This window comes from Xenopus tropicalis, chromosome 10 (genome assembly GCF_000004195.4).
Source record: "Xenopus tropicalis strain Nigerian chromosome 10, UCB_Xtro_10.0, whole genome shotgun sequence".
Classification (NCBI taxonomy): Eukaryota; Metazoa; Chordata; class Amphibia; order Anura; family Pipidae; genus Xenopus; species Xenopus tropicalis.
In genome coordinates this window covers 9,020,433-9,092,521 of record NC_030686.2, presented here as the reverse complement: position 1 = coordinate 9,092,521, position 72,089 = coordinate 9,020,433, and the positions used below count along the sequence as shown (strand labels likewise).

The window sequence follows — 72,089 nt, the reverse complement described above, 5'->3', positions numbered from 1 at the left end:
ATTTTTCTTCTTGTCACTGAGTAATACTCTTGTGGAAATTTCCAGCCTTATGTATACATATATATATATAAAATATATATAATATATGATTATGGGTGTGTGCCAAGTTTCGATAAACACTGCCAAAACCCCTTTTACATTGCTGGAGTGCCTCTAATTTGCCCATAGTAGCATTAGGCATACATACTATTAGCGTGCATCACTTATTACTAATCTCAGCATGCATTAAATGTTTCTCACAGTTGAGATTTTATGCATATTAAAGGCCAACAAAGGCCTCAAAAAGGATTAGAGAAGAGACATACTTTGTAAATAGGGCTGCTGATCCATCTGCAAAGTACAGTGGCAGTAAAAAGCAATTCCATTAAGTTGTCTTCCAAGGAAACCCATTATCCAGAAAGTCCCGAATTACAGAAAGGCTATCTCCCATAGACTCCATTGTAATCAAATAATTTACATTTTTAAAAATGGTTTTCTTTTTCTCTGTAATAATAAAACTGTACCTTGTACTTGATCCCAACTAAGATATAATTACCCCTTATTGGGGGCAGAACAGCCCTATTGGGTTTATTTAATGGTTAAATGATTCCCTTTTCTCTGTAATAATAAAACAGTACCTGTACTTGATCCCAACTAAGATATAATTACCCCTTATTGGGGGCAGAACAGCCCTATTGGGTTTATTTAATGGTTAAATTATTCCCTTTTCTCTGTAATAATAAAACAGTACCTGTACTTGATCCCAACTGAGATATAATTACCCCTTATTGGGGGCAGAACGGCCCTATTGGGTTTATTTCATGGTTAAATGATTCCCTTTTCTCTGTAATAATAAAACAGTACCTGTACTTGATCCCAACTAAGATATAATTACCCCTTATTGGGGGCAGAACAGTCCTATTGGGTTTATTTAATGGTTAAATGATTCCCTTTTCTCTGTAATAATAAAACAGTACCTGTACTTGATCCCAACTAAGATATAATTACCCCTTATTGGGGGCAGAACAGCCCTATTGGGTTTATTTCATGGTTAAATGATTCCCTTTTCTCTGTAATAATAAAACAGTACCTGTACTTGATCCCAAGATATAATTAACCCTTTTTGGAGGCAAAACAATCCTATTGGGTTTAATTACTGTTTATATAATTTTATTAGTAGACTTAAGGTAGGAGATCCGAATTACAGAAGGACCCCTTATCCGGAAAACCCCAGGTCCCAAGCATTCTGGATAATGGTTCCCATACCTGTACCTCTAACTGTACATTATCATAATATTAGAATCAGTCGAGTACATTTATACAGGTTCTGGGGTCTAACAAAGGGGTCCTAGACCCCCCTGCAAATTTTTTTTACGGGCAGGCAACCCCCCCCCTCCATCGTCCTCTCCTGCAGGCCCCCTAGGGCTGCGCCCGTTGTTCTTATACCACTGTTCAGGTGGGTACATTTTAATGTGACTTCTAATATATTATAATAATATTTTATTTAACAACAGGGAATACCTTGTACACTCTTTTTTATAATACTCAAATTTCATGTTTCATCTGACACAAATGACATCACTAAACACTCTTTATAACTGATTACATCAAGAGCAGCACTTCTTTTCTTAGAAGTCATGATTTATCTATTCATGTATATCATATGCATCCAACATTTTGGGCCACCTTTATTAAGGGGACCTTTGATAAATATACTATGGAGTCCACTCTTTTTGGGTTTGACTGAACCCCCAAATCTTTCATAAAAAAAGATTTGGCTGATTACTTAACTGAATATGAATCTTAAATAGCTTACAAATGTTTGCACTTCTGTGTTGATGTGACCAAAAGTCATGTGATTTTTAGGATTTGGGTTCAGATTCGGTTTGGCCAGGCACTTGTATTAGACCGAATCCCAATACTGCCAGAAGAGGCTGAATTTTGGCTGAATCTTGAGCCAAATATTGCTTTTGGCGCATCCCTAAATATATACATATTATGCACTGTTATTGCATGTAAAGGAATACATGTTTGTGGATAAGACATATGCTGTGTCAGGCATGCTGAGTAATCATTACCATGTCACTTATTTCACTGGTGCTCAGAATCTGTTGCTAAGCTGAAACCGGTTGCTAGGGCAACAGATGCTGATTGCGATAGCAAGGTCCACGCATGGGGTAGTGCGTCTGCCCTTGACCAGCTATGCCGCGAGAATCCCCAAATACCTGTGCAGAGAAGAGTGGTAATTATTCTCTTAACTCTGCCCAATTAACTACTCGTTCCTCCCTGGGCACGGCCCAGCTAGCTACATAGAAAAAAAAACAACTGCTTGGTATGCAGTGACTAATACTGAAGCGTTATGGTGAATGCTTTCTGCAAAGGTGAAGTAGTATGGCAGCCCTCACTCATTTGCATTCATGCAAGATGCAGTTAGAATACTGGAACATATGAACATATGAGAAGGAGTGTCATGGTTCATACGTGCCGGCTGTGGCTCTACACTCCCTCCTGGTGGCACTGCGGGGCTTGCACTTCATTCGGCTGTATTAGTCTATGGAAGCATTTTTAGAAAAGAAAAAAAAAACGTCCCTCCCTAGAAGCATGGATTCTGGCAATGCGATGGGCCAGGTCATGGCAAACTTGAGATCATCAGCGCGTGTTTATACAGCAACCGCCTTTACAATGATATGTTCTGGAAGTGCAACAACTGTTCCAACATTGCAAACTGATGTGGGACTGCTGGAACGTGTCTTTATTTTCAGAATCTGGAATTCTGAAGCTTATTTACCAGTGCACTCGGCCCCCAGGGGGTTAAGCCTGGCATTGTCACTATGAGCACAGCTACCCCACCTCTCCATCACCAGCCTCCCTCCAGTCAAGGCCACAGGCCTCCCAAATGCCATATATGCTCTATGGCAATAATGTGTGTAGCACCACTTACTTGCATACAGGCAAGTTAATTGGCTCGATTGTGTGTATGAATATGATAGGGACCTTGGACTGCAAGCTTCACTGGGGCAGATACACAAGGGAATGATGGGTATTCTCTGCAAAGTGCTGCGGAAGAGGTCGGTGCCACATAAAAGAACATCATCTTTGTGTTGTAGCTACTTCTTGACATTCAATTTACTTTTTCTTTTTTATATTTTCAGCCTGTTGTATACTTTGTTTTAACCCTTTGCCATCCAGCATTTTCTCTTTGTTATACATTCTTTATCTGTTTTACAAACGCACACCCCATCCCTTCCTTTTACCTCCCATTCACATTCTCAAGGGTGTTGCTAGGTTCCCAGGATGTGGCGGGCAGGCACAAGCCCACAAGCACAGCTGCTCAGCCAATAAGGGACCAGCCTGGGTTGCACTATGCTGCGCCGTGCTCAGACGAAGAATGGGGCATTGCCAACTTCTGTGCATCTCAATGTAGTTCTCTTAATATCTCAATTTAATCATTGATTCAAGCAGCTACATTGTCTTATCACCACTCACTGAGATCATGTTGCATCTTGTTGTCCACAAGACCAGAGGAATTTCCCTTAGAATCTATTAAGAAATCTGTCATGGCTCTGTCATACAGGAGATACACGGACTTAAGTTATACTAAGGGTAACATGAACTTTCCTTGGTGGGTTTCCAAATACTTCTAAAGTGGCTTCTTTCCATCTTTACCATTTAAAATGGATCTAAATAGTTCATTTCATAGTTTATCATTTAATGCAATGGTTTCTTGTTTATAGAAAGGGCTGTAAGTAGGGGGTTCTATTATTTGAAAAACCCATTATCCAAAAAGCTCCAACATATAGCAATGCCATATCCCATAGTGTCTTATTTAAAAGGGAACTCCACCCAAACACAGCTTCATATTTTTGAAAAGTAAATATCATATCAAGCAACTTTGCAATATATTGTACATCAGTTAAAAAATATGGAGTACAGGTATAGGACCATAGAAATGCTATTTTTGGTATTCCGGATAAGGGGTCTTTCCTTAATTTGGATCTCCACACCTTATGTCTACTAAAAAATCAATTAAATATGAATTAAACTCAATAGGACTGTTCTGCCCCCAATAAGGGGTAATTATATCTTAGTTGGGATCAAGTACAGGTACTGTTTTATTATTACAGAGAAAAGGGAATCATTTAACCATGAAATAAACCCAATAGGGCTGTTCTGCCCCCAATAAGGGGTAATTATATCTTAGTTGGGATCAAGTACAGGTACTGTTTTATTATTACAGAGAAAAGGGAATCATTTAACCATTAAATAAACCCAATAGGACTGTTCTGCCCCCAATAAGGGGTAATTATATCTTAGTTGGGATCAAGTACAGGTACTGTTTTATTATTACAGAGAAAAGGGAATCATTTAACCATTAAATAAACCCAATAGGGCTGTTCTGCCCCCAATAAGGGGTAATTATATCTTAGTTGGGATTAAGTACAAGGTACTGTTTTATAATTACAGAGAAAAAGATAATCAGTTTTAAAATTCTGAATTATTTGATTAAAATGGAGTCTATGGGAGACGGGCTTTCCGTAATTCGGAGCTTTCTGGATAACGGGTTTCTGGATAAGGGATCCCATACCTGTATTTTCATTATTTTTCATGTAATAATGGTTTGGAACAGTTCCCTAATCCTGGCCCATTTCCCCTGCTGATCTGGCTGACTACTTTAAAATGTAACAGTAGTCACCTGTCCTCAGCCTGCTTTCAGTCTGCATCCTCCCAATCCCACAATTCCTTGCATACGTGATGACACTAAGCAATGGCACATCACAGTGCAATGCATTGTGGGTTATGTAGTTCCTGCATGCTGCCTGTAAGCTGTGGGGAAGTTGCTACAATCTGTAACATCAGTGTTTAGTCCCTCCTCCCCTGCCAGGATTACAAATGATGCAGAAAGAGAAGAACAGTTTTGCAGCTGGATTTCAGCATATAAAAATGGTATTTATTCCTACTGTTGGAAGGAACAGATTACAGGGATAGGTATATTAGGGGTTTCTGTGCTGTGTGGGGCTTTTAAACAGATTTTGGCTTGAAAGCCGAAGTTCCCCTTTAAACGAATTCTTGAATTTTGCATTATCTCTGTAATCCCATGCGACTGCATTAAAGAAGAAGCAGCAGGCCTCTAAAGCCAAATGCATTTTTTAGTTGGACAGTTGCATTTGCAGCCCAAGAATCAAGGCTTTACTTAAAGCGTAAATGCATTTTCCAGCTTTATTCTGCTTTACTCATTACTGTGTTGGGTTTCTAACCGCTCATAAAACATATTCATTTTTTTGGACAGTGTCCTTTTAAAGGGATACGGTCTTGGAACTGAAGGTTTTCTCTTTAACTGCAAGCGAGATGTAATAATGATGTGTAATTTGTTGTAATCGCATGCCACTGCCTCCTTCCTGGCAAAGGCATAATAGCCCTGACATGATTTATGACCGGGATTCTACATGCATCGGAGAACTTAATAAGTAATAAAAAAAACCGTTATGGGAAGCCACACATGAATAAACAAGAGCAAAGAAAAAAAAGTGTTAGCTAGATCAGCAATATGATTGGCTGTTCCCTTACCCTGCTTTATTAACTGTCCTGCTGCATCTTCTGATTGGTCCGTGTGGTAGATCATTGTACAGGATTTAGGGTTGGGACCAGGCTCTCCCCCATGCAAGTGGCATAACACACTGGTCTATTAACACTACAATGTTTATTACTTATAATGCGAAGCCTGAATAGATTGTAGCCATAGGGGCACCCTAAGGTCCCTGGTTTCCTGGGTGCGTTCACTTCCCCTGCACCCTCTATAATAAACAGGAAGGGACAGCTGCATACTCAGCGCGCCATGCAAAATGTTTATGTGCCGCGCCCACTTTTAAGCCACTCCCTCATTGTCATACACTCATGTGGGGACTTATGGTAATCTTAGTATAAGAACACCATTGGGGAGCAACATGTTGTTGGTGAGCCCCACTGGCTAGGGCAGGAAAATAAGGGAAAAATCATGGGCTATAACTTAACATTATTTATCATAAAGCAGAAAATGAGTATTATGCAAAAGTTTGTTTGTGTTGCTCCAGTGGTTGGGGAACACTCTTCTAGACAGTAAAAGAGGGGGGACCTTTATTTATATTTAGTGCAGAATTAAGTCAGGTTAAATGACTAAATGGCTAAACCTGGCCGGCCACTGAAGAGTTAAGCAGGCATGGAGAGTTTGGGTCTGCTTTGCAGATTTTGAAAGGCAGCAATATTATTATTTTTGGAACTGTGTGTAACAGGGCTGTTTGGAATGACTTCAAATGCCAGGTCTGCCATAAACAAAACTGATTTCCTACAGATGTAGCAAAAATAAAAACAAGAGATGAAGTCGAGCAGATGAAAGGGGAATATTTAGCAATATGTAGCGGCAACCGTCACTTTGCCCGTGAAACTGGAACATCACAGGGGAACGATGAGGAGAAAGGCAAAGAAGAGAAATGGAAGAAAGGAAGGGAATATAAGTAATGGACATGTAAAAAAGAGAGTGAATTCAAGAATAGGAGGGGGCAAATAAAGACCATGGCACTGGGCCCCCAAGAAAAACTGATATTCAGGGCCCACTCTCACATCAGTCAGATGGCAACTGCACCAAATGGTACCAAACTGGAGAGTTGCTAAAGAAAAAGCTAAACAATTCCAAAACCAGCAAAAGCAAAAAATGAAGATCAATTTCAAATTGTCTCAGCATATGACTGTCTGCGTTATGCTATGAGTTAACATAAGAGCGAACTGGCCCTTTAATAAAACGTGGTATTCACAGATATAATTTAGGCACCAGTGCTATCACTGTGCTAATTCTGTTTGTGGAAGAATCTTGTATTAAATACATTTCCTAGATATTTGTGAGCCAATAGAAATTGAGTCCAGTGTATTAACTGTTGATGTGGTTTTAATAGATTTTGCTAATGCTTCTGGCACTGAGCTGAGCAGGATTACAATGTCATCTGAAGAATATAAATCTCTGGCAGCAGCAGCAGGCAAATTAAAATTCATTGGCTGTTGCTCAGTTTCAACAACTCACCTACAGCATAATTAGACTTGTTGCTAAGTAAAGGTCCTTTCCTGTTCATAGTTTGGTCTGTCATTTAAACCACTACCTGGTTGCTAGGGTAGCGAGCAACATGTTCCTCACCATGGCTTTTGATTTCTGGCTTGGAGACAAGTTTTAGAAGCCCAGAGACACAGTTTTACCCCAAGCAGAACCTCCTGCAGGCCAGCAGTTTTCATGCTTGTGTGGCTCCCCAACACTGTGGCTCACAAGTAAAAAAGGTTGTGGATTAATGCTCTATGCTGAGCGGGTAAGGTGAGGTTGGAAGCTAGGTTGTGGTCATACATGGAAAGATCTGCTTCTTTGATGAGGTTGCACCTGGTCCATCAGTTCATGATAGGCGCCATTGCTGACCCTTCAGGGCAGGACCTCACCAACAGCCCTGCGAGGGCCTCACCTGTTGGGATTTTCTAACCTGCCAGGTATCAGATCAGGCAACCCATCAGTTTGGTCCCATGAATGGGCCAATAAGCTACTGACAAGATCTGAAGAGGCCATAAAATAATAGGAAAAACTGCCTGGAGTGGCCATAAAATGATATAAACAAATATATTGTACATTGTTTAGATATAATCCAGGTAGCACCATCAGCAGCGGGGAAGGTTTAAGCTTGGGGACCTTTTGTCTTGATCCTATTGCCTTTAAAATAATTCTAAATTATACATATCTGAAAGAAATGACTGCCCCCTTTTACAGTGACCTGACTCAGTAATCTGTAGCAACCATCCCGAGATTTGCTTTCATGCCTTGCTCCTTAGTGGCTGTGAGTTCTCGCTTTGGGCCATATTTGCCCAGTTTTAGTAAAAGAACCCCATTGTGTCGCTCCGTTTCATACCCGGGGCATGCCACATCTTTGAATATATACATTTGTCCCCAGGTTTTTTCTTTTTGCACATTTAATTGAAATTATGCAAATCAGGGTACCTGGACTTTCGTTTCAAGATTCCATCCCATATTTAGGTAATTACTACACTCATAACGATCTACTCCTGCTTCACATTTGCATATATATATAACTGCTGGCTCTGGGGCTCCATAATTAACTTTGTTTGACTCAATTTCTCTCTCTGTCTTTTTACAGGTGGCCGGATGGGAAGCGAAAAAGAAAGAACAGCCAATGTATGGGAAAAAGCGGCATGTCCGGTAAGCAGTGAATATTGGGCATTACTCCATTCAGTATAACCATAGAGATGCTCAGAGTTTTCTATATAATGCTCTGTATAATCCTGTATCCCTTTAATAATCACAATGCCCTTTGTTACCAAGTCCAATCCATAAGTCTCTCATTCATAAAGTTTACATCTGTGTTTGGCTCGTAGGTGAAAGAACTAAATCAGAAGCTGCAGGCCGGACTGGCAATCTGTGGGTTCTGCTGTAAGATGCCATAGACAGTCACTATTTATTGGGCTGGGGGGGCTGTTTGTGCCTCTGGGTACTGGGAATGCCAGGGGGGCTGTAAGGTGCCATAGACAGTCACTATTTATTGGGCTGGGGGGGGCTGTTTGTGCCTCTGGGTACTGGGAATGCCAGGGGGGCTGTAAGGTGCCATAGACAGTCACTATTTATTGGGCTGGGGGGGCTGTTTGTGCCTCTGGGTACTGGGAATGCCAGGGGGGCTGTAAGGTGCCATAGACAGTCACTATTTATTGGGCTGGGGGAGCTGTTTGTGCCTCTGGGAATGCCAGGGGGGCTGTAAGATGCCATAGACAGTCACTATTTATTGGGCTGGGGGGGGCTGTTTAGGCCTCTGGGTGCTGGGAATGCCAGGGGGGCTGTAAGGTGCCACAGACAGTCACTATTTATTGGGCGGGGGGGGGGCTGTTTGTGCCTCTGGGTACTGGGAATGCCAGGGGGGCTGTAAGGTGCCATAGGCAGTCACTATTTATTGGGCTGGGGGGGCTGTTTGTGCCTCTGGGTACTGGGAATGCCAGAGGGGCTGTAAGGTGCCATAGACAGTCACTATTTATTGGGCTGGGGGGCTGTTTGTGCCTCTGGGTACTGGGAATGCCAGGGGGGCTGTAAGGTGCCACAGACAGTCACTATTTATTGGGCTGGGGGGCTGTTTGTGCCTCTGGGTACTGGGAATGCCAGGGGGGCTGTAAGATGCCATAGACAGTCACTATTTATTGGGCTGGTGGGGGGCTATTTAGGCTTTTGTGTAATTGAAATTCCAGGGCCTATTTTGACTCCCAGACCTTAGGAGCTGTCACCAAGAAGCACAAAAAGATCCCTTCCTGAGTGAGGCTCCCTTAAAGGTGAATGAGACACCCTTACACATTTCCAGCCACTCCGCACAGTTCTTCTTGCCCCTCTTCAAAATGCTATAATCTCGGCATCTCAGATCTGACCCTTTTCTCCGTACCTTTTTGGGGTATCCAGTGCAGCAGGATCACCATGTTTGGTTTTGCGTCATTTGATGTGACGCAACCAAACATGGCAGCCTTATACTCCAGTGCAAAACTCCACATTTCTTAAAAAGGTACAGGGGAAGGTGGCATATTGGAGGCTCTCAGATGAAGTCATTGGGAGGGGGCAGACTGGCCTGTGTATGGAGAGAACTAGTTAGAAATAGGAAGGGGGGTTGTTCCCCCTTTAACCACTAAGCCACTTCTTCCTGTATCACCCAACTGACATTAAAACCTCTATTAGAACCCCAACTCAGACTGCTTCCTATACAGCCACCCCTGTGACTCTCCCTTTTGTTCATACTGTTGTCCCCATAATTTCTCCCGCTGCTTACATCTCAGAAGTCTATATAATCCCTCTGTCTCCTTTTATTGATTAATTAACCCTTCTTTCAACTGTTGGGATTAGTGTGCTTCATCCCTTCCTGTAACTGCCTAATAGTGATATATAGCATTCCCACTTACTTCTGCTATAGCTTGTTTCATCCATTCTATGGCCCCAAATAGTTAGTCCGTTATACATACTAAACAAATCACTGCTCCTACAGATGTTTCCGATTGGTCTGATTAATCATTCCATTTAATTACCGTATTTTTTCTGTCCCAATTCTCCCAAAAATTATATCTGTTGCTCATACAGTCTCTCCTGTAGCTCTAAATAATGTTTGTTTGTTTTTTAACTGCCCCTATAACCCTTCTGTTGCATATATACTCTTCCCAACCACTAAGTAGACTGAACAGTCAGATCATTAGACATTTGGCCAAACCTGATGGTCACATTGTACTGCTTCCAGTTGGTCAACCACTTATACCAAGTTGGTGAAAATCCTGCCAAAAAAACTTACCTAAAATAAATATGCGAACCATTGGTCGCAGGAAAGATCATAATTGTAATGTGTATGGCCATCAAAATAGTATAATTATTGGTAACCTTGTATTTTATTGCTTACAAAAAAAGCACCCAACCCGTTCTTGAAGCTATCTAATGTATCCCCCAATGGAGCGTAGGTCTCACTGTATAAAAGCCTTTTGTAAGGTAAAACCCGCACTCTCAAGGGATGTCCTTACTTCTACTGAAACCATGGTGCATAAGGCATCAGAGATATTATCACAGTCTCTAGGCTACAGATATAAAACCAGTACTCTGTTCTGTTAGATACGGCTATACTCATTCTTGACCATTTTTTCCATCAGCCTCATCATATCTGAGGGAAGCGTTGGTCTACATATAAGAATTCATAAACATCGGAGCTATTAATTCCACATTTTCACACAATATCACACAGTCATGCAAAAGAAACAGCCATATCTCAGACAGGGAGGGGGTGGTATGATCTCAGCCATGTACAATTTTAAGCCATTGCAGCTGCCTCTTTAGGCTGGATATTTTTCAGCTACAAGCAGCAAAGAGGGTCTTATACATTATGCTTTATGACTGCCTTCAGAACGCTTCCCTCATATATGTGAGAAGGCAACCTACTGTTTTGGGCAAGTATCTTCTGAAACACACAACATGTAGTATTTAAAAAAACTGGAATAACTCCAAAATAGGAATTGTGCCATGCCAGTGCACCATGAATGTGCCCCCCTATGGAACAAGACAAATGAGCAGCACATCAAAAATGACAATACAAAAAAGTTTATTTCATTTTAGTAAAATGTCAATATTGTGTGTACATAGGACATGTGAATTAAAATCATTTAAAAATAGAAGAACACGTGTCTCCTAAGTTTCTGACAAACCCATTTACTCATACAATAGCCTTACAATAGAAAGTAAGGCTACGGAGTCAGAACCCAATTGGTTACGGTAGCATCTGGATACCAATCAAGGATTATATCACTAAGCACCATGTATAAGTATATTATTAACAGGACAGTCATGGCTCTTGTGTGTTATACACTATATATATATATTTCCTACACACCATAGAAATAGGGCATGGAAAATTTGTTCGGTCCATCATTTAATAAAGCCCTTTGGAGAAATCATGAACTCTTTTTAAGCAAATCCCTTCCTTCTTCTAATTTCTGATTGTGTCTTTAGTTCACAGATAAGGAGGAGTTTATTATACAGCGGTAGTTTACTGGGAACGGTAATTTTGCTCCCTTCTGCATAACCAGAGAGTTGGGATCCAGTATAAAACGTAATATAAAAGTAGTTTCAATATCACCCTGCAAAAATGAACATAAACATAGTGGAATATTAGGGGTAACCTGTGTCTAGGGCTAATAACTGACAACAGACAAGCTAACTGAGCCTGAATAATGAAAGAAACTCTAGAAAAGTTGCTGTCAGCTAGTTGATCGGCGAAAATATTGTTGATGTTACTTACTTACTGTATGTTTACACCTTCAACTTGTTTTACTATTGATCTTCATTATTTTTTGCTAAATGTGTTAGGTGGGTTATATGTAGTTATAAAGGGGAACTAAAGCCCTATGTAGTTGTCTGTTTACATTTCTGTCAATATATAGGGCTGCAGTACTATTTCCCACAGTACTATTTCCCCCTCGGTTTCTCACCCCTCCATGTCCCCTTCATGATAAACTCTTCTAAATTAAATTTCTCATGAAAAATCCTTGAATAATATCTTAGGGTTACATTTCTTCTGCTTTCACCCCCCCCCCCCCCTTCACTTTCACTTATGCCATGTCTAATTTCTCTGAACAGAAAATTTCAGGCCATTTGCTCTTTTCTCACCCCCATTTCACCCTCCGGCATTCTTACCCTAAAGAGCAAGTCAGCAGCTCCTCTGTTCCCCCCACTCATTACATACACTTGGTCCAGACAGGAGATCTCTTATAAAAGATAATTACTTCCGATGCAGAATAAGATTCAGCACTGGGAAGACACACAGTAATTACCCTCAACAGGATGAACTGGCTTTGTGCCTCTGTATCCACATGTCTGTGACTGTATGAGCCCCACTGATTGTGTGCGTGTATAATCCCAGCCTGACTACATGCATTTGTGTCTGGGTTACAACATTATTAACCAGTCTATGGACAAGGGCACCAGTGTTTTTATTCCAGCTTTTTATATACTGGGATTTGGCTGTGCAGGTATGGGATAAAGAATGCAGGATTCTGGAAATCTAGGGTTTTCCTGATACGGAGCAATACACCTCAAGGCTACAAAATAATTTATGAAATACATAGGATTGTTTTGCCATCAGTTTGGGTTTAGGTAATGGGATGGGATTATATAATAAAAGGCTCTACGTTTTCCCAGGAGCAATAACCTTAAGGTCCCCATACACCATAAGATCCGCTCGTTTGGCGATGTTACCAAGCAAGCGAATCTTCTCCAGATATCCCCACCTACGTGTGGGCGATATCGGGAGAATCCAGGGTAATTCGATCGTTTGGCCCTGGGGCCAAACGATCGAATTGTAACAGCAGGTACAGGAAAAGTCGGTCCGGGGACCGCATCAATGAGCTGATGCAGTCCCCGATCCAATTAGATTTTCTAACTGATATCAGTCGGGCAGGCCCATCGGTAGTGCCCATACAGGGGCCCGTGTATGAGGACCTTTAGCAGCCAATCAGCAAGTAGTATTTTGAAAGCAAACATCTTATTGGTTGCTATGGGCTACTGCTCCTGGGCAAACTTAGTGTCTTTTATTACATATGGGTGATAGTTACCTGTACCTGTATTATGCAGACTGGCACCAATCCTGTGGGACCAGTGGGTTTACCTACGGATCTGACAGGTTTGGGTTGATAACACAGCTTTCACGGGTCATGGATGGGTTCGGGTTGAACATTGGGTTGGTTGTTGGTCGATATTTTATCAATATTTATATTTCCGGATATTAGATCCCATAAATGTAGTCTCTTTTCTTAAAATATCATTATCATTCAGTTTGATGTTTATTGATGACTGTTTTGACTTGTTTGTGTATAATGTATAATGTCTGGGGTTAACACAGACAGCAATGTTCCATGAGACGCCCCTGCAAGGTGGCAGCCAAAGAGAGCCATGGGACATTGCGTCAGTCTACCCCCATAAACAGCTTCTTTGACAATAGTTTGTCCTCTCATCCAATAACACAGGTGACAGCTTGGTGTCTCTGCCCTCTGCAGGGTACATCCCCAGCTATCTGGACAAAGACGAGCCGTGTGTGGTGTGCAGTGATAAGGCCACGGGGTACCACTACCGCTGTATCACTTGCGAGGGGTGTAAGGTGTGTATGCTGAAGATAAATTCATAATATACAATATATTCTCTGATCTGTATAATATCAATATACTAATACTGAATATCTGCACTCTGTCAGTCTCTGAGCATATATCCAGGTCAGCATCTTCATACACAGAAACTTTTTGAATAAGGGGTGAGCTCTAGGGTCAATTATAATCAACCTGTACTGCCCCCACCTTAACTGGTTAGGATGTAAAGATGGAGGCCCAAGCATAGGGCTATTCAGCCTCTAATTCATACAGATACAGGCAATATAAGTATTAGGTATAGGAACAAACCCATATCGATAACACAAGGTATAGGAACTAGTTACTACAGATATAGACAAGCCCTAGGTTTATGAACTTATGTGGATAAAGGCAATATAAACCCATGGTATAGGAACCAATCCATATAGATATAAACAATACAATCCCTTGGTATAGAACAGGGGTGGGCAAACTACGGCCCGTTGGTCTTTTTAATCCGGCCCACCGACTCTGATCATGTGAGACTTGGACTGACGAGTGGAGACGGCGCAACGCTGGCCCGTCTGTCAAATTTTAAAAGTCAATGTGGCCTCTGAGCCAAAAAGTTTGCCCACCACTGGTATATAAACAAATCCATACAGATATAAGCAATACAAGCCTTAGGTATAGGAACTAGCTAGTACAACCATAGGCAATACAAGCCTTAGGTATAGGAACTAGCTAGTACAACCATAGGCAATACAAGCCTTAGGTATAGGAACTAGTTAGCACAAACATAGGCAATACAAGCCTTAGATATGGGAACTAGTTAGGACAAACATAGGCAATACAAGCCTTCGATATAAGAACTAATCCATACAGATATAAGCAAGACAAGCCTTAGGTATAGGAACTAGTTAGTCTAACCGTAGGCAATACAAGCCTTAGGTATAGGAACTAGTTAGGACAAACATAGGCAATACAAGCCTTAGGTATAGGAACTAGTTAGCACAAACATAGGCAATACAAGCCTTCGATATAAGAACTAATCCATACAGATATAAGCAAGACAAGCCTTAGGTATAGGAACTAGTTAGTCTAACCGTAGGCAATACAAGCCTTAGGTATAGGAACTAGTTAGGACAAACATAGGCAATACAAGCCTTAGGTATAGGAACTAGTTAGCACAAACATAGGCAATACAAGCCTTAGGTATAGGAACTAGTTTGCACAAACATAGGCAATACAAGCCTTCGATATAAGAACTAATCCATACAGATATAAGCAAGACAAGCCTTAGGTATAGGAACTAGTTAGTCTAACCGTAGCCAATACAAGCCTTAGGTATAGGAACTAGTTAGGACAAACATAGGCAATACAAGCCTTAGATATAGGAACTAGTTAGGACAAACATAGGCAATACAAGCCTTAGATATAAGAACTAATCCATACAGATATAAGCAAGACAAGCCCTAGGTATATGAACTAATTCATACAGATATATGTAATACAGTGCCTAGATATAGTCACTTATCCATAGAGATATATGCACAAAAATGCCTATGTATAGATACTAATCCATACATATACAGGCACTAATAGTCCTGTCAATAGAAATCATAAATATAGATGCAGACCTATGTATAGACACTAACCATTATATATGGTATATTTGCCAATTGGCACTTGCATTAGGGGCAGGAAATATTAATCATTTTATTGTGTAATGGTTTAGGGCAGGGCTAGAATATAAGACATTTGTGTGTCTAGAATGGGTGGGAAGTATTTGGATGGCCTATTTCCTAAAGGCGAAGGAGCTTCCTTTTGCATAATGGGAATAGGGCTGTACGTAGCTTAAATATTGGCACCGGAAAGAAGGACAAAGTTTTTTTAGTTGTAAATAAAAGAATGTTTATAGGAGGGATGTTTTCCAAAGGAGAGAAAAGGAGTTTGGAACTGATTTGGATGGGGTGTGGGTTATGTATGGGCATGGATTTAACTAGGGCATAGGAATGTAGACTTTATTCCAAAAGTACTAAAAGCAGAAAACAAATTGGCCGTTATGCTTAAACCCATGCCCTGAATCATTTGGAACAAACAACTTTTAGACAAATTGACCCAGTTGGAAATGTATCCATTATTTATACCAGTATTTCGTATAATGCTGTTGCTGCCTGTTTTGCTCGGCCATAAAGCAGATCATACAGTGAAGAGTAGATTACAGGCTTAATCACTTTGCCATCTCTATTAGCACTGTCATTGGTTTTATATCGCAGTTTTTTATTATGCTTTTTGCCCTCGTCTATGCAGGGTTTCTTCCGTCGCACCATCCAGAAGAACCTGCACCCCTCCTATTCATGCAAGTACGATGGCTGCTGCATTATCGACAAGATCACCCGAAACCAGTGCCAGCTCTGCCGCTTCAAGAAATGCATTGCCGTTGGCATGGCAATGGATCGTAAGTGGGGGTAAAACTGTTCCGGGGTTTATTAAAGGGGAACTGCACCCAAACACACAAGCTTTTTGAAAAGGAAACATAATTTCAAGCAACTTTGCAATATACATCAGTTGAAAAATATGCAGCCTTTTCATGATATTTAATGTAATAATCTGGTTTGGAACAGTTCCCTAAGCCCCGCCCCCTGTTCCCCTGCTGATCTGGCTGACTACTTTGTCACTCAAATAAAATGTAACAGTAGTCGCCTGTCCCTCAGCCTGCCATCAGCCTGCCTCCTCCCAATCCCACAATTCCCTGCTGCACACGTGATGTCAATAAGGAAAGGAACATCCCAGTGCAATGCATTGTGGGTTATGTAGTTCCTGCATGCTGTCTCTAAACTGTGGAGAAGTTGTTACAATCTGTAACATCAGTGTTTTAGTCCCTCCTCCCTTGCCAGGATTTCAAATGATGCAGAAAGAGAAGAGCTGTTTTGCAGCTGGATTTCAGCATATAAAAATGGTATTTATTCCTACTGTTTGAAGGAACAGATTACAGGGATAGGGATATTAGGGGTTTCTGTGATGTGTGGGGCTCTTTAACAAATTTTGGTTCAGAAGCAAGAGTTCCCCTTTAAAAGTGGGCAGAGGGCACCATCAGTAATCTAATAAAATGCCAGGTAGACAGTGCAAAGAGGTATATTGCTGTACTCAGAAAGATTTTGTGCAACTCTCAGGATGGTTTTATATTATAGCACAATTTATTCCCCAAACCGTGAATCCCAAAGCTGAGAAAGGTAATGCTACTCAAATAAACCAGACCAAAAATGGAGACATTTTGCTTATTTATTCAGCACTAAATATTCCTGCATGAAGTATGCAAACCCTTCGTTCAGCAACCGGTGGCACCTTGTAGAGCAGCAGGAACTTCAAATAAACATTTCCTTCAGCGTTTCATCAGCGTCTTCCATAGGCCTGGGGGAATTTAGGCCCATTCTTCCCAAAAGAAACAGTTTCGGGTCAACTATGGTGGCTGGGTCGCCATGTACGCCAGTCTGGTCTATAATACTGTGTGGTTACCCTTGCATACAGCATTCCACTTACACTTCTCATTATGATCAGGGTGTTTTTATGACTTTGCATACAAATCCATGGGGAGAAACCCACTGACATGGCAACCAACAATGGGGTCATGGAGGAAATCAGGTAGCACTTATCCTTTCTCAAGCCTTCGGATGAATGTCTGATGAGTTCCCATTTATACTTATAGGCTTCAGTTTTTTATTGCGCATTTATTGAAGCACCACATGATTATCTAATCATACGCTGTATCCATGGCTTTAAAACAAGAGCTTCTCTTCCATTTTTGCACTGATTTCTTTATTAAGTTGCTAGTTTGTGCCTGAATATCAGGAGGAGCCCTAGTTGGCCCAATCCAGCACTGCTCTGAACATCTTAACGGAGACATATAGTATAACTGTAAACCCCTCCAAGCTTGTAGGCAATAATGAATTATAAGTGGTGCCAGTTTTACTAAATATTATCCTCTCTGGTCCCTGTGAGTGTTCCAAATAAGAGGTGGATGAGTCCTAATTGTCCATGCTAGAAGCACAGTAGGAGAGGGATAGCCAATCACAGCCCTCCAGTCACCCAGGGAAAGACGGGCTTCAGTTCTCTATCAGGTCAGCCTAGCTGCTGATTGGTTCCTATCCTACAGGGCAGTGTGCTGAGTGCCGCCGGCCCCCCTGCACAGCCTGGGAAAGGAAGTGGATGGAAGTGGGACAGATGGGCAGGGCTAGTAGGGTTTGGGGGGGTTATTTCAATAAATCAACCCAAAACGCTACTTTTCTCACCATGTTTAGAGGAATATAATGCCCAGGCACATTCTTAATTTCCACACAGTATGTCTCCTTCAATGTCCATGCTCACAGAGTTCTCACCCTCTGCCTTTTTTCCCCTCTTTCTCTCATTTTTCAATATCAGTCCTTATACATTCCTGTTTCACACTGGAATCTGTCTATTTTTTTATGTTGGCTTGCCTTTGTTTCCTTGAGTCTATTATGTTTTTCTCCTCATCCGTTTAATTCTGTTCACCTTCACCTCTTTTATTCTCACTGCTCTCCCTGTCTGTCTCTCTCCATCTCCCCAGTTGTCCTGGATGATACCAAGCGGGTAGCCAAGCGAAAACTGATTGAAGAGAATCGAGAGCGGCGGCGGAAGGAGGAGATGATCAAGACTCTGCAACAGCGTCCAGAGCCCAGCAAAGAGGAGTGGGAGTTGATTCGCATCGTAACAGAAGCTCACAGGAGCACCAACGCTCAGGGCAGCCACTGGAAACAGCGTAGGAAGTTTCTGGTGAGGCTGATGAAGAATTCAATGTAGTACAGTAGATATATGGCGGCCATCGTTCTGGGCCGCAGAGCCATGGGTGGAGTTTTAAGTTGGAGCAGCTTGGGAGCTATTCATAAATTAAAAATGAGACCATATGGAGTTGGTCATAATTACAGGAAACAGACGTGTCTAACAATGGAAAGTGTTTCAGTAAGAGCAGGCAAACTGCAGGGATATATATAATGTTAATGTTTGGGAGAGGTATAGGAGAGCTTATATAGAGCACCTAGACAGCTGTTTATTGATTCTGGTACCCTAATACCTTTGATTTCCCCTCCGTGCTCCCCTTGAACAGTCCAACGGGGAGCGGCGATGCACAGCTATGTAGTAAAGTAGCCTTTGCAGGATACAGCAGGGAATCCCTGGGATTTCCGTAAGGGAACTTCCTGTGCAGATGGAGAAGCTGTGACCCCTTGGAGAGAGCAAGCAGCATCTGTTGCCCTCCAGCTCGTGCCCCCTGCCCCAGCGCCGGGGTTTCCAAAGAGTTTGCCTAGACTTCAACATAGGTCAGCACGCAGATGGCAATGTAGAAAGCAAGTTTAGTGCATTGTCAAAGGCACCGTCTGGTCTGTGTGTGCAGAATAATGGTGCAGTCTTCCTTATTTTTTATTGTAGCCATATATTTCTGCCCCAAATTTGTATTCCCCTGTCCTTTAGTGCAGTTGGGGTAGATACACACTGCACCCTCTATGCTGCCCAGCAAGGGGGTACTTGTGCCTTTCACTCTCTCTGCAGCAGAGCAGTATGGCATCCATGCCTATAAGTGCTGCATTGAAATCTGTCATCAGTACCCTGTAATTAGTGTTGTGTTAATTAGTATATGTTCCTCTCTGCAGCAATGCAGCCTGCTATTAACCCCTGTATATATGCTACTGGTGTCATTATCTGTGTGTAATAGGGAATTGTACCAGTGTGCTGCAGCACAGATCTGTGCCCTTTATGCTCTTTATTTGTGTAGCAAAGTCTTTGCTTCTTGCCAAATGCAACAGTGCCTCCTCTTATTTTTCTTTCTGTACAGCAGTGCATAATCATGCCTGCCCTGAGTGATTTCCTTCTATTCTGCTCCAATATATGTCTGATTCCTTTATAGTGTCTCTGTGTTCACTCATGCCTCAGTGTTCAGCAGTCAGTTTGGGTCCCCAGCTTCGGCACTTAGCCATACGGTTTTGGTATGGGTGCTTAGAAGTCTGTTGGCCTATGTGTTCTTCAGTACATTTTTGGTACCAATGCCTTTTGGGGTACCCATGCTTCAGTGCTCATCAGTAAATCAGTACACCCATGCCCTGGTGTTTAGTAGTCTGTTTTGGTACTTAGCGGTGTAGCACCCAAGCTTTAGTGTTTAGTAGTACATTTCTAATGCTCATTCCTTGGCACTTAGCATTCCATTAGGGTGGCCCTCCCTCAGTGCTTAGCAGTAGATTACTGGTACCTATTCCTCAGTTTATAGCAGCCTGCCCTGGTAGCCAAGCCTCAGTGCTTATTATTCCATTTTGATACTTAGCAGTCGGGTACCCATGCTTTAGTGCTTAGAAGTACATTTATAAAACCTATTCCTTGGCACTTAGCAGTCCGTTTTGTTACTCATCCCTCAGTTCTTAGCGGTTCCTATTCCTTGGTACATATTAGCACAATCTGGTACCCATCTCCCTCCCTGTGTATAGCCCTGCCTTCTATAACCTGCGCCTGTGTATAGCCCTGCCTTCTGTTACCTGTGCCTGTGTATAGCCCTGCCTTCTGTTACCTGCGCCTGTGTATAGCCCTGCCTTCTGTTACCTGTGCCTGTGTATAGCCCTGCTTTCTATAACCTGTGCCTGTGTATAGCCCTGCCTTCTATAACCTGTGCCTGTGTATAGCCCTGCCTTCTATAACCTGTGCCTGTGTATAGCCCTGCCTTCTGTTACCTGCGCCTGTGTATAGCCCTGCCTTCTGTTACCTGTGCCTGTGTATAGCCCTGCCTTCTATAACCTGCGCCTGTGTATAGCCCTGCCTTCTGTTACCTGTGCCTGTGTATAGCCCTGCCTTCTGTTACCTGTGCCTGTGTATAGCCCTGCCTTCTGTTACCTGTGCCTGTGTATAGCCCTGCCTTCTGTTACCTGTGCCTGTGTATAGCCCTGATTTCTGTTACCTGTGCCTGTGTATAGCCCTGCCTTCTGTTACCTGTGCCTGTGTATAGCCCTGCCTTCTGTTACCTGTGCCTGTGTATAGCCCTGATTTCTGTTACCTGTGCCTGTGTATAGCCCTGCCTTCTGTTACCTGTGCCTGTGTATAGCCCTGCCTTCTGTTACCTGTGCCTGTGTATAGCCCTGATTTCTGTTACCTGTGCCTGTGTATAGCCCTGATTTCTGTTACCTGTGCCTGTGTATAGCCCTGCCTTCTGTTACCTGTGCCTGTGTATAGCCCTGCCTTCTGTTACCTGTGCCTGTGTATAGCCCTGCCTGTTCTGTATGTCCCCCAGCATGTGCTGCCCCCCTGGTGCCTATGATGGTTCAGGTACAGGTGCCTCTCTATGTAGCAGTGCAGCCTGCACTTTCCCACTTAGCTCTATGTGCTGTTAATGGCGCCTCTCAGTACATTCTCCTAATTACCCTTCCCTATTCCCTGCATATATCAGCAGCAATGCATTCCCTCCCAATGCCTCAGTGGTTCTGACAGTACTACATAAATGGCTACCATGATATAATTACCTCTGTGCCGCTCTACATTATTTTGCCACTAGCACCCTCGTCTTTTTTTGTCCTTGATCTCCGCCAATTAGCGAGCCCCTTGTCCGCTGTGCGCTGTAAATAGCTGGAGAAATAACCTGGAAAATAAATTAATATAAAAATACAATCTGACATCTTTGCTAGTTTGTGTGCCTCGGTAAATGCGAAGATAAAGGCGTTTGTATATGTCCAGCCCCAGTGCATTCTGGTCCCCGGCTCTTCATACATTACTGGTATCTATGTGCTAAGCATTCTATGCTGATGCAGGGCTGTCTCTATGGATATGGATCTATATTTCAGGCTATGTCTGCATTGCATTCCCATCACATGGTGCATTAGTCCCGTTAGCCTCCTGTTGGAAGCAGTGCATGTTGGTAACTTTCTATGGGTGCAACATGTCGCTCATTGCCAGGCATCTACCATTATAGTTCTGTATTTTGGTACATTTTTGTGTATTTCGTATGCACCCTGTCCTGCTGATATTTGGCACCCTGTACCCGGGGCACTCATTTTCTTTCTGGGGGCTTTTAACCCTTTATCCTCCCACTTATGTGGCCACAGTATTGCAAGCGGGGCTCTGGGTGACGCAGCCATGTGTGCTTTGCCAGAGAGGGTTAGAAGCAACTGGGAGCAACCGCCTCTCTACTCTCCCCTCCCTTCCTAAGTTACCTCCCCCTGTGTCTCCCTCTCCTCCCCCTGTCACGTGGATTAGACACGCTTTCTATTCCACCGCCACCCATTATATCATATGTGGATTACCAACACCCTCTACTGGAACGTTTAAAGTTCTGCATACGTCTAAAGATAGGCAGATAGACAGACAGAGATAGAAGATAGATAGACAGATAGATGATAGATAGATAGATAGATAGATGATAGATAGATTGATTTGTTTAAAGTTCTGTGTTCACTCATATTCATTCTTTCTTTCTCCTTTGCTATCTTATAATTGGCTTCCATGCTCTCTGTCTCTCCCTCTGTACTGTCTCACCCAGTCTCCACTACTTCTTGAGTAGTTGCCTTCACCACCTCTCTCTCTCTCTCTGTGCCTTCTCCATGTTACAGCCGGAAGATATCGGGCAGTCTCCCATGGCTTCCATGCCAGATGGGGATAAAGTTGACTTGGAGGCTTTCAGTGAGTTCACCAAAATAATAACCCCAGCAATTACGAGAGTGGTGGACTTTGCTAAGAAGCTGCCCATGTTCTCTGAGGTGAGTGTGCGACACAGAAGAGCAAGTGACCGTATACATCACATAATATATAAGTACCTGTACCTAAATGTTCAGAATACGGATTGTATATGTCCCGCTTCCCACATATACAGTTTGAATATGGCTTTATTGATGGCATTTCCTTTTTTATACCTCACTGATCATGTTTGACCTTTTCATTTTCTCTTTTTCTTCAAGCATGAAATGCCTACCCCCCTTTGTACTGAATCTTCCTTACCGACCCCCCCCCCCCCTGCATGTTTCTCCTCACCCACCCTCTTTCCACCCCACCAGTGACATTTCTTTCCAGTTTATCCTTCCACTAAATGTTCTTCCCCAACCACTCTACCCCCCTCACTGAATGGCCCTCCCTCCCCACTCAGCCCTCCAGTGAATGTTCCACCTTACCCAGCTTTTCATTAAATGTTCCGCCCCAGATAGCCATCTATTATGTGTTCTTCCTCAACTGCCCTTTCATTAAATGTTCCATGCATTTACCCTTACAAGGAATGACCTCGCCATTCACATAGGTACATATTCCCACACACTATACACACACTGAATTTCTGTAACAAAGCCTCCATGTCCTACACACACCTACCCAATATACCTCTCACTTTTTCAATTTTCTTCATACAGTATAGGATCTATTATCCAAAAACCCGAAAGGCCCTGATTTCAGCATTCCCTTTGCCCACAGGATCCTTTTTAAGGACTATACCCTCAGAATGAATACTTAGCCAACAGATAGTGTGGCCCATTAAAGAATCTACCAAACTAGACTATATATCAGTAAATATTGCCCTTTTACATCCTTTCCCTTGAGCTGCCATTTTGTGCTGGTCTGTATACTCACTCAGAGATCACATACTACTAAAAAGTATATTTTCATGAAAATGGTTTATTTAGAGCTACTTTATGCAATATATATTTATAGAGACAAACATTGTTTGTGAGTATAGTTTTCCTTTACACTAACAATGCATTTTGACTCATTTGCCTTTTCTACATTGTACTTAATAACTAATAACTGGTCCTGTTTTCTAAATGTTAGTATGACATGGCATGCCATTGTAAAAGAAGGACCAGTAATCTGAAGAACACCAGGTCCAATGCATTCCGAATAATAGATCTCATACCTCTACCCAACCAGTTGGTCTCCCCTTTGCCACAGATACATATAATGTATAATTTTATTCCCCCCCTGACTCACTGCTCACCCAACCGGTGGGGGACAGCAGTTGGGGAACAGGTCTGGACTGGCAGGGCCCACTTGGTTTTCCCCAGTGGGCCCTGCCTTTACAATTACTTGGCGCACTCAGGAACCTTCATGCATTTCTGTGCTAAATTCCCCTTTTCTCCTTGTTATTAGAAAGGTCCCTTCCCCCTGCATCATGGTTCCTCCTGCTCCTTATAATCAGTGCCTTTCTTCTACATTCAAAAATATGTCCCCTGTCCCACCAGCTGCCTTGTGAAGATCAGATCATCCTGTTGAAAGGATGCTGTATGGAGATCATGTCTCTCCGTGCTGCTGTGCGCTACGATCCGGACAGCGAGACCCTAACGCTAAGCGGTGAGATGGCGGTAAAAAGGGAGCAGCTTAAGAACGGAGGTCTGGGTGTTGTCTCGGATGCCATCTTTGACCTTGGAAGATCGCTTGCTGCATTCAACCTTGACGACACGGAAGTGGCGCTGCTGCAGGCTGTTTTGCTCATGTCATCAGGTAATTTTAGGAGTGCGACATTGTATTTTTAGAGGTAAATATTTCATGTTTTCAAGTAGCATCTAACTTATACTGTTTCACTCTAAATAAAACAGGTATTAATGAATGTTGCAGGGCTGTATTGATTGCATTTTAGTTAGCAACTCTTTACTTTTTTTAAATTTAACTTTCCAGACCGTACTGGTTTAATGTGCACGGACAAGATAGAGAAATGTCAAGAGACCTACCTTCTCGCCTTTGAACACTACATCAACCATCGCAAACACAACATTCCCCACTTCTGGCCCAAGCTCCTAATGAAGGTGACGGACCTGCGCATGATAGGGGCATGCCATGCCAGCCGCTTTCTGCACATGAAGGTTGAGTGCCCCACTGAGCTCTTTCCACCGCTCTTCCTTGAGGTCTTTGAGGACCAGGAAGTCTGAGGGACAGTGCATGTTGGTAGAGAGGAAAGTGCATTTATCCCTTCTGTTCCTCCCTGCCTTGGTTGGCCATTATATCCTAAGAAGACAATATAGGAAAAGCCTGCTACAGCTAAAGGAACCTTTCATTGTGGTACATCAGGATAACGGAGATATGGAAGCTTGCCAGCTGTCATCTTGGTAAAGCCAATAAACCCAAGAACAGAAGCTGTTTGGCCCCAGACCTGACCCGATTAAAGGTTGGAGGCTGAGCGGCACGCAAGACGTCCAAGGAAAAGGCGCTTCTACCCTTTTTGTTGTTGTTGTTGTTCTTGTTGTTTCCTATGGCACCATTATGATACACCCGTGAATGGATGCTTGTTTATTCCAACATAGTCATCCCCAAGCCCCTCCGCCACCAAGAGCCCAAGTGGAACATGATTGGGCGGCTCCTAATATGGGAGGGGAACAGATGATGAGATGTAAACTCTCCTGCATCCTCCCCATATACGAAAATGTAATTGTAGCTAGATAGATATAGATAGATAGATAGATAGATAGATAGATAGATAGATAGATAGATAGACAGACAGATAGAGATGTAAGGGTACAGTATATAACAAGTTCAGTGTCAAGCCTTGTTGAGCTTGGGAATGCCACACCGTTCTCATATCTTATTAATGTTGGCCTTTGCTTCCCGCTCTTTAGCTACACTGTCCAGTTTATAGCAGACGCTCTGCTTTAAAAAACAGGGAAGTATTTGTGTGTATTTGTATATATATACACTCAAAATAATCCCACTCAGATGCAAATCTTTAACATTTCTTAAGTGCCAATGTTCCATGCAATCAAGAAAACATTGCAGTGAATAATGCTTTAATTTTGTGTACCATGTAGGTAGGATATGTAGATATCTATCTATCTAGCTATCTATCTGAACATCAGTTTGGGTGTGTATATAATACTCGTATATATATATACACTCAGACCTATAACATATATATATATCTATATATATGTTATATCTATCAGATCCTATTTTTACTCCAGGTGCTGAATTCACCTCTGCAGAGTGCCTGTCAGGCCAAACGTTATTCCTCATTTTACCCATAGTAAGAAGCCAGATGGGAGTCGGGGCTATAGTATATGTCACACCCCTCCCTTGCACAGAATTTTCTCCTACATTTATATAATAATCACCCCATACTCTTTTGTTTGGGATGAAAAAAGCACCAAAGCCTGCCTTCTATTCCCCCCCCCACCCCAGACCCTGCCATGCGGAAAAACCAGAGACCCTCAGCAGCTACGCAAAACCAAAAATGTTTTCTAAGAAGCACTTTGAAATGCCAGATTGCATGTGTTATCTCTTTTATGCTGCTCTCCTGCATCTTAGTCTGCGCCTCTATTGAGGAGATGCTATGTGGCTTTACAGAGTTCCTGGCAGCCTTACTGTACAGCCTCTTACGTCAATTTCTAACCCTATTTTGGGTTATTATTGCCAAGTTTTCTACATGATGGGGGGTAGTTCACCCCACGTTCTGCTGTAGAATTTATTGCCTTCCCTTAAATCCCCTCTATTTGCACTTTGCTGAAAGCACTTGTTACCAATGATGGACTTGATACCTTGTTTTTTGTTATCTTTTTCCCCTAAGAACCTAAAGAAGCACTTAGTGTATTTTAAGATATTTAACCCCATTATTCTGTGCTGTTAATACACACCGGTGTTGTTATCACTGGGTGCTATTGGACAGAGCTTAGAACAAATAAAAAGGCACTGCTTGCCCATTTGCTGCCAAGTGGCCCCATAAGGCTCAGCGGTGGCAGAAGCACTTAATATTTATGACTTAAAATGTCCCTTTTGATTTCAATTATTTTGGGGTTCGGCATTTTTCCGCAGGCAGATTCCTCCCCCCCCCCCCCCCCACGCCCATTAAAATTGAAGAAGCACTTAAATTTATAGTTTGGTTTTTTTTAAAAATAAAACCCATATCTTTTTAATCAATTTTTGGAAGAGAGGTTGGCTCTGCAAAGGGAATTCTGTGCCATAATTTGGGGATTCGTTGCGTATTCCCAGGGATACGTTTGGGAGCCAGCAGGCTGTTGGCTTAATATGAGGGATTGTGGGTATATCGGTCCAGTCCCACCCAGCGCCAGAGAAAATGAAAAGGGATAATCAGTGGGTCAAATTCATATAATTTATTCACGACTTTGTCTCCCGTTTCCAGTGCAGCAGCTTCTCCATAGATTGGAGAACCCTCTAAGGGTGAAGACACACAGAGCTACTAGTAGCAGCTACTTGTCACAGTTACAGAAATAGACAATGCTGATCCTTTACTGATAATTGTCTCTATGTGTGTTTTAGCAGAGGCAATTCTCAGTATTTTCTATGGCGGGGTATTTTCTAGAGTTTAGTAGCCGTGACAAGTAGCTGCTACTAAGTAGCTCTGTGTGTCTTCACCCTAAAGAACCTTAGTGCTGCAGGCTTCAAATCGAAATCAGTAGCAGCTGTTGATTGGCCGTTATATTGAACATTCATGTTAAACAGCACGGTTTCCTCTGGCTCTGGTTGCGGCACAGTGGGCTTACCTCAGCTATTTAGCGGAAGAAAAAAAAAAGGAAAAAAATGTTGGTTTTGTGTTCGAATAGTGTTTTTCTCGCTCCTGGGCTCTGTTGGAGGCCTGCCTTTCGCACTGCCGACCACCGTCAGGGCCTCAGGCGCACAGCTATCTCTCTTAGATTAACGTCGGCGGACTGGACGTTATAAAGAAATGAGGTCCGGTCCACTCAGTGGACTTTAAAGATTCCAGGCCTCAGAGACCTGGCTAATTTGTACCCCACCACGAGAAACCCCCTCCCCTTGAAACCCTTGCAAATGTGTGTGCTTAGCACACTCTAAACAAACTAGAAAAGTATGTATATATGTGTATATATGTGCCGCAGTGGTGTCACCTCAGAGGTGGCTGCACTTATCTTTATTTCCATGCTTGTTAACTTCTTTTTTTTTTTTAATTTTAACCCCCCCATCCCGGTGCTGCAGAGATACTTCACCGATCTCGGGCAGCTGAGGCTTTTAGAGAAATTTTTTTTTTTGTGTTTTCTTTTTGTTTTTGGCTTGAGGGCCGGTTTCAATGGAGGACAACTCACTGGGTCCTCAGACTGGTTGGTACAGAAGTATGTCTTAACCCAGGTTTTTTTTTTTAGAATTCTTTGTAGCGGTCTGTATAAGCTTTTGGTGCCATTCCTATTCCTTTCTCCTTCCACTGTGTAATGCAGTCCCAGTAACTCATTTATGGCCAGAGGGTCCTGCAAGGCATTGTAGGGTCCTCCCTCAGATGTAAATGGAGTTGTTCTTCACCAATAAGGCCGCCCAACAATGTACGTCCCAGTGATAACCCACCACCTGTAGCCTCACCAGCTTCTCACAGGGATATACGTTGATTCATTTTAGAGTCCGCCTCTTTATTTGGCCACTCAACGATGATGCTTCGACTGGCACCTATATATATATATTTTTTGGGGATGTGGGGTGGCAGGAGCAGCAGCTCACCCTGCAGATTTTCGAGATCCTTGCTCACATAACCGCCAATCCTATGTTCCCCGGCAAGGAACCAGCGACGCCATCAAGCAGGATCTACCCGCCCGGTGTCACGAGCCGCTCACGGTTCCACGGGCGCCCCCCTTCCTTGCTGCTAAAGCCGTATATGAACTCTTGGAAGATTGTATGCTATGACACCTGTTGTGATTTCAGAGTATAAATAGGATTTTTTTCTTTTTTTGTCCTTTCAACCCTGCCATTCCCTCAACACTACATATAATTTTCTCTGGGATATTTTTTTTCCGTTCAATCAATACCTTATGCAGAAGCAACCTTGCAACTGACAGTAACTATGTCTGCATTGGAGAGAGCATTCGGCCACACTCGCTCTCCCAGCTCGCACACTCACACTTTATTCATACCAGGAATAAACCAGGAAGAAGTTTCTTTTTTTTCTCTCATACGCTCATACCTCAGACTACGACCCCTCTCATTCTCTTTTTGCGTTTGCCGACCTCACTGTTTTGACTTAAGGTGAGAACCCCCCCTTTGACGAGAAACTGATTGTGAGGGGGTTTCTGTTTCTCACCGGCTGGAAGGTGTGTGTATATGGTCCTTACAGAAAGACCCTAACTGAAAAAAAAAAAAAAAGGACGGGCAATGAACTTGAGAAACGGCACAGAAAAGGGGACAAGATGGATACCAGAGAACGTCTTCATTTTACTATCCGCAGCATTAAGAAAAATAAATCTACAAACCTCCGGCTGCCTCAGCCACTAAAGATTATGTTGGACTTCATTTCCTTTGACTCCACCCCACGCAAATTACATCAATTTTTTTTTTTTCCTCTTTCGCCCCAAAATGTAAAATGGTGGGGGATTTATTTTTTTTAAATTACTTTCACCTCATCCGTTCAGAATAGTTTCCACAGGAGGTTTAACACATCTTAGCTGTAATTTACTGGAGAGTTTAACTTTTACAAGGAAAATATTTCAGTTTTCTGTTATATATATATATATATATTCATTGCTTTTCACCATTTGTTTTGTACTGACAGAAAAGAGGAATTTGAGGTATCCCCACCTCCTCTTCCTCCTCCGCCTCCTCATCGTTTTGTATTGATTAGGCAAGATTTAACGGGTTCTGTGGCAAAAATGATATTCCAGTTTAAGCTTCTCGCTTTCAGGGAATTTATCTGGCAGTGTAGTGGTTAAACCTCTACATTCCCCCCTTCCTTTCCCCCCCCGAACCCCATGTTAGAGGTCATGTTAAGATAAGCTGCAGAAATATTGCATCATATATTACCCTGGCTGTAATGCAGTGCAGGAGGGGAGAAGGGGTGAGCACCCACCTCCTACAGTGCCTTACTGCCCCCTGCACACATGTAGCCTTGTTCACTTTCCAGCTGATTCATCCAATCACGCGTACACGCTTTTGTGGGTTTGAAAAATTCCGTAAATTTGTTTTCTTGAATATTTGTGCAAATTTTTTTTTTAGAAATAATGTCTCTGTCCGCACTGCTGTGGCTTGTTGGCCAGGCGTGGGCCGCAATCCACTCAATGCAATGTGAAAACACCATAGTCCCTACCTAAACTTGATAGGAGTCCATTCTGGTAATGGCCTTGCCATGTCTATAGAGCGACCTTCAGTAGTTGGCCGTTGGCTACGGCGTTCATGGAGGTCTTTGGCCATTATCAGAAAGGACTCCATCAATAAACACGCACTCTCTGCTAGTCTCCATAATGCCTACAGAGGATTTCTTGGTTTTTTATCCCCAGTATTTTGCCGCTCCTGCTCTCTTCCCAGATTGCAGGAATGAAGCAGTGAGACATAGAATAGTCCCGCAGGCCTACATGCAATCACCTCCTTTTCACCCGTTTTTGGTGTTTTTGTTGTCAGAAACGTAAAGCAGAAACAGGAACATGTAACACATAGTAACTAAGGCTGAAACAAGACGCACGTCCATGAAGTTCTCCTCTCTAGTCCAAAGGGGAACCTAGATACTGATGTTTGTATCCCCCCTCCCCCAAAGTTATCAGTCTCGGTCTGCTATGTTTCCATTGAGAGTCGAGTAGTTTCATTTTCATGTAGTAATAATAATAATAATAATCCTCTCCGTTGGTTTTCCTTGGCCGGCACTGTCTCACTCTACAACTTAGAAAATTGAGGTTCGTGTTAGGGTGGATTGTAACCATGGAAATATCTTGCCAATGGCTTCAGGGCCCCCCCCGTCTACCCTCAGTTTTGAAATAATTCATAACTATAAGAATGCCGAGACAGATTTTCATTTCCTGGACATATACATAATTTATGAGCAATTACAGCAAGTTAACCCTTTACCCGATCCCCGCTTACATAAACCGTAGCATCCCTTCCTATGTCTTTTCCCTGTCCTTGCTCAATAATAAGTAGTGTTTCGCTGGGTCTTAGTCTCCCCCCTCCTTCCCCTCTAGTTTAATTTTTAATAATAATTAAAGGTCTTCTGGGAGGAACATCCAGGTTAAGTGGAGCTGCTATGCAAGTGGTATTGGACTGCAGTGGGTTAAAGTAACTGATTTTCCATCAAGGTGACCTGCACGAAGTTTATGGGGTTAAATCAAAATTAGCTGCACTATGTGTTTTTTATTATTATAAGAGTAGGGACAAATAGCCCATTTACTGAAGGAAGGCCATGCCCGATATACAGCCACCTTTAATATGCAACCCTCCTGCCCAGACTGAACAATATATATTGGATAGTAGCCACTGTGTCCCTCAGGCCAAGCACAACCATAGCCATCAGTGGTGTGGACAAAAGGTCCCTCAGCCTCTATGGATCAGATTAAACAATCTGTCAACAAGGCCTCCATGTTAAAGAACCAAAATCCTTTGGGGGCACCACAAACCTTGTCAATGCATAGTATTACCTTCTTGTATTGGCTATCGTTCAGTTTTATCATTGACAATCTGTATGCCTGCCCCCAAAATTGTTGCACAATATCTGAGCTTGGAAATATCATAAAAATGCACTATTTTATGGCTTACAATTGTAACCTTCCTGCCCTGTAGCTTGGCATCTAGAGGCAGTAAATAAATCGTGGCAGCAAAGTCGCCCGTGTAAGTTGGCACTTAGAATTATATTCCAGTGGCGCTATCCAGTTTAAATGTCATTTTTATATAAATAGGTGGTATCCCCGCCCAATAACAACAGCCCTTTCCCATTGCCAGGGATAGTATAAGTGCAGGTCACCTTCTAACCAATGACAGTATTGCCAGTGTCGCCCACGTCCCTCACACCAGCACCTTAGATCTACTACAGTATATGCAGAATGCTTTAGGTCGTATTGGTGCAATAGCCAATCTCTCAGTTGTTAGCGACGCACCTTTTGCTGATTGGTCTGCAGCAAAATGTTGTCATGGGCAATGGCCAAGCGCCATTCACATTTCCTCTTGTCGTCGAACGCCCCTGGTTTGTGGGGTATTTTATTTTAATTTTTTGGGGGGTTGACTCATTTTAAAGCCTGAGTCGTGGAATTAATGGGAGTAAAATAGGTCTTGTTCTACCCCAGCCCCTTCTGGGTATTGTTTGGAACCACGGGGAGTGGATAAATCCAGCGATCAGCACAAAAATATTTACATAGTAGTAGTAGTGTTCTAGGTTCTAGTAGTATAAGTTGTTGTCAAATTGTTGAGAGCGCTATTCTAAGCACTTTTGCAATTTACATTTATTATTTTTTTTTAATTCCATGATATTAAGGGTTAAAGTACTGTCAATATGAATGCATTTTGTTACAACAGCACCACCTGCTGGTCCTAACCAGAAGAACATCAGCCCTCTTTCTTTCTCCTGACAACTTCCTAAACACTGTTGTTGTAACAAAATGCATTCATTTTAGAATAGAACGCTCATCAATTTTACATCAACTTATTCGAAAGGTTTACTTATCCTTTAAATGAAATAGAATAAAGGCAGAGCTTACTGTGAGTAGGAGGGGCTATACTAAGCTATGGCGACCTTTCTTGATAGCCATACCTCTTAACCAACTGCTGCTTTGGTTGCCTGCTGAGAATTGTGAGATTGCCGCCCCAAAGGCAAGCAGCATAGCATAGAAGTATCTACAGATACCCGGGTATGGAATGTTCCGTGGGCACGTCCGTCCAACATTACCAGCCCACCTCAAAAGAGTAGGTGTGTCCTAGGCCCAAGCTCTGCCTTCTTTTGGATATTTAAGGGCAGTGGCACATGGGGCTACTTTGGGCTCTTTAAAGGAAAACTATACCCCCAGAATAAATACCTAACCAACAGTTTATATCATATTAAGTGGCCTATTAAATAATCCTACCAAACTGGAATATATATATCAGTAAATATTGCCCTTTTACATCTTTTCCCTTGAGCCGCCATTTTGTGCTGGTCTGTGTGCTCCCTCAGAGATCAGCTGACAGGAAGTAATGCAGCTCTAACTGTAACAGGAAGTAGTGTGGGAGTAAAAGGCAGAACTTTGTCCATTCATTGGCTGATGGGGCCTAACATGTATGTGTGCCCTGGGTTTGTTTGTGTGCACCGTCAATCATATGATCTCAGGGGGCGGCCCTTAGTAAAATGGCAGTTTTCTATTTAGGATTAGCCAATGGCACATACTACTAAAAAAAGTATATTTTTATGAAAATGGTTTACTTAGATGAAGCAGAGTTTTACATATGAGCTGTTTTATGCAATATATTTTTAATGGATACCTACTTTGTTTGGAGGTCTAGTTTTCCTTTATACATTTTTTTAGGTGCCCATAGCAATCCTCCATAGACTTTAATGTCAGTTGGCTCGCACTTAAGAGGTAATTGGAGCCTAAAAAATGTCCATGGAAGCTTTCCAGGCTGCTGTCATCTAATGGGAGCCCTCGTTAGGCAATATTTGGGGGACTGCCACGGGGCGGGTTGGTGCCATAATTCAGGATCCAAAAAAAAAAAAAAAACAATTCTTAAAGTGCCGGAAGCAGTCCCTTGTGCCATTGCTCTACGGGAGAAGTAAATGTAACCTAGAACTATTTGTTCCCCATAACCAACCAATCTGAAAGCTGTGTTTTGTTTGCCGGTGTATATTCTGCCTAGTGTGAAATGTGGGTAGAGGGTATTTGTATACCTTTATGTGGCTCTCCGTGGCTGTAAGGGTTAACCCCTATGATCCTATATTAGGATTCCTTATGATCTAACCAACATTCTTCCCTTTAGCTATTCTAAACCAAAGGGATTTTTACTTGTTCCTTGTGAAATCTTAGGAAAAATGTATAGCTCTAATAGAAATACATCCAAAGAGTAACGTAACTGTGTTAAAGGGACAGTAAAGCCTACAGATACGCTCCCCCCCCCCCCCCTTCAGTTTTAAAGATATTACCTGCTAATAGAACTAATTTGAAGACAACAGCACCCCCTAGTGCGCAGGGGCTGTCCTGTTCTAGAAGATAGAAGTGAGCACATAAATGTCCGAAGTAGCTTCTCTTCTCAGTAACTTACTTGTCTGACAGTTTACCAACAGCACCCCCTTGTGTGCAGGGGCTGTCCTGACGGTCAGCCATTAGAAGAGCATCAGGAGTCACTTCTAGAAGTTACAAGTGAGCAGAGAAATGTCAGAAGTAGCTTCTTTTCTGAGTAACTTACTTGTCTGACAGTTTGCCAACAGCGCCCCCTGGTGTGCAGGGGCTTTCCTGATGGTCAGCCATTAGAAGAGCATCAGGAGTCACTTCTAGAAGATAGAAGTGAGCAGATAAATGTCCGAAGTAGCTTCTCTTCTCAGTAACTTACTTGTCTGACAGTTTGCCAACAGTGCCCCCTGGTGTGCAGGGGCTGTCCTGAAGGTCAGCCATTAGAAGAGCATCAGGAGTCGCTTCTAGAAGATAGAAGTGAGCAAATAAATGTCCGAAGTAGCTTCTCTTCTCAGTAACTTGCCTGTCTGACAGTTTGCCAACAGCGCCCCCTGGTGTGCAGGGGCTGTCCTGAAGGTCAGCCATTAGAAGAGCATCAGGAGTCGCTTCTAGAAGATAGAAGTGAGCAAATAAATGTCCGAAGTAGCTTCTCTTCTCAGTAACTTGCCTGTCTGACAGTTTGCCAACAGCGCCCCCTGGTGTGCAGGGGCTGTCCTGAAGGTCAGCCATTAGAAGAGCATCAGGAGTCGCTTCTAGAAGATAGAAGTGAGCAAATAAATGTCCGAAGTAGCTTCTCTTCTCAGTAACTTGCCTGTCTGACAGTTTTCCCAGTTTAGCCATGGTGTTCAGTTTCCCTGTAATGCCTACAGTTCCGACTACCTGAACAAAGTACAAAGGTCAATCCTGCCCAGAGAACCCTTTTGCGTTAAGTGGGCAACTGGCTTTGGGGGGCTCAGTAGGAGCTTTATTGAACAGTTATGCTATAGAAATATAACCCTGATGCCTGATGTTGTTGGACTGCAACTCTCAGCAATATGTTTGAGTGTGCCAGCAACTGGGCATAGCTATAGAGTAAGTGGGCCCTGCTATTGCTGGCAGCCCAGAAGCTATAAGGGGGCCCTGCAATGTTTTAGTACCTTCAAGTTACACCATCATTTTTTTTTTTTTTCTTACCGTCCCGACTCATTTGCAAGCTTTACTGTCCCTTTAAGACACTGCCATTTGTCCTGCCAACTGAATTTTTTGACGCGACGCCATCGAACGTGGTAATAAGTAGAAATCCACTAAGTAACTTTGCAGGAAAGACAGCCATTGCTTTGTAAATTGTACTAGTATTTGCTTCAGTTCAAACTGCGTCATCTGCTTGTATTGGGAAAGCTCAATAGATACGTCGTACCCGACACTTCGCAGAGTGAGAAATATGCAAGGACAGATATAATGGGGGTTATGATTATCCCATGAAGTAAAGTGGGGGGGGGGGAAGTAGTATTCCATAAAATGATATTGGCCATTTTGGGCCCAGCTTCCCTCCCTCCTTGCTACATGGTAACAACCAGATCTCCCCCATAGAATGACAGAATGTGAATATAGAATGTATTCCTTGGGCCCCCTAGTGGTGGGGTGGTGGAATTGCATGCTATCTATTCTTTACTCTCCAGCATTTGTTAGAAAGAAAAGTCAAATCCTCAGGCTGAATGGGAGCCTGTGTCCAGGTTTTCTTATTATTAGGAAACAGCAGAAGTTACTAGGAAGGCTTGTTGTTGTTGACATTTATCTAAAGAGCAAGAAAGCAGGAATGGAGTCCCACAAGGGAATAGTGGATTGTAACACTATTGTAGGGCACCCCAGCACCCATGTTCCCATACACTATTTCTACGTCTGTAGTTACTGTATGTGCAGCTGGCAGGTCGAATCCTCCTCGCCTTGAATGCTAAACAACAGGTCTCCACCGACGACTTAGTAATAGGAATATATTGAAACAAGATAGCCGAAGAAGTCGTTTCTACTAACGATTATGAAATCAGTAGCCATTTCTAACCTCTGCCCTAGGGCAGTTGCATCTATATCTGCCCCCGCAGGCTGATGCCTACACTATCATAACTATTAGAGCCCTTGGGAGCTCCTATGAGCAGGTTGGATGCAACTTCGTATATAGGATAATATAGCAGGTACTGTTTTCAGGCAGAAATAAAAAAAAAAAAATCTGATTTACCCTAACATTATGAAAGCCAACGCCGTCGTTTGCGCTACCAAGGTATGGAAACCATTAAGTTCATTTCTGTATATGTTAGGCTGTGCCACGTCGCCTAAAAGGAAAAAATCGATGGGTATTTTAGCATTAGTAGTTCTTTAAATTCCATAAATCGATTTGGTGTACTTCTGTAAAATCTCTCTCTCTCTGCCCCTCCTTGTTTATTTTTAATTTTTTTTTCTTTTACCGGCTATGTTCCTTTCTGTGGCTATTGATCATGTCTTAGGGGAAGGGTTATAGCCATAGAAAGCTGATTGCACTCAGTCCTGTCCATTAAGATCCGATAGCTGCGTGGAATGTTCGCAGCGTTCCATTGACTGTAATGGATGAGCAGTGGGCTAACAAAAGGGATGCTGAAAAGGCTGATTCCCCTCATTCCTTGGTACCAGGTGATACCCCTTCTTTCATGCACAACCCACATACACTGCCTTATCTGTATCCTACACCGTGTACCCCACCCCATGAGATTTTCTCTACTTTAGCGAATCTGATGCGTGGAATAAGGTGTAGACAAGCACTGACTGAGTCAGAATGGGGTTAAACAGCAGGGACCCAAACTTGATTACAGTTGATAGGTCTACAAAAGACTCAGGGTGCAGACCCACAGTATATAGCTAACGGCGAGGGCGAGACCCTGGGACCCATCTGGAAGACCTGAGAGTCGCACCTTGGGTTTTCCACACACCCTATTTGTCTTATAGCCATGCACAATCTTCATATACAGTCCAGCAAGGAGCAGAACCCATATATCAAAGTCAGCAGTGCTATTGTATCCAAGTTGTCATTGGGGCGCGTCTTTGGTGCTATTTTTCTATATAATTCAACACCAGCAGTTAGTGGATGAACTGGTCCGACACTGGCCGAGGGTCAAACAGTCTACAGTGTCTGGTCCAAAGGGGGCAATCGTTTAAATCACAAGGTTTTGCTGGCCTCTTCGGTTCTAGGTTGGCCAAAGGCCGTTACACAACCCCTATGGTGGTCATCTGTTGGCCAAGCTTCTCTCCTGAGCGATGGTTTCCGAGCACTGCACCAATGCTTATGTGGCCACATGCAATGAGGACTCGTTAGCCTAATCTCCAGCAATTGCCTGATTGGCCAAGTGTACACGATAACGGAAGGCAGCATGACCTATTATTAATAGCGCTGACTTTGAATCTAATTGGCCTGGAGAGCGTAAGGATTTGGTTCCATTTTAGCAAATAGTCAGCTCCAAGCTGGGACTGTATCCGTTTTCCCTGCGGTGCCAAGCACTTTCCTTACATCAGGGAAATCCTTATGTGGTCTCAGGGTGCCCCCCTGGCTACCGATGAATTCAGCCCCCCACATACTGTGACCTTTTTTTTTTTTCTACAATACAAGGAGAGACCTCCTGACTGCAGGGACAGGCCCGGACAGTGCTGATTTTCTATACAATTTAGAGTTACCTCCTGACTGCAGATTATCAGGGACAGACTCAGACAGTGCTGGGTTTTTTGAATCTAAGGTAGGGGGTGATCTCCTTACTAAAGATTATCAGGGACAGCCTGGACTAGTGCTGGGTAATTATCTCATGTAGAGTAACCTCCTGACTGCAGAGTATCAGGGAGAGAGGCCCAGGCAGTGTTGGGTGTCTAGCTAAAGAGGGGGGTGACTTTAACTGGGGAAAACCAGTGTGAGGCTCAGGCACTGCTGGGTATACACCTTACTCCCCCCCCCCCCTTGGGCCGAACAGCTTCGCCATTTGTAGGGAAAATCTCCAAACCCAAGATATTGTTAACCAAGGGCTGAGGTTTAACCTTGTGGGAGGCATTTGGGGGCTTCCGCCCCACTTGCAAATGTATCTATGCTTCGTTGTAGTGCAAAGGGGTTAGCTCTATTGTCTAGTACTGTCTGTGTCTATGTATATTTTCAGGGACTCCATCCCTCCCAAAGCCTTTCCCCCTTCGCCCCTGTTTTTTCTCTCTGTTCTCTCCTAATCCTATAAAGAAATAATGCCTGTCTATTTTTTTACTGTAATCTTTATATGCAGAGAGCTTATAAAATGCTGTATTAAAAAAAAAAGAAAAAAAATAAGAAAATGCCATGCTAACGTATAGGGTTTTTTTAAAAATGTCTTTCTCCTCCTCCTCTTCCTCCCCCCCCCCCCCCAAACTCCATTCTGTAGTGTCGCTTTCCTGAAATGTTTTGCTTTTTACCCTGTTCAGACTGGGAGGGGAAGGGGCGGAGCCGGTTGTGGGAGCGCCGGTTATGTCAGGGGCCACAGTGATGTCAGAGTGGGGCCCCCTGGGTTTGTGTGACCACAGCCGGCTCCTCCCCTTTCTTGTCTTCCCTCCCTTCCCTGTTTATTTTATTTTTTTTGCCTGTTCCTTCAGTAAAGTAGGCTAAGTTATTAATATTAAATGTCATATTCACACACAACTTACCTCAGAGCAGTGACTAGAGGGGGTTAATGTGAGAGTGGGACGGAATGGTTATGTACCCCACCAACCCCTCTCTCGCCCTTCAGTCAATATCCCTCAGAAATCCTCATCCCAAAACCATAAGGTATACAATTTTTTCTAAGTAACCCCAATCCTTTAATGTGTTTTTTTTTTTTTTTTAATTAAATGGTCCCGTTTTTGGGGGACCGATTGTCCTTTCCACCAATAAATTGTAAGCTTTGTAATTATGTGTCACAATGCATTCTGGGTCTTGTGATTCTTTCTTGTCTTGGGAGTTTGGGGGAGGGGGTTGGTGGGGGCTGGGAAGGAGGGGGCTTCTAAACTACACATTAGAACTGCTTTCAGCTAACCTATTGTTTCTCCTACTCCCATGTAACTGGAGGAGTCCCAAGCCGGACTTGGATTTCTTACTATTGAGTGCTATTCTGATACCTACTGGGAGCTGCTATCTTGCTCCCTTCCCATTGTTCTGCTGATCGACTGCTGGGAGGGGGGGGGATATCACTCCAACTTGCCACGCAGCAGTAAAGCGAGACTGAAGTTTATCAGAGCACAGGTCACATGGCTGTGGCACCCTGGGAAATTAAGAATTACAATTACAATCACTGGGGGGGGTGCCTAACATTTTGCCCCCCCCCCCCCACCATATCCATGATTAGGAAACACACCCGGTATGCAAGCAATGTATATGGTCTGTGCTATGGGCTACTCTGACCCCCTCAGCCACTCAAGACTCAAGTATAAACTTGTCAGACAACTGCACCTCCATGCTGCAAGTATTTAAAAAGCATTCTGTACTAGGTAGAGGCCCTGGATTAGGCATGAAAGCTACTTCATGAATGAACTGTACAAATCTGACCAACCCTTGGGCACCAGGAAAGGGAAGGCTGCACAGTCAGAAACATATCCCTTAAACACCTAGTAAGGAATAAGCTTGGGTAGTGCTGACATCTAGTGGTTACATTTAAGAACTGCAGAAGAGCTGCAATCACTTAAGAAATGGCCTGGGATCCATAACCTGTTATCCAGAAAGCTCTGCATTACGGGAAGGCCATTTCCCATAGACTCCATTTTAATCCAATAATTCATGTTAAGATTCAAGTGAAGACCAATTGCAAATTCTCTTAGAATAGTAGCACTCTCTATATCATACTAAGTTGCTTTCTGATCTTGTGTGTATATTTAGAATCCTTACTATAAAGCAAGATGGGGCTGCTGTTTCCTGCCAGTAAGGACGTTGCCCCACACTTGCTAATATTAACCAATCAGCAGCTAGTTCTGAACAGTAGGGAAACAAAAGCAAATTCGTCAGATACGCAGGTAGAAACACCCTGTCCAATTGATCAAGATGACAATATTAAAGGCCTTGACAATATCGTTCGCCTCATCTCCCGCCATAAATGCAGCCAATATCGTAGGAATATCTGTGCGTGTACGGCCAGCTTTGGTTATTTGCTAATTTATAGAGGGCTGTTTCTGTAGAGTGGGGGCAGAGGTGAGGGTAAGGTGGGGTAAGTAGGGAGTTAGATGGTAAATAGAGTTCATTGTGCTGGTCGATAGAGGGGAGTGTAGGAGCCAGAGAAGGATTCTGAAGGCTTGATGACTCCGTGTTTGAAAGAGTGTGGGAATGACTGTGGGAATGAGTGCGGGAATGACTGTGGGAATGAGTGCGGGAATGACTGTGGGAATGAGTGCGGGAATGAGTGCAGGAATGAGTGTGGGAATGAGTGTGGGAATGTGCGAGTAGAGAGAGAGTAAAGAGAGAGGTAAGAGTGGGAGTAAATAGAGGTGAAAGAGAGGGAACGAGATGAGAAGGAATAGGATCAAGAGCGCTGGTGTTAGGATGGATTGATGGCCATACACATCCTGATTCTAGCTGCCGATATTGGTCCTTCAGACCATTCAGCAGCTTATCTGCCCCTGTATGGGCACCAACGATGGGTCTCCCTGACTGACATCTGGCCTGAAATTGGCGAGATCGGGCAGGTTTGATTTTTCTGTCAGATCAGCTTGTAGATGTGGTCCCTGATCCGACGGCGCCTATACCCGACAGCATAGACAGCTGAATTGGCCCAATATCACCCATCATAAGTGTATTCTGTCTAGGAAATAACTAGCACAGTCCCCTGAAGTGATGGAGGAGGCAGAAGGGGTTGTGTGTTGGTGCAACGTGGGTGGGGAATGGAGAGGGGACCCAAGCTGTTCAGGACAATGGTGATTGGGTGATTGTGCAGCAAGTTCAGGGTCAGTGAATGGGGAGATAGAGGAGAGCACAGGCCGTAGAGTGGGTGAGAGATATAGATTAATATGGATTCGGAGGTGGAGGAAGAGTGTGAGAGGGAGGGTGTGAGTGTAAGGGGATCAGAGAGACGGAGAGATTGAGAGGTCAGTTAGAGAGGAGAGTAAAGATGAGGTTGTGTGTGTGGCCCATTGTGTGAGCCCATAGGAGGAGGTAAGATTACGCAGCTTGGAGGTAGGTGACCCTTCTGTGTTGATATTGAACTCACCTATAATGATAGCAGGGATGTCTGAAGAGAGAGCCAAGGAGCCAAGATAAGAAACTGTCTAGAAATTGGGAAGTAGGTCCTGGAGGGCAACAGGTCATTGCAACCCGTAGATCCTTATTGAGGATATCTACACAGTTATATACGAAGGATATCTACACAGTTATATACGAAGGATATCTACACAGTTATATACTAAGGATATCTACACAGTTATATACTAAGGATATATACGTTACATATGGAGGATATCTACACAGCTTTAAACTTGCCACACTCCCCAAGGGGCGCCTCTCCCACCCCACTCCCTTCCCTGAGCGTTTGTACTTTATTCCTACCTTGGGTGCATGGGGGGACGGAGATCTGCACCCAGGGGAACACTGGCGGGATTGGGTCTGAGCTGACCAGTCGGGTCAATGAACACAAAGCTGAGAGAAGCTGTATTAGTGTTTTCCTATTGGCTTTGTTATTGGTGCCGGAGGGAAAACAAACAGTGTGTGCCATGGATCTCAGACATGTACCCATAAGGCAACACAACTGTACCCTGTCTTGCGCTTAGAGCCCAGGTCCGGATTGGGAGTCAAAATAGACCCTGGCATTTCAAATACACAGAGGCCTAAACACCGCCCCCCCCCCCCCAGCAGCCAACCAACAAGCCAGTATGCAATGATGATTTCCGATTGGCTAATTTAATTCAGGGAGCAGCTGATATTAGTGATTTTGGTTTCAACAGTGATTTTTTTTTTTAAATACATAAAACTGTAGTTGCCAAGAACCAAGGACTTTGTAGCATCTTTTAGGCCTGTAGAAGTCCATGGTCATCCAATTCATCAGGATCAAGCGGATTCCAAGCATGGAAGTTGAAAAATTAAACTGTTCCGTAAGTGAATTGATTGTATTGTATTTACCCACACTGACTGCAATGTAATCATTTCCCCCTTGTCTAATGGATGTGAACAATTGCTCAGTGCTGCACCGAACACTTTCCATTGATACTAAACTTTAAATAGCGCCACCTGCTGTTCATTTTGACTGGACGCTGCCAGTATTTATTATATTACCAGTATTAAAGCTACTAAAATCTGGAAAACTGGGGGTAAAAAATATGTAATTTGCAAAAGTGCTCTCAGCCAAGTTCTGTTAAAGGGGAACTCCACCCAAACACAACTTGTTTGAAAAGTAAACATAAAAGCAACTCTGCAGTATACATCAATCCAAAGATATGCAGCCTTTTCATGATGTTTAATGTAATAATCTGGTTTGGAACAGTTCCCTAAGCCCCGCCCCCTGTTCCCTAAGCCCCGCCCCCTGTTCCCCTGCTGATCTGGCTGACTACTTTGTGACTCAAATAAACTGTAACAGTAGCGCCTCCCCTCAGCCTGCCCCCTCCCAATCCCACAATTCCCTGCTGCACACGTGATGTCAATAAGGAAAGGAACGTCCCAGTGCAATGCATTGTGGGTTATGTAGTTCCTGCATGCTGTCTGTAAGCTGTGGAGAAGTTGTTAAAATCTGTAACATCAGTGTTTAGTCCCTCCTCCCCTGCCAGGATTACAAATGATGCAGAAAGAGAAGAACAGTTTTACAGCTGGATTTCAGCATATAAAAATGGTATTTATTCCTACTGTTTGAAGGAACAGATTACAGTGAAAGGTTTCTGTGTTGTGTGGGTGCTTTTTAACAAATGTTGGTTCAGAAGTCAGAGTTCCCCTTTAAAGTATAGTCATCTAAATCACAAGTCTTCAGCAGCAGGGAGCTTATAAGGTTAGTATTCATGGCATGCTTAGGATGCTGGGAGTTGTTCTTCCAAAGCTTGCCTAGTACTCCCTGAATCTTAATTTAATATTGTATATAGCCTGTATATAGCTATATACCCCAGGTTGGAACATTACTCCAGTATGTCTGTACTAATACTACTCAGGGACATAATACTAGCCAATCCTGGATCTAGAAAGCAATGCATGCTTTCTATAGCATTACTTTGTGGGTGAGACAAGGGTAGTCCCCAGAACGAGAACGTATTCCTTGGTTAACCTGAGCAAGTGCTCGGCCATATTTCCAGGTAATCAGCCTGTAAGTGATAATGAAGGAGGATATACCCTGCTAGAGCAGTCATGGCTGGTCCCACATATAAACAACCCAATATCACGGTGTGCACTTACACCTTCTAGCCACTAGGTTGCACTGCTCGCTTTTTTTTTTCCTTAACTAATCCTTGTTCCAGGTCCATTACAGTGCGAACAAGTGATTATTTGGGCTAAGAATGGGCTGAATTGGTAAAACATTTATTTATTGGTAGCTGAAGTATTGATTTATAAATAGTTACAAAAAAAATAAATAAAACATATATTTACACACACACACACAAAGAAATGAGATCTTCACAGCACGGTGCCCCTATAACCCTGTATAGTCACGTCGATAAGTCTGTCCTGTTTCAGAAACCCAAACGGATATACCGTGATGCGTTGTAGAATCCAAGATGGGGGGCACATGGCTTTCATCCCTTATATATGTATTGAGAACATTCTGAAGTCAGAACAGCCTACGCTACTTTGTAGGACAATACAAGGAGAACATGCAAAGCGTAGCACTGTGAGCCCAACGGCCATTGGGCGGGAAGGGTAGTGAGACAGAGACTTTAAAGTATTGAATAAAATATTCATATTTATATCCACCAGGTTCTTATTTACAGGTCATTTGTACATATTTATGTGATATTTATATATCTATATATATACAGGTCTATGTACATCCCTCTGAAAATGTTCCCAAACAAGAGAGCCATGATTCAGCCTTTCCCATCTCTTGGAAGAGTCTATACCATTGAATTACTGTCTATGAGGTCAACGGCACAAAGCTGATGTCATACTTCATCATCGTCATGTGGTTCATCCATGTTTTAGCAGCTTCCTGTGATCCCCCTGCCACCTTATCACTATGATTCCACCTCCGTCCGTCCTGCCCGTGATCGGCCATATCTCCAAATAGGCACAGCTTGTATAGCCACTCGGCTTTCTAGGTTCAGTTTAAAGTGCCAGTGCTCTGCCCAACCAACGCTTAGGCTCCATGGTGCCATCAGTGGGCATCGACACGAAAGGAGAGCAGTTTCTCGGAGTGCATGTTGTTCAGGGTGCGCAGGTCCGGGAGGCGCAGGAGCAGCTTGGTGAAGCGGGAGGTATCGTTTGGACTGTTCTTCAGGATGAGGGAACGAAGGGCACGTATGAGAGTCTCTTGAAGCTGCTCTACTAAGGAGGAATTCTCCATCCCGGAGCGATCTGTACAGAGAAACACAAGAAATTATTTTGAGATTTTTATTCATGTAGGTTATTCATTTATACAGGTATGAGATCCCTTATCCCGTTATTCAGAAAGCTCCGAATTATGGAAAGCCCCTCTCCCATAGACTCCATTTTAATCAAATAATTCCAAATTTTAAAACGGATTTCCTTTTTCTCTGTAATAATAAAACAGTACCTGTACTTGATCCCAACTAAGATATAATTACCCCTTATTGGGGGCAGAACAGCCCTATTGGGTTTATTCATGGTTAAATGATTCCCTTTTCTCTGTAATAATAAAACAGTACCTGTACTTGATCCCAACTAAGATATAATTACCCCTTATTGGGGGCAGAACAGCCCTATTGGGTTTATTTCATGGTTAAATGATTCCCTTTTCTCTGTAATAATAAAACAGTACCTGTACTTGATCCCAACTAAGATATAATTACCCCTTATTGGGGGCAGAACAGCCCTATTGGGTTTATTTCATGGTTAAATGATTCCCTTTTCTCTGTAATAATAAAACAGTACCTGTACTTGATCCCAACTAAGATATAATTACCCCTTATTGGGGGCAGAACAGCCCTATTGGGTTTATTTAATGGTTAAATGATTCCCTTTTCTCTGTAATAATAAAACAGTATCTGTACTTGATCCCAACTAAGATATAATTACCCCTTATTGGGGCAGAACAGCCCTATTGGGTTTATTTCATGGTTAAATGATTCCCTTTTCTCTGTAATAATAAAACAGTACCTGTACTTGATCCCAACTAAGATATAATTACCCCTTATTGGGGGCAGAACAGCCCTATTGGGTTTATTTAATGGTTAAATGATTCCCTTTTCTCTGTAATAATAAAACAGTACCTGTACTTGATCCCAACTAAGATTTAAATAATCCTTATTATCCTTATTGAAAGCCCAGATTTGATTGATTCAATTTTTGATGTATTGATTTCTTTCATCTATGCTGTCCGAGCATTTGGGCTCAGGAAAGCCCATACCAAATAAAACACAACAGTTTCAATTCCAAGTATTTTTATTGTTAGCCAATATAGGTATCATTTCTACAATACTCTTGTGTTTTGTTGGTTTTTTTTTTTTTTATTATTTTTGACACTGGCTAACACGGTACTACAGTTTTTGTTTTGTGATTTCTCCGGTGCAATGTACTGACCTGCAGACACCAGTACAAGTGCTGTAAAGATGCCCAGCTCCTCCTGGCTCAGACTGAGAGATGACAGCTTTTCACTGAAGTCGAACATGGAGCTGAGAAGTTCACCCATTCCCATAGCATGCAGTTCAGGAAGGGAGTAAGTGGCGCCGCTGAGGAACCTCAAGGAATGTTCCCGAGCATCAAACAAGGAGGCAAAGCGCACCATCAGTACCTGGGGTGGAGAGGGGAATCAATGTGAGTGAGACAGCACGAGGTGGGAGCGGAGGAGTGTCAGTAAGGGGAGGATGAAAGAGGATAAATAAAAGCAATGGAGAAAGTAGCACAGCTTAGGAGAATGAAGGGCACGCAAACCTACCTCAAATGTGCCAGCCTTGAGCAGGGTGACCTGGTCGTTCTGAGTTAGGTCTTTGAACCCTGGAATGTGACGGGCAAATTCCACTACCTCTCGCACAGCTGGGGTGAAACTGAGTGAGAAGTCTTCCCACACCTCTTGCACAGAGCGGACGGGACCTCCCCGATGTAGAGCATTCATGGGGCAAGCCTAGAGAGAAAGGGCATGGGCAATTAGCGCATTCATGGGGCAAGCCTAGAGAGAAGGGGCATGGGCAATTAGCACATTCATGGGGCAAGCCTAGAGAGAAGGGGCATGGGCAATTAGCGCATTCATGGGGCAAGCCTAGAGAGAAAGGGCATGGGCAATTAGCGCATTCATGGGGCAAGCCTAGAGAGAAGGGGCATGGGCAATTAGCACATTCATGGGGCAAGCCTAAAGAAAAGGGGCATGGGCAATTAGCGCATTCATGGGGCAAGCCTAAAGAGAAGGGGCATGGGCAATTAGCGCATTCATGGGGCAAGCCTAAAGAGAAGGGGCATGGGCAATTAGCGCATTCATTGGGCAAGCCTAGAGAGAAGGGGTATGGGCAATTAGCGCATTCATGGGGCAAGCCTAGAGAGAAGGGCATGGGCAATTAGCGCATTCATGGGGCAAGCCTAGAGAGAAGGGCATGGGCAATTAGCGCATTCATGGGGCAAGCCTAGAGAGAAGGGGCATGGGCAATTAGCGCATTCATGGGGCAAGCCTAGAGAGAAGGGGCATGGGCAACTAGCACACTGGGCTGTTTCTTGGCCTGCATATAAATTGCAGCCCAAAATCTCCTCTGTTTATATTTGCAGCCTGCAAAGAAGCTGCTACATTGAACCAGGTGCAGGAACACAGATTTCTGCCTCATACACAGGCCGAGAAACAGTCCAGTGTGGCATTAACCATAAAACATGGCCAACGGGATGAACATACATACTGAACAAAAATTACAAAGCAGGAAATATCCCTAGTTTTCTTACCAGCCGAATGTTATGGTTGCCATGGGAATCCTCAGTGTCATGTGACCAGCACGGTTGAGGATGGTCCCAGGAAGTCTTTTTGTTCACTTTGTCATTGGCATAGACAAAGATCTGCCTGTGCGCCATGGACACCTGACTGATAACATCATCCATGTGCTCCGGACTGGGAGATCTAGGTGGGGTCAGCTGCTGCGGGTACTGTGAGTAGGCATCGGGCAGAGACGTGGGCGAGTGGCATGGCGCTGTGCCCATGAGGGGAGAGGAGGAGGGATGGAGCTGCTGCTGCTGCTGTTGATGGGGTTGAAGTGGAATTGGACTTCGCCTTCCAAAATGGCCGCTGGCAATGTGGTTCATAGCACTGTGCATCTCTGCCAGCATCCGCTGCTTCTCTCTCTTTGGGATACGACCAAACCTCACAGCTAAAGGCAGAGAGAGGGTTGTGGTGTTAATATACAAATAAGCCACAAATCAAAAGAAAGCTGAATGCGGAGATACACCGAGTGGCACCTTCCCAGCCCTACTCACCATCTCGAGACATGCCCACGGAGAGACACTTGCGGAAGCGGCACTGCTGGCAGCGGTTCCTATTGATCCTCACTATAGAGCAAGTCTCATTCTTCAGGCATTTCTTGTACTGGATGTTCTGCTGGATGCTGCGTCGGAAAAAGCCCTGGACGAAAGGAAAACCATGGTTGTCACCAACAGCTGGAAAGTCTCAAGTAGCCTAGAACATTGCATTACCCCCGAGAGAGAACAAATGGAACGGTCCCTCACACTGCGTCCCTTGGATGCCATTTAGGAACATAACAAATTCTGAGAACGTCCCCTCACAATCAGAGCGAGGACATTACTAGGAATGACCTTACATATACAGAAACAAGTGCAGCCTGGGGCCCTCCAGCTAGAGGATTTGAGAGATTCCAGGGTAATGTAACAAGCGGTGCAAAGTTTTCTCCAGGGCAATTAATGGTAAAGCCAATGCATAATCTAATATATATTCCCACAGTGGCGGGAGAATATTATTATTTATCCTAGAACAGGGGTCTTCAACTGAAACTTTACTGAACTATGGGGGAAATGTATTATTATTATTATTATTACAGGTGCAATGTTTGCTCCAGTTCCAGTAACCCATAGCAACCCACCCCCAGATGCATCTGACACATTTATAATGCAACTCACCTTGCAACCTTCACAAGCATGGACGCCATAATGAAATCCAGAAGCTACATCTCCACAGACCTTGCACAGAAGGACCATACCATTCAGCTCTGCAAAAGAGGGGGGACAGAAGATTAGAACTCTACTCATTAACTCATATGAAGTACTGGCACAATATACAATCTATACAGGGAGCTCACTTACTGGTAATGCTGCTGGAGGTTTTGCTAGGAGACACCCTGCTTCCATCATCCAGTGCAACATGAAGCCCCCCCGGGGAAGCTGCAAGACCGTAGGACGAGCGTGGCGAGGCTTCTCCCCCAGATCCAGAGGAGCTGGCACTGTAGGAGTGGGAGGGAGATGGAGGCAAGTAGTTGGCATAGTGGCTGACACCACTCTGGGGGCTCCCACTAGAGCAGTCGCTGTACATGGAGACAGGGCTGGTCCGATTGGGCGATGAGCCACTGGAGCCCACGTAGCTTATTACACCTCCTGAAGGATAGAGGGGAGAGAATATGATAAGGTTTAGAGATACAGGTCACTGAATGTACCATAAATGCACAAATATATATAAGGTAGTAGTTAAACTGTAACTGTATCCCTCATCCCACTGGGCAAGCAAAGCCATCGCATTCATTCACCTGCACCTTTTATCTCCCACCCTTCTACCAACGTGGGGGCTAGATAGGCAGGCTGTATGCCGCCAAGAGAGCGTGTGACTTGCCCCACATTAGCACGTGATTGGGCGAATGTGGGGACGCCGGAGCGCATATCCCCCGCTCAGGGATATAGGATCGTATTCGGAATAACGGTCACCTGACTCCCTCCTTATAAAGTGATTGCACTTCCTCTGATTGACATATGATACACGAGGAGGATGATGATGATGAAGGAATCCACAGAGATATTTTCACAGTAGTCACATAAAAACACAATTAATTGCCGGAACTGGCTTTTTAATGTTTATTGGTATATTGAGCCACCGGGGCTGAAATTGCCTGGGAATGTGACCGGGCCGGCACCAGAAACCCAGAGACAATGGCACAGCGCACACGTCTGCATTATTCCCTGTAATTGGGTCAAATGTATTTTCAGTGACAAGTTCACTTTAATGTCTGGCAAGAGGGTGGGGCCTGTCTGAGACTGCACTGCAGAAGCGGAATGGGGCATTCTGGGAAAGGCACGCAGAAGGGAAGGAACCACTCGCTCTGCAGGGGTGCACACTAACATTTCTACTGTAACCCCCCAGGGGTGCAACATTATTTTCATTACAGAGCAGAAGCTTCGATGCAAAAACAAGGTTTTAAAAGGAATAAATTGACTGGGCACTACGGGAGCATTGCACGTATCCAGCTAGCATAATTATATATATATAAATATATAAATACATGGGAACTAAACTGCCAGAATGCGAGCGACAAACACTCACCTCTCCCCCCCCCCCCTTGCTGCAGTTGCCCTCCCCCTTCAGTTGGTCACATGCAAACGCCCTATTTTTCCAAAAAAAAGTCCCGGGGGGGGGGGGGGGAGGGATAATTTTAGAAGGAGCAATGAGCTCACAGTCTCCTCTACCTCCCTTCTCCATAACCTGATAAGCCTTGGTTATTACATTAGGGCAATATTTATGCACCATTTATATATATATTATATATACACCCACACAATTACAGCACTGCAGTCAATGGGAGCTATAAATAAGCCTACGTTTCGGCCACGCTGAGCAGCCTTCCCCAAGGCAGACACGAGCAATACTCGGGGATCCCAATGAACTGATCAATGATTAAGTCCTACTGAGTGATTAATTCCTATAAGTAGTATTTTGCCCCTCCAGCCTGAGGATTTAAGCATGAAGGAGTGCTCCTCACCCGTATGTATATATTACATTAATTGGCAATTAAGCATTACAGTAGTCATGTATATATGTGAGTAGCACTTTCATTCTCAGCATTTTCTCACGCCCTGCCTCCCGCACCTCCACGTTTCCTCTCCTCTCGCCTCACGTGGCTCCTCTTAAACTGACATGTGTGAGCGGCAAGTCACGTCGCTCTGTCCGTGTCAGGCCTCTCCCACACACCTGACTCCTGCCCCACTAACAAGGCCACGCGGCCAATTTCAGAATGACATGTGGAGGCAGGAATGCGTTGTTGTGCATCACGCTGCAACTCCCGTCATCCTACGGCAGCTAATAGATGTTGCAATGTACTAAACTACAACTCCCACAACCTAACAAAATGTTGGCTGCAGTTGACAATATCAAACGGTGAATTTGAAATCACTTCTCACTTTCCTTTCTCCCAGTTCTACCCCAGTGTTCCCCTTTCCTTCTAACTATTATATTATCATTTTACCTTTTAGCCTTCCCCACTTCCCTGTCCCCCATTACACTATGATTCCCCACTTCCCTGTCCCCCATTACACTATGATTCCCCACTTCCCTGTCCCCCATTACACTATGATTCCCCACTTCCCTGTCCCCCATTACACTATGATTCCCCACTTCCCTGTCCCCCATTACACTATGATTCCCCACTACCCTGTCCCCCATTACACTATGATTCCCCACTACCCTGTCCCCCATTACACTATGATTCCCCACTTCCCTGCCCCCCATTACACTATGATTCCCCACTTCCCTGTCCCCCATTACACTATGATTCCCCACTACCCTGTCCCCCATTACACTATGATTCGCCACTTCCCTGCCCCCCATTACACTATGATTCGCCACTTCCCTGCCCCCCATTACACTATGATTCCCCACTTCCCTGTCCCCCATTACACTATGATTCCCCACTACCCTGTCCCCCATTACACTATGATTCGCCACTTCCCTGCCCCCCATTACACTATGATTCGCCACTTCCCTGCCCCCCATTACACTATTATTCGCCACTTCCCTGCCCCCCATTACACTATTATTCGCCACTTCCCTGCCCCCCATTACACTATTATTCGCCACTTCCCTACCCCCCATTACACTATTATTCGCCACTTCCCTGCCCCCCATTACACTATTATTCGCGACTTCCCTGCCCCCCATTACACTATTATTCGCCACTTCCCTGCCCCCCATTACACTATTATTCGCCACTTCCCTGCCCCCCATTACACTATTATTCCCCACTTCCCTGTCCCCCATTACACTAATTTTCCCCACTTCCTTGTACCCCATTACACTATTATTCCCCACTTCCCTGTCCCCCATTACACTATTATTCCCCACTTCCCTGTCCCCCATTACACTAATTTTCCCCACTTCCCTGTACCTCATTACACTATTTTTCCCCACTTCCTTGTACCCCATTACACTATTATTCCCCACTTCCCTGTACCCCATTACACTATGATTCCCCACTTCCCTGTCCCCCATTACACTATTATTCCCCACTTTCCTGTACCCCATTACACAATTATTCCCCACTTCCCTGTACCCCATTACCTGTTACACTATTATTCACCACTACCGCCACACAATTTTCCCCGTGCCGTGCCCTCAGTTCTCTCACCCCCTTCCCTTATCATTCTACCCCTAACCCTCCTCTCCATAACTTTATATAACCCGGGTGCAGCCGTATGTAACCAACACTGACTCTCTGACCTCAGGTTACTTTCCCCTCCCTTCTGTATCACGCACACTCTCCACGTGTTGTCGCTGCACGTGGCCGCACAGGCCTTGCCCGCCGAGCTCCTCCCATGGCCAATTAGAGACAGCAGCTCGTTGACATTGCCCTCCCCCTTATACAGATGGCACCACCTCCTCCTATTAACCAGCTCAGTGCCAAGCACCATCCCTTTAGCAAAAGGCTAAAATTCATAGCATCACAGGGGACATAAAATATGACAAATACAGATACTGAATAATGAGGAAAGCAGCAATAATTACGCTGTTTTTTTGTTTTTTTTAATGTATCATTTCTGAAGCCAAAAATATACATTTTAAATAAGATAAATCTGATTTCTTTGCTTTTATGGATATTCAGAAAGGTCTGATGAAGGGGTTCACCCTGAAACGTTACTGTGTTGCACTAAATAAAGATTATAACTGCCTTGCTGTGCCAGTATCTATGCGGTTTAAATGGATATTCAGCACCTCCTGGTTTATCCACTCGTCTCGAACGCGGCGATTAGTATGACTGACCCACTGACTCATATTTAAGGGGAGACCCCTAAATCACGCTCTGGGATTCATCCTGAGCACCCACCGTGGGAACCACTCTGTAAAGGAATCTAATTGGATGATGGTGGGAATAAAGCAAGTGGGGCCCAGGGGTAGGCGTGGCTTGCTAACCAATTATGTCATCAAAGCAAGGGGGAGTGGGCGTGGCCTCTCCAGTGGGAGTGGCAAGTGCGGGAGCAGGAATGAAAACACGGTGCACATGGCTAGGGCGGGTGGACACGTGAGGGCGGCAGCAGGATGTAACTCACACACAGCCTGGGTGACCTACTTTATCCACTCCATGTGACTGCAAGCTCTGCAGGCCAAATTCTCTGCCAGCTACTTACACAGCACAATGATGTTTAATAAAACAAATACATTACTGCATATAATGCCTCGCAGGGCAATAAATCTCTATATTAGCAAATATTTACTCATTCAATCCTGCCCATAACATGCCAGCGCCTACCATCCCCTACATGAAGGGAAACGTGTGCCAAGGCAGATATATTCCCCGGGGTCACGTTGCAGGCTTCTAGCAACCCATATACACATACATTACCCCCCCCCCCATGTTAGCCTGCCTCCCTTGGGCTAATGCTGAACTACATCTCCCAGAATCCCCCACTGAACCAGAGATCTGCAGTACAATGACAAAGTGCTGCTGGTAGATAGAAATCTCTATTTTAAAGTATACAGTGTATGAGCATAATATTTACTTTTACCCTTATCTAACCAGGTTAGGGGTTGGTTATTTCTCATTAACTTTTTATGACTCCTAATTAAAGGGCTATTCTCTGCCCCGATGCAATTAATGTCTCATTCATTTTCCCATTGAATCTTTTTATATTTCATATTAAACACACAAATAACAATATCAGTTAAGTGCAACCGGTCATACAAGCAAATCCCTATGTATACACTATTCCCATACATGCATTAGATTGCAAGCTCTGCTGCACAGTGTATAGAATGGCCCCCTTACCGGTGTTATTAGCACAATCCAGCGTAGTCATGTTTGGGGGTCCCAGAACCATACACAGCAAGTTGGGTCGGGGTCGGTTACAAAGCTCCTGGCAGCAGATACCCCCAACAAGCAATCCTTGCACAAGGGTTTTGGGGGGTTAAGGGCATCAGCCTCTGCAGCATTGGTGGAACAGCAAATCCCGTATTTCTCTGGATATAAGCTGAAGTCTATGCTCCAATCGAACTAGCAGCCAAGCCTGTAGGTGCCTATGGGGCTGCGATAGAATTTAAGAGGAATGTTCCTTTAGCACGGAGGTTGCACAGTGTTAGCGCTCCCGGGGCAATGTGCTGCAGCTGTAGCCGGAGTATTGGGAGCTCACTACTACACGTCCTGTCTCTCCTCCCTACTCACTCTGCAATGCTCTCCCTTTCACACCTCCTGCCCGCTATAGGCACAGCAGACTCGGCTCACTGCAGCACTGCGCCTGCGCACAGCAGCCGGCCCCTCCCCCCGGCCCGACACGGGGCCCTCAAGCTCCCACCACGTGACTCGGGGAGAAGCCCCGTGACCCAGTGACACACTTTTCTCAGCAGCCAAAGAATCGCGCATGCGCCCTGCAGGCTGCGGCCGGAGATTTATTTATTTATTTTTTTCTCCCGTTCAAACTTTGTTGACAAGCGCATGTGAAAGACCGGAGACAGCTTTTATGGCTAATGCTGTCACGTTTGTATAGTAATAGGCGCTAAATGCGGATATCGTTAGCGTTACACGTGATTGGCTGAATCCCCCCTGGGCACGGCCCCGCCTACGAGCTTTGAATGACAAATAAGGGACGCAGTGCAGCAGATAGAGTCTTATAGATAAAGGGGGCATCCCAATGGGGTGTTTTTTTCGTATAAAACAAAGCAGAAATAGAGACTGCACTCAAACAAAATTTCAGCTGGGGAGCTTACCCCATTTATTATGCCAATGTACCACAAAAAATCAATGTTTCCCTCACATTATAACACATTCCAACCCAGCACCACACAGGGGCGGCAAAGCTCTTAAATCCCACCCCGCCACTTAACCCCCTCGTTGGGGGATGAGGGGTTAATCGGCGGGGTTTAAGAGCTTTGTTGCCCGTGAGTGCTGCTGTTTGACTGCCCGGAGGCTTAGCCGGGATTAGCACAGTCAGTCACGCGTAGATGATGGCCGGCAGGCAGGGGGTGTCCCTTTCCAGCCCCCCCCAGCCGTGAAATGGATTCACTGACGGCTCATCACGTGTCTCGTACACTGTTTAGCTATTACCACATGGCGCACATGCAGGCAATTACACGTGTGTGAGGGAGTGTGTGTGAGGCGGCTCTGCGCTCTGCTTTGTAGTATAGCTTTAATAGAGAGGCTGCATCCGGGGTGTAACGGATAGGAAGAGCCCCGCACATGCAGGGCAGCCATTTGGTGCCAGAGTGATTTATAGCTGTCGGTGGCAATGCGTAATTCTGGGTCCCACTGCTCTGGGGGGATTACCTTCAGGTCATTGGGCCAGGGCCGGAACTAGGGGTAGGCAGAAGAGGCAGCTGCCTAGGGCGCAACGATTGGTGGGCGGCCGGCAGCCTCTCCTGCCTACCCCTAGTCCACACACTTTAGTCATTGCCCCCACCGCTTGTCATTACGCAGTGGGGGCAGTGATCTAGCCGCTAGCACATCGCAAACCCCCCCCCCCCCGCGACTGAGCATGCGGGCTAAAGCACACACACGGGGCGGGTTGCCTAGGGCACCCGGTCGCCTTGGCCCGCCCCTGCATTGGGCACCTGTGAGGGGTTTACAACCTGCTTGCTGAATTTTAACTGGGGAACCTTGCTTGGACCCACCCTTATTGTGCAAAACAAGGTACGATATTCAGTGGATCAGCAAGATGGCCGATATCACAAAAGCCTTGGATATCAGTCATAGCGGGGGGCGGCGTGAGGTGGGCGTGCAGCGAAAGGGGACGGCCTTGGGGCGCCCCATTCTCAAATCTGGCCCTGGTGATCAGGCGTCATTCAAGGTGTCGAAACAAAGGCATGAGTTTAGGGCTGAATTGTCAGATAGGGTAGAATTCCTATTGTTTCTACCTCCATATCCGATGCTTCAGCTCTGAACGTTATTGTAGGGTACATACGAAGTAATGGTCAGAGAAAAGATAGTAATTGTTACATGTATGGCCACTTTTAGGCTAATAGGGTCCCACACCAGTGGGAATAAAGGTGGCCATACACATTACAATTGCGATCTTTCCTGTGACCATTGGTTCGTACTTACCCTCCATTAACGTTAAGAAAGTTGTCTGATATGGACGTAAATACAATAGGAATTCTACCCTATCGGACCATTCAGCCCTAAACTCAGCTTTTGCTCAGGCGCCTCCAGGATCTTTTGTCCCGCCCCAGAGAAGTCTGATATCTAAGGCTTTGGCGATATCGGTTGCCTTGTCAATCCACCATACACCGAATATTGTACAACACGAGACGGCACATAAAGCTGTCCAGCCCACTCCCAACACGTATTGCGCACTGCTGTGTGTTATGGGACCTTAAACATAAAGTGGGCACTGCATTCATACTGCTACGCCAGGGTACTCACTGTCTGGCACTGTATATAGTGTGCCAGGGGGGCCAATGGAACAAGAGAAAGAGAGTTGAAAGTGCAGGGTCACATGGAGAGAGCAAGAGGCAGGGACTATATTTGCCCACCCAGCCCTGGAACTCTTTGCCAGCTGGTTACACCTTGTTTAGGGGGCCCTGTCAAAATGGCCCTGCAGTTTATAAGGCTGGTCCTGAAACAAGCTTACCTGCACCAGTCATTCGCTTTTTTTACCTCCTAAACTACACAATGCACACAACCAGGCCTGGACTGGCAATATGTGGGTTCTGGGAAATGCCAGAGGGGCTGCTGTAAGATGCCATAGACAGTCACTATTTATTGGGCTGCTGGGGGGCTGTTTGTGCCTCTGGGTACTGGGAATGCCAGGGGGGCTGCTGTAAGATGCCATAGACAGTCACTATTTATTGCGCTGCTGGGGGGCTGTTTGTGCCTCTGGGTACTTGGAATGCCAGGGGGGCTGTAAGGTGCCATAGGCAGTCACTATTTATTGGGCTGGGGGGGCTGTTTGTGCCTCTGGGTACTGGGAAGGCCAGGGGGGCTGTAAGGTGCCATAGACAGTCACTATTGATTGGGCTGGGGGGGCTGTTTGTGCCTCTGTGTACTGGGAATGCCAGGGGGGCTGTAAGGTGCCACAGACAGTCACTATTTATTGGGCTGCTGGGGGACTGTTTGTGCCTCTGGGTACTGGGAATGCCAGGGGGGCTGTAAGGTGCCACAGACAGTCACTATTTATTGGGCTGGGGGGGCTGTTTGTGCCTCTGTGTACTGGGAATGCCAGGGCCTATTTTGAATCTCAGTCTGGACCTGATAATAATTCTCCACCATGAAGGAGGGAAGGATAGATACAGGCCCAGACTGGCAATCTGTGGGTTCTGGCAAATGCCAGAGGGGCTGCTGTAAGGTGCCATAGACAGTCACTATTTATTGGGCTGCTGGGGGGGCTGTTTGTGCCTCTGGGTACTGGGAATGCCAGGGGGCTGTAAGGTGCCACAGACAGTCACTATTTATTGGGCTGCTGGGGGGGCTGTTTGGGCCTCTGGGTACTTGAGATGCCAGGGCTTATTTCAAATCCCAGTCCAGACTTGCACACAGGAAGTCAAAATAGGTCCTGGCATTGACCTTATTTACATTTAGTTTTCCACCATTTACTTTGTGTTTGAGATGCATCCGCACTGAATTTGCTTCATTACCACAATCCCCCTGGTCTCTATGGACATATAAATAATACAGAAAACAGGAAAACAGCCTTCTGTCTGCATATACAGTAGATGTTTAAAAATACATTGACACGCATGTGCCAGTGGGCAGTAAAACGCCACCTACTAACACAGCAGCACATGTTCCAGCCCAACCCAGTAACACAAATGCAAGGAGCTTTCCACAAATACTGCTATGCACACAATAGTAGAAGTCACAAACAACTGTCACCCTTCAGCTCCGTCTTTTCCACGTGCCGCTAAGCTGGCACATTATCCATGCAACAGAATGAGACCGTGGCTTGATTGTTAATCTCTGTGTAACCAGGGCAGGCTGAATGCCAGCGTGGGCGTATGTCAGCATACCAGCAGCTTGCAGTGCCTCTGCAATAGGCCACGTGACGCCAGGCATCCCAGGATGCCACCTCTTACCCCAGACAAAATTAGTGCATTACGCCTGACTCGGCAAAAGCAACTAGGGCTACACATTGGAGATTAGTAAGAAACCAGTGTTATTAACCTTGTCCTTGCCACAGTCATTGTAGGGCATTTAAAGCAATGAAAATTCAGTCAGATAAACGGGGCTCGAGGCAGGGGTAGCCATTTGGGCCTTTCATGACACAGTTTATGTAGTGGTATAAAGACTCAGTAGCACCATAACACATGTCCACTCTTTGCCTTGTTATCCTGCTGTGGGAGTCCTAGCACTAGTGGGGCCCTTAGCTTTAAAGGCTACATCACTGCGGGGGTACCAAAATGTTAGGGGTACCAATCGCTTACCTGAAACCCACAGTCGGTGCTCCTGTTAGGAGATAACTGCACCGGGTGGGGTGGATGCGGGCGAGCGTTCCTTCTACTTTGATCTTCATGCATGCGCAGTAGAGTAAAAAGCAACTTTAACAAAAAAGACAGCTTTTTCACTCAGCTGCGCATGGATCAGTCCTAGGATTCTATAGAAAGAAGACAAAAGTAAAAGGGATGCTTGCGTATACCCTGGGCCGTTGCAGTTTGCTCCTAACAGGAGCTCCAGCCAGGGGTTTCAGGTAAACAATTATAATCACTTGGGGAGGGGGAGTCTAACATTTGGCACACCCCACTTATTTAGCCTTTACTTCTCCTTTAATGGGGCCCTAGGTAGGAACACGGATTCTTGTACATAATATGTCTTTGGGTGCAGGGAGATAACAGTGCAATACCATATCTCGTCACTTGCAATTGGTCTCTTTAAGAATGTAGGTCACCAGACTGCGGCTCTGTACACTTACCTAGTACATTTAGCAGAAGGTCTGTTACTTACCTAGTACATTTAGCAGAAGGTCTGTTACTTACCTAGTACATTTAGCAGAAGGTCTGTTACTTACCTAGTACATTTAGCAGAAGGTCTGTTACTTACCTAGTACATTTAGCAGAAGGTCTGGTGCTTACCTAGTACATTTAGCAGAAGGTCTGTTGCTTACCTAGTACATTTAGCAGAAGGTCTGTTACTTACCTAGTACATTTAGCAGAAGGTCTGTTACTTACCTAGTACATTTAGCAGAAGGTCTGGTGCTTACCTAGTACATTTAGCAGAAGGTCTGTTGCTTACCTAGTACATTTAGCAGAAGGTCTGTTACTTACCTAGTACATTTAGCAAGTCTGTTTTCCCGTTTAGTCCCCTAGACGTCTCAGTACCAATGTCACACATTAGTGGGGGTCTTTTACTCACTGTAAGCTCAGTGTGCACAGTGCACTTCCAAACGCACCACCATGTTTTTCCCCACAATGCAGCATTTCCTTCCAGAGTTCCAATGCAACTGCAGTCACCAGGGGGAGATGCACCTGACACAATTGTGCGCCAAGACTAGGGTTGCCACCTGTGTGTATCTTTTAATGTCGACAAATGTGGAAACCCTAATCAAGATTTTTCGGGTTCGGGCTTTTTGAATACCTGAAAAAGTTTTGGAAAGTTGTGACTTTCCCGAGATTTATTATGCAACAAAATGGAGACTATTCCATATAAACCAGCCTCATTTTGACAGCCAGAAGGCACTGCAGCACATATCTGCCCCATGCCAATAAATGCAGAAAGCCTATGGGCGCCCTTGTGTTCTGTCTAGCCACCACATCACATCTTGTAAGTGAACTAGCCATAAATTACTTTATAGAAGGGACCTTTACCCTCTGTATCTCTGCTGCTGACTGTAAACACTCTCACCAAGGCTTCTGTACCATTCCGGGTCCTAAAGTCCACCTGCAGCTCAAATGTAGGCTAAAGAGTAAGTGGTACAGGTAGGGAATCTATTATCCGGAAAGCATCAAAAATAAGGCAATGCCATTTACCACAGGGTCCTATTTAAAATCAACAATTCTACTTTTTTTTTTACATATACGCTTTATCTTTGTAAGAATTAAAAAAAGTGTATGATGATAATTAAATGAAAACTATACCCCTGAACAATGTAGGTCACTATAAAAATATATCACATAAAAAAAGTCCATATGTAAAACCCTGCTTTATCGAAATAAACCATTTTCATAAACATATACTTTTTAGTAGTATGTGCCATTGGGTAATCCTATATAGAAAACTGCCATTTTAAGTACTAAGGGCCGCCCCCTGGGATTATACGATTCATGTTGCGCACAAACAAACCAAGGCATACATACATGTTAGGCCCCATCAGCCAATTAATAGACTTAAGGTGGCCATACACGGGCCGATTGTAGCTGCTGATATCGATCCCTTGGACCAATTCCCCCTGTGTAGAGGCAACAACGACTGGCCTGCCTGACCGATATCTGGCCTGAAATCGGGCCGAACCGACTGCGCCCATTACAGTCGTTATTATTGCAAACGACCGAATTAGCCTAAATTCCCCCACCCGAAGGTGGGGATATCAGGAGAAGATCCGCTCGCTTGGTGACCTCGCTAGGCGAGCGGATCTTTACATGTATGGCCACCTTAAGGGGGATATGTAATAAAAGGCACTGAGAAACCCAGAAGCAGACCCTATAGCAACCAATCAGGAGATCACCTGTTTAAAAGCAAACATCTTATTGGTTGTTATGGGTACTGCTACTGGGTAAACTTAGTTCTAAGGGAGCACACAGCCCAGCACAAAATGGCGGCTCAAGGGAAAGGATGTAAAAGGGCAATATTTACTGATATATATATATTCAAGTTTGGTAAAAATCTTTAATAGGCCACTTAATATTATAAAACTCATTCTGGGGGTATAGTTTTCCTTTAACCAAGTGTAAATTCATGTTCATAGAATAAACATCCTGGTTTTTATTAGTGTTCAGGCGCAGTGCTCCAAATCATGCCAAGCCCCCGTATCCTGAAAACCCCCGGTCCCGAGCCGGTCAGATAACAGATTCCATACCTGTAATATTAACCATAGAATATACACGTATTTATTAAGTGGGTTAAAAAGATAAAAACTCAAATAAAGGGGTCGAATTAAGTGCTGATTAGTTACAGGATCCTTCCCGCTGGGGAGAAACACAATCCTAACACACATTGTGAGCCCTAAGCCTCGGAGAGGCAGAGCCCTGTGTTATTTCACTGAGGTGTTTTGATTCCGAGACACATGTGAGCGCTGGGAAAAAAAAACCCCATCTCCTCACAGAAGGGAGACAGACTGGGAGGAGTCACATGGCCTGGGCATGTGACAGTGTGAGACACTTCCCCGTCACACAGCTCAGCCTGCTGCAGAGACATGTGCGAGGGGAGGGTCACGAGGAGGGGAATGGTGACTGCTCAAAGTCACTTTGCGGGAAGCTCTCTCATCATAGCGAGAGAGACATTAGGCCTGAGCGCTATAAAGGCACATTTCCAATCAGATCCTCCTCCTATTGGTGGGAAAAGGGAGGAGAGTTAAGCGGCGGAGGTCTATTATATGTGTACTACAAGACTGGGTGAGGAGGATGGGAATTGTAGTTCCCCTCAAGAGGAAAACGGATTTTTTTTTTTCCAGCTATTTTCGATGCAGTGTTTCTAGATTCAGGGGCGACACAAACAAAACAGCTCATGGTTTGAAGGATTCGCCAGAGCAGCCATAGGAAAATACAGGCAATACAGCTGTAGGGGGCTCAGTCGGTGATGGGGCTATAAAAAACACAAGAAAAAAAGTCCTTTAGAGCCTTAACCACAAATACACAAACTGGTGGATTAATTACCCAGTGCCTCTTTGTTGTATGCTGTTCTGTTAAATTAAATGTAATATGGAACCCAAATATAGCCATGCTTCATTCATTCACTGGTAGTCTTACCTTAAGCTTTGCTATATCTTAAATCTGTTTTCCTCAGTGGTGTAACTACTCTGTGTTTGCCCCCCTTCAGTGGGGCACAGAGTAGACTCACCCAGCACAGAGTAGGCTCACCCAGCGCAGAGAAGACTCACCCAGCGCAGAGTAGACTCACCCAGCGCAGAGTAGGCTCACCCAGCGCAGAGTACACTCACCCAGTGCAGAGCAGACTCACCCAGCTCAAAGTAGACTCACCCAGCAAAGAGTAGACTCACCCATCGCAGAGTAGACTCACCCAATGCAGAGTAGACTCACCCAGCGTAGAGTAGACTCACCCATCGCAGAGTAGACTCACCCAATGCAGAGTAGACTCACCCAGCGTAGAGTAGACTCACCCAGCGCAGAGTAGACTCACCCAGCGCAGAGTAGACTCACCCAGAGCAGAGTAGACTCACCCAGAGCAGAGTAGACTCACCCAGAGCAGAGTAGACTCACTCAGCGCAGAGTAGACTCACCCAGCGCAGAGTAGACTCACCCAGAGCAGAGTAGACTCACCCAGAGCAGAGAAGACTCACCCAGAGCAGAGTAGACTCACTCAGCGCAGAGTAGACTCACCCAGTGCAGAGTAGACTCACCCAGCGCAGAGTAGACTCACCCAGAGCAGAGTAGACTCACCCAGAGCAGAGTAGACTCACCCAGAGCAGAGAAGACTCACCCAGAGCAGAGTAGACTCACTCAGCGCAGAGCAGACTCACCCAGCGCAGAGTAGACTCACCCAGCGCAGAGTAGACTCACACAGCAAAGAGTAGACTCACCCAGAGCAGAGCAGACTCACCCAGAGCAGAGCAGACTCACCCAGCGCAGAGCAGACTCACCCAGTGCAGAGCAGACTCACCCAGCTCAGAGTAGACTCACCCAGCAAAGAGTAGACTCACCCATCGCAGAGTAGACTCACCCAATGCAGAGTAGACTCACCCAGCGTAGAGTAGACTCACCCAGCGCAGAGTAGACTCACCCAGCGCAGAGTAGACTCACCCAGCGCAGAGTAGACTCACCCAGCGCAGAGTACACTCACCCAGCGCAGAATAGACTCACCCAGCGCAGAGTACACTCACCCAGCGCAGAGTACACTCACCCAGCGCAGAATAGACTCACCCAGTGCAGAGTAGACTCACCCAGTGCAGAGCAGACTCACCCAGCGCAGAGTAGACTCACCCAGTGCAGAGTAGACTCACCCAGAGCGGAGTAGACTCACCCAGCGCAGAGTAGACTCACCCAATGCAAAGTAGACTCACCCAGCGTAGAGTAGACTCACCCATCGCAGAGTAGACTCACCCAATGCAGAGTAGACTCACCCAGCGTAGAGTAGACTCACCCAGCGCAGAGTAGACTCACCCAGCGCAGAGTAGACTCACCGAGAGCAGAGTAGACTCACCCAGAGCAGAGTAGACTCACCCAGAGCAGAGTAGACTCACTCAGCGCAGAGTAGACTCACCCAGCGCAGAGTAGACTCACCCAGAGCAGAGTAGACTCACCCAGAGCAGAGAAGACTCACCCAGAGCAGAGTAGACTCACTCAGCGCAGAGTAGACTCACCCAGCGCAGAGTAGACTCACCCAGCGCAGAGTAGACTCACCCAGAGCAGAGCAGACTCACCCAGAGCAGAGCAGACTCACCCAGAGCAGAGCAGACTCACCCAGCGCAGAGCAGACTCACCCAGTGCAGAGCAGACTCACCCAGCTCAGAGTAGACTCACCCAGCAAAGAGTAGACTCACCCATCGCAGAGTAGACTCACCCAATGCAGAGTAGACTCACCCAATGCAGAGTAGACTCACCCAGCGTAGAGTAGACTCACCCAGCGCAGAGTAGACTCACCCAGCGCAGAGTAGACTCACCCAGCGCAGAGTACACTCATCCAGCGCAGAGTACACTCACCCAGCGCAGAATAGACTCACCCAGCGCAGAGTACACTCACCCAGCGCAGAGTACACTCACCCAGCGCAGAATAGACTCACCCAGTGCAGAGTAGACTCACCCAGCGCAGAGAAGACTCACCCAGCGCAGAGTAGACTCACCCAGCGCGGAGTAGACTCACCCAGAGCGGAGTAGACTCACCCAGCGCGGAGTAGACTCACCCAGAGCGGAGTAGACTCACCCAGAGCGGAGTAGACTCACCCAGTGCGGAGTAGACTCATCCAGAGCGGAGTAGACTCACCCAGAGCGGAGTAGACTCACCCAGTGCGGAGTAGACTCATCCAGAGCAAAGTAGACTCACCCAGCGCAGAGAAGACTCACCCAGCCCCACTGCCCTGACATGTCTCCCCGGCCCACTCCCGGTCTTCTCTCCTACCTGAGAGCCAGTGTGGAGCGGTGATTTATATGGAGCAACTGAGGAAACAATCCCCGCAGTCTGGGCTCCCCTGTGACCGTGGGGTCCGCTTCCTCGATTGTTACGCCACTGGTTTTCCCTATTAATAAAATTGCCGTCAAGCGTTATTTTTACCAGCCAAGGCAGTAACATACCAGTACAGTTGCAAGCCTATTCACTGGCTCCTCTTACTCTGACTTGGGCAATTTGTGGGGGCCTCCTGCCTCAGGCTCACTTCTCACTTGGGCTTTTAAAGGTAGCTGTACATAGGCAGATTAAAGCTACTGATTCAGACCCAGTCAGCAGATTATATGTCCTTGTACTGGGCCCTCAGACAGGCCTGCCTGGAGTAATATCTGGGTGAAAATCGGGCATCTCATTAACACAGTTCTCGCCCCAATGACAAGCATTTGCCGTTGTCACAGTCCTAATGGTGGGAGTTACCAGGATAATCTGCCCAATATTGTCCCTGCCTACCACCCAGAGCCAGCTTAAGGCTGTACTACTTGGCCAGATGCCCCTCCACCTGCCGACCAGTTTTCACCTATGACTCCTCCATTGACTCTGCAGTAGCCACTTGGTTCTCATGTCCCTGTGAGCTGAGTTGCCCCAGAAAACACAACCACTAAGGATAGCTCAGGGCTGAACACACCTAATGACTGCAGGGCACATATTCCCCAGAGAATGCAGTCAGATAGTATCATGCTTGGAACCCAGCTGACTTTAAATTCCTCTGCCAGATTCCACTGCAGCCTATAATTATAATTAATGTGTATAAAAGCGATAGGAATCTACTCATCCGTATTATCCTGTTGGTGGCAGGGATAAAGGTGCCAGTGTGCCAGCCAACAGATACAGATAATAAATTACTTTGTCTTATTGGAACATGGTCTTCATTTTCCCGAGTTGATCACATTCTGACTCACAGCAAACGTGCGCAGGGTGAAAAAGCCACATAACCTATGACTGGATAAGCAATGGGCCAGTGTATTCATATACAGATTTAGTCATCCTAGGCACATACATCCTTTAATACACACCTTAGCCCCTAGTAATTACAGGCCTAACGGTGAATTCAGAAAAGTGGCGCTTGCTGAGAAATTTAACTTAAAAATGTTTAAAATCAGCTTACCAGAAAAGGCTTTTAAGGGTAATGTCCCATGATAAATCTCTGCTACCATGGGCGGCTGATATCCACCCGAAAATCCTTTCCACCGGCAATAAAGGGAATCACCATTGGAAAGGCCTATGCATCATTTAGGTTGCGCAACCTTTCCTCCTTCCTTTGTGCGAATTCGGAAAACCGAAGCGATTCGTAGGCCTTTCCACCAGTGATTCCCTTTATTGCCGGTGGAAGAGCTTTCTGCAGTAGCAGAGATTTATTGTAGGCAACTAATCTCCCCGTGGGACATTACCCTAAAGAGCATGATTCCCCAACTGCAGCTGTTACCAGATAAAGCCTGCCCTTCAAATGGGGAAAAAAATGTGTTTTTGAAATGCGCTCCAGCGCATAGATATACTGATGGGTAGAATTTTTACGCCAAGTGAGGGTGGCCAAGATGAGCACACACTCATTATGTGTATATCCAGTGTGGGGCTGAGATGCCAGGGGCCCACCAGGAAACCTTAGACCATAGGGCCACTTTCTAAACTATTATTCCTCCTCTCCTTCCTCAATTTCTTTATTATCCAAGTCTCTTTTCTCTATCCTTTCATCTCTTTTTCCCATACAGAAATAGGGAATGACCATGCAAGTGGTCAACTAGTCAGAAGCAAGAGGGCCACTGACACCTGGGCCCACCGGGAGTCTTCCTGGTATCCTAGTCAGACACTGTATAACCCAGATTCTACATCACTGGGCTCTGGGACACTTGTGCCATCATGGCTGTCCACATTGGGAGTAGGAACCTGCTCCACACTTTAGTATCAACTGACAGGCACAATGGGCCCCCAGCGGCAGTAGTGGAAAACATTTAGGGCTCTTAAACATGAGCATTTTCCACTGCTTAGAACATGGGGCATAACATGTATATGAGCCCTTATGGTTAATATATTGTAGTATCTACTGAATTTACAGTCTATCATTTATATTAGATTTTCCCGAATCTAGCATTTTTTGCAGGATTTGGCTCTAGCTGAATCCTCAATGCTTAGCAAAACCAAATCTGAACCTTAGGGGCAGTCTTATTCATTTTTATAGTTCATGATTCATGTAAAATGCAAGTATCCATGATAACCCAGAAGCGGCAGCAGGCGCTTGTAGGTCCCCTCAGATCCCAGCGGCAGTGGGGCCCTTCAGGACTCAGGGCCCCCCCCCCATTGCCTTATTTACGCTACTGGTTTGTCAGTCCCTTTCTGTGCTCCTGTTTCTGACTACTGAAACAATGTAGGAGAAGTCAAAACCTACCAGTGCAGAGAATAGAAAGGGACAGATGCAGCCAAATCACATGAAAAGCACTGGATAGTTTTAATGAGCATATCATTTTTTCCTTGATGATGTTATTAAAATTCCGTTTGGTATTCAAATGAATATTTGTGGTAGATTTGTAATTTATTAACAATTATGGATTTGGTGCATCAGTTTTTAAGGAAAGTAGTGCTGGCCCTGCCTGTACCCAGGAAATCATTTGAACAGCGGTTGCCATAGAAATGCCAGACTGAAGATGCAAAATGCATTTTATGAACCTGGCAGTGCTTGGGGAACTGGGTGCAGTGTATCTGCGCTTGGTGACACCACCAGTTATATTTGCTAAGTAACAAGGGGCGGATCAAAATTGAGGCCTGTGCAGGCCAGTCTGGAGAGAACCCCAATAACACACTGATGCTCTCATCCAATCTGATTTTCTGTCCTGCACACCAGATATTTCCAGCTAATTTTCATGCAGAAATCAGCCATGGAGGCCATTTTGAAGCCCCGTGCATGGGTCAATAAGATCAGGGGCGTTCGTGCCATGAGGCATGTTGAGAAACTTGCCTTAGGCACAGGGTCGGATTGGAGGGTGCAAGGCCCACCGGGGCTTCTGCCTCAGGGGCCCCTGCACCCCCCCCCCCACAGAGGCCCCCAATACCCTCCAACCCCCTCCCCCGAGTGCGGGAGCGCCCTGGGGGGGGATCGGATCTGTACCCCCCAGTCTGATGCTGCTTAGGCAGCAATGCCCTGTAAGTTACCAGGGGTGGGACAGATAAAAAGTGCAAACTTTACAATTGCACTCTCTGCACTAGTGATCTGGCCCCCCCCCCTCACCCCTATAGGAGCACAGAGGGTAAGGGGGCAACATTAGGAAGGCCACTTTACAGCGGCTTGGGTGGCAGAATCGCCCCTGAATGAGATGCCATCTTGTTCTGGAAAGGCAGTGCTATCATTTGTTATTGGTCTTTGTATGGTCCATGAAGAACTTGTGCAGTTTAATCTGAAAAATAAAAAGGTGCACACCATTGAGTAGACACTAATGTGGTTGCCATGTCAGTTAAACTCCACAGCATACTGTGTATTACCTGGTCTCGTAATGCCTTCCAGTATTCATATGAACGAAGGTTAAGATAAAAACATTTTTCTGTGCTTATCTTTATTGCCATGGATAAAGTTCCTATAAAAGAGATGCAAAGCTGTCTGGTTGAATAGAATGAAATGCACCACATAAATACTGGTAGATATGTACCCTAAGCAAATATCTTTTCTCACAGTAAACAGTCACGTACAGGTCTAAATTTATGGAAAGGCCGCATCAGGGTCTGAAATGGCATGCCAACTGTGCCACATCTGCTGTAGACTGGATGGGAGTAAGGTTGCCATCTGTCCGGTCCTGACCCAGACAGCCCGGTTTTCGGAAGGGCTGTCCAGATCAAAATTGCCTGCCCTGTTTTCCACTTTAGGAAAACCGGCAAGCCTCGCTGTGATTGATGCGGTGATAGGCCAATCACTGACCGACATGTCATCCCATCCCAGTGATGTCACCAATCTGCCCCTCCCCACCCCTTGTGACATCACCATCTGCCCCCTGCCAGGAGAAAGAAGCTGGCAGAGGTGGCAACCCTATTCAAAGAGCTATCAGAATCACATACACAGGCAGCCCCCTAGGGGGCAGTTTTGAAGCAAGTCAGAAGGGGAGGTGTAGCACAGGGGACCAGTTTGGAACATGGAGGGGGTAGTGGCAATGGGGCACACAATGCAGAAATCTGATCCTGGTGATATACAAGGTTGAGATTGGAGAGCTCCTCAATCAAGAAAAGAAATAAAGAATAAAGAGGTGAGACCTTTGGGAGAGCAGCAAATGACAGAAAAAAACACAGGTGGAACCGCCATTTATTTGCACTTTTGGACCTGGCAGTGTGGCATATGGATGACATATTAGCATTCCCATATGCCCCCCTAACTTGTATGTCATTCCACGCACCTTGCACCAGATTAAGTTAACTTTTAGTATAATGTAGAGAGTAATATTCTGAGAAAATTTGCAATTGGTCTTCATTGTTTATTATTTGTAGTTTTTTTATTTATTTACATGTTTACTCAGCAACTCCAGTGCGGAGTATCAACAGCTATCTGGTTGCTAGGGTTCAAATTACCTTGGGAACCAGGGAGTGGTTTGAACGAGAGACCGATACATGAATAGGAGATGACCTGAATAGAAGAATAAGCTATAAAAAGTAACAATAAAACCGTAGCCTCACAAAGCAATAGTTTTTTGGCTGCTGGGGTCAGTGACCCCCATTTGAAAGCTGCAAAGAAAAGAAGACAAATAATTAAAAAAAAACTATAAGAAGATCAATGCAATGAGCCCTATGGTTTTGCATGCATTTTGCTTACAGAATCAGCTATGGGGCAACTCTATGGGGTCTCAAACAGCAATACCAGCTCTTGCCCCCATTGACGGCCATTTTTCAGTAGGTCACATGCCTTCAGTACACACACACTTCTTCCAGTCACTGGGGGTCATTTATAAAATTATTTTAGCGCAGAATTATTCGCACAGTGAACATATTTGCTCTGTCCGTGTTTATATGTATAAAGCTGGACAAGACTGGTGCATATATTGTGCAAACATAATTGCAATTTTTTTTATTCACAGTGTGAAAGTTTTTTAAATGTGATATATTCGCAAATGGCACACACGCTGCGCCCGAATTATGCCCCAATTTTGGTGGTGGAAAAAATGCTTGCTAAATTGATTTCACAAATTGCTAAATTGCATTGGCAAAGTGAAAATTGGCTCTATATTTGCGCAAAAAACACGCAAAGAGGACCTGCTCGTGCAAATTTTTGTGCACAATTTGCATTTCACTGCGATTCGCAAAAAAAGGAAAGGGCTCAGCAGTGCAAAGAGTTTACAGAGCTGACAGCTGAGGTATTTGGGGGACAGTGTTGTGTGTCAGCACGGCACCAAAACGTTTTTCAGCAAAACTTAAAATCGCAGCTGAAGCCGAAAAATTCTGCCTTAAATTCACTGGAGGAATTTGTGAAACTTCCGAAAAATCAGGAGAATGCACTGGGGGACAGGGAGTCACCAAATTTGGGAAAACATAGGGGAAAACATGTGCAAACCATTTGCGCAAAATTTATAAATGACCCCCCCACTGTGATCTAGAGATACCCTCCTCCCAGCAGAACAGCCTGCCATATGTATCCAACGGATCTGGATTAATAGTAATTGTCAACAGGGCTGGATTTCTGAATTGGGCGCCCCAAGGCCGCCCCCCCACCTCGACTGAGCATGCGCACCCAACCGCGCCCCTCGCCGTGCATGCGCGCAGATTAAGTCATAAGGAGCAGTAGGGAGAGGATGTGCTGAAGTTTCTGCGCATCCTCTCACTACTGCTCCATATGCTGGCAAAATATTCCAGTGCGACTGGGCGGCATGCTGCCCTAGGCCCGAGCCTTTATGGCCTCGCCACAAATCAGGGCCTGGTTGTCAATAAGGCTTTTCATCATCATAGATCATCCCAAGATGCCCACTCCAGTCAACACAACCTTTTACTTCAGCAAAACTGCCCTTACTGTACCTAAAGGTCCCCATACACGGTAAGATCCGCTCGCTTGGCGAGATCGCCAAGCGAGCGGATCTTCCCCCGATATCCCCACCTACGGGTGGGTGATATCAGGGAGCTTGAAGTTAAACGAGCCGGTGCGGCCCCCGATCCAACTGAATCTTTTAACCTGCCCGATCGGCATCTGGCCAATTTCAGGCCAGATATCGGTCGGCCAGTCTGCTCGTTTCTGCCTCTACACGGGCAGATAACCTGCCGAGTCGGTCCAAGGGACCCATATCGGCAGCTATTATCGGCCCATGTATGGGGGCCTTTATTGTCTTATTTTATATACAGCACTGCAAATGCCTTACACTAACCCCCTATACCAGTCTATGCCAAATAATAAAACTCACAATCACTTTTTGAAGGCCTAAATCTAAGAACAGCCGGAAAATGACTGTGACAGACAACAAGCTCTGCATAAGGCGCCTGTATAGTAATACAGTGATTTTGATAAATACAGGACTTCACGAGTATTTATCAATGTTAAAATAAATTAAACTTCTTTAATATTACAGTGAAACCTTGATTTTATATTTTCCAGGGGGCCACGTCAAAACAGCATAAGTTCCAGGAAAAATTAAAATCCAGTCACAAAAAAAGCACCTTGCATGTGTGGGGCAGCAGAAAATCAAATCTGGAAATATGTAAAAAGGTAGTACTGCCATTGCCCAATTTATTATTTTAAATGGCGGTTGCCGTGACAATGTCAGTTAGACCACCCCTGGATCTGGCACCTTTTCACTTTCACAGCTCTGTGTATCTCCAATCGAGTGACTCCACCAGCTCCACTTCTCGAGTGTTACAGGGACAGAGTAAGAATAAAGAAACTATATGGACGTTGTGGTAATTAATGAAATGTGATATACGATACTGAAATTGGCAATATTGCACAAAAAAAAAATTTCAGGTGAATAGAAAACAACACAGGTAGTTCAGTGCCAGTCCCTAAGCTCCTCCTCCTTTGATATTGGTATTATTTTGTCTGTTGCTTTTTATGCACCTAATAAATGTTATTTATGTGTGATACTGCCAATTGTGGTACTGCTATTGTGCTTTATCTCACCTGATATGGTGCACCTTACAGACAGGAACACATGGATGAAAAAAATTAACCTTTTACATGCTGCAGGCAGCGCATTCATCTATGATGCATATTGCCATGTAAATACAGTATAGACTCTAAGGCAGGGGTCCTCAAACTTCTTAAACAGGGGGCCAGTTCACGGTCCCTCAGACTGTTGGGGGGCTGGACTATAGTTAGTCCTCAAACTACGCCCCCACCCCGCTGCGTCCTCACCCCTGGCTACTACCTGTCTGCCTCAGCGTGGTACTCGGCCCCAGCGCGTCACATCACCGTGGCAAACTGGCGGGGTCACTTCACACCAGTGGGGGGCGAGGGCCAGGTAAATGACCTTGGAGGGCCATATCCGGCCCCTGGGCTGTAGTTTGAGAACCCCTGCTCTAAGGCTTGGCATTATGGTCTTTTTATGTAGGAGCCAAAAGTTTAACATTGGTATAGGTTAAAAGTATAAAGGGATTTCTTTACAGGTTTTGCCACCCAAACAATTGACAGTTTGGGGGAATTATTGACATTTGTGAATAATCAGTTCTGGCCCTGTTTGCCATTGACTTCTACATGATCTCAGCTTTTACCTGGTGTATTTTTGCATTTGGAAATTTTTCTGTGACAAGATCAAGTTTTTCATGATAAAAAACCAAACCAAAAAAATCTGCAATAGTAAATGCCCCCCTTAATCTCAAGTGTGGAATAGAAACATATTTTAAAAGTTAAAATGGGTTTCCAGGAATGGGAATACTATCCCCAGAACTATTAGGCATCCATAAGGTAATATAGCTATTTCAGTATCACGTATTATATTTGATATTACATAGTGACAAGCAGCTGCCGGGGGGAAATAATGTCAGTGGCACATAGCACTTCCTGTCTCTGATCTCCCATACAGGTAATGATAAATCATTATCATCCATTAAGGGCCCTTTCACATGGGCAATTTTTTTTTTTTTTATGTATAAAGTATAACATAATGTAATATGGTTAAATATTTAAAACCTCTCTGCCAGTATCACTCTGCCACTAACCTCCTTCGTGATTTCGAGAATTCTGCAACCATTTTTTTTTAACCCATAATGAAAAGTTTTTGAGACAATTTCCAATATACATTGTTAGTTATCAAAGCACTTCCAATTGCAAGCAGCGTCTGTTTCCTTTCTGCGCTGCTGGACTCCATTTCCCACAATGCTTTGCGTGCTTCTTCCCAGGGCTGTCAGCACCAGATGGGCAGACTGTAATAAGGAACAGACAGATACTGGTTTAAGTAGCAATTAAATTTACAAATAGCTCTAAAACCACAGAATGTGGTAGCAATGAATGTACAGGGGTGATTGTATGTTGGCTGGATTACCTTATTATTAACGCACATTTATAAAGTGCCAATATATTCTGCAGCGCTGTACGCTGAACATACAGATTTATACATACAAAGCAACCAATAACTGATCCAAGAGGTAAAAAGGGGTCCTGCCCAGAAGAGCTTCCAATCTAAAAGTAGGGATGGAAACACAAGGGGCCAGATTCACTAAGGTACGAATCCGAATCACCAAATACGATAGTTTCTGATGTTTGCAAAAGTCACGAAAATTCTGTTCTTTGGAATACGAGAATTTCGTACAATCCGAAAGTTCCGACATTTTCGTATTGCGAATGGCAAATTTTGGAACTTTCGGATCGTAAGCATGAAATCTTCATATTTAAACAAACAGAATTTTCGTGACTTTTCCAAACATCAAAAAACAGATTTTGTGATTCGGATTCGTACCTTAGTGAATCTGGCCCAAGGTGTGGATGGGGTTGCCAGCTTTTCTGGAAAGAACACCGGCCTTCCTATATTTTTTCCCTTCGTTTCCTATTAATAACATTGGTGTCAAGCATCATTTTTACAGGCC

General features: G+C 44.7%; 2 protein-coding genes across 3 annotated transcripts in view; one reads left to right on the top strand and one right to left on the bottom strand.

Annotated features, from left to right (window-relative positions):
- Positions 1–29,487, top strand: part of thra (thyroid hormone receptor alpha) — a 127,617-nt gene extending 98,130 nt beyond the window's left edge. The window contains exons 4-10 of one of the 2 annotated variants that reach the window (XM_012952539.2): positions 8,136–8,197; positions 13,519–13,649; positions 15,925–16,072; positions 18,200–18,405; positions 22,209–22,355; positions 23,820–24,078; positions 24,253–29,487. In XM_012952539.2, coding sequence (XP_012807993.1) covers positions 8,136–8,197; positions 13,519–13,649; positions 15,925–16,072; positions 18,200–18,405; positions 22,209–22,355; positions 23,820–24,078; positions 24,253–24,503 — 1,204 coding nt within the window. In that variant the 3' untranslated portion in view covers positions 24,504–29,487. 2 annotated transcript variants of the gene reach the window in all.
- Positions 29,488–42,861: 13,374 nt separating this feature from the next.
- Positions 42,862–53,079, bottom strand: nr1d1 (nuclear receptor subfamily 1 group D member 1). The gene is given in 8 exon segments (NM_001100205.1): positions 42,862–43,866; positions 45,052–45,262; positions 45,407–45,592; positions 46,393–46,811; positions 46,918–47,062; positions 47,575–47,663; positions 47,758–48,045; positions 52,695–53,079. Coding segments are annotated over 8 exon segments (1,569 nt in total). The 5' UTR covers positions 52,726–53,079; the 3' UTR covers positions 42,862–43,666.
- Between the last annotated feature and the right edge of the window lie 19,010 nt (positions 53,080–72,089).